Source organism: Panthera leo, chromosome A2, assembly GCF_018350215.1.
Source record: "Panthera leo isolate Ple1 chromosome A2, P.leo_Ple1_pat1.1, whole genome shotgun sequence".
NCBI lineage: Eukaryota > Metazoa > Chordata > Mammalia > Carnivora > Felidae > Panthera > Panthera leo.
In genome coordinates this window covers 165,061,823-165,123,127 of record NC_056680.1, presented here as the reverse complement: position 1 = coordinate 165,123,127, position 61,305 = coordinate 165,061,823, and the positions used below count along the sequence as shown (strand labels likewise).

Here is a 61,305-nt window from a genome sequence, read left to right as displayed (position 1 = left end):
GCAACAGACCCCACCACTGGCCTCCAGCCCCTCAGGAAACGCCACGCCCCCCCCCCATGGCTCCTGACCCCCGTCTGGGTGTGCGGCTCACTGCCATTTACCCTTTGTCTCTGATGTTTCAGTTCATTTCCAGTACGTGAGACCGTTTCTCATCCAGGCTGGTTCAGACCATTTGGCAAGAATAATTTCACAAGCCTGGTATTAGACGCTGCACAAAAGTCTAAATACATAATGCATCCTGTAATTCTGTCACACTCAAAACAAGCTGTCAAAAGTGTCTGCATGACTTATCCTTAATAAATCCCTAGTCCCGTTAATTGCCCTGATTCCACTGAATCAGGGTTGTTGGAATCCGCAAATCGGGTGAAGAAGGGACGGGTGACGGGAAGCGTTTAGAGGCCTGCCGCCGCTTCTCCCCCAGGTCACAGGGGTGAGGACCCAGGTGGGCGCCGCGCAGCCCGCGTGCAGGGAGGCCGGGTTTCCTGCGCGGCAGCTTGGAGTCTGGCGGGTTTCGAACGTTCTTTCCAGGGAGCCGTCGGAGGGAAAGCGAGGCCCCGGTTGCCTTCGAGAGAGATCGCCAGGACGGGAGACGGAGTCTGTGACACTAGCTCTCCTGGAAACGGCGACTTGGGGGGCACGTGCCTGACGCTACAGGAGCCAGACGCGCTGCGCGGGGGTGCGCCCGGCGGTAGAGACACACGCGCACAGCTCTCGGGAGGACGGCAGAGAACCCGGAACATTCCGTGAGGGCTGGGAAGCCGCCACTCCCTCTGGCCCCCGACGCTCGGAGAAGGACTTTAGCATCAGATAGACCTGCTCGTCTTCTGGCTTCAGCGAATAGACTAGTTTGTGATCTCGGGCCAGAGCCCTCCCTCACGCGCTGCGTTGGCTCCGCTCAGTGGCACGGGGCCGCCGCCCCGGGGGGACAGGAGCGGGGACCGAGCGTGCTCTGGGGGGGGGGGGGGGGGGGGGGGGGGGGGGTTGCTCTGGCATTGTCATCATGCCCTGGATAAAAATGGCTTTCCTCTCCATTCGGGGCGATGCAGCTTGCTCACTGTGTGTGTGTGTATGTGAGCACACGTGTGCGCACATGAGTGCATGCATGTGTGCGTGTGAGTACACACGTGTGTGTGCGCGTGTGAGCACACAGTGTATGCATGTGTGCACACGCGAGTACATGCGTGTGAGTACACACGTGTGCGTGTGTATGTGAGTGCACACGTGTGTGCGTGAGCGCGTGCGTGTGAGTACACAGTGTGTGCATGTGTGCACACGTGTGCACACGCGAGTACGTCCGTGTGTGAGTACACACGTGTGCGCGCGTGTGCATGTTATGTGATTGCACGTGTGCAGCACGACCACGCGTGTGTGAGCACACACGTGTGCATGTACATGAGCACACGCGTGTGCGTGTGAGTATACATGTGTATGCACATGTGCACACGCGAGTAATGCATCTGTGTGAATACACACGTGTTCATGCGTGTGTGCGTGTGTGCGCACACATGTGCAGCACAAGTACGTGCATGTGTGTGAGTACACGTGTGCGTACGTGTGTGAGCACACGTGTGCACGTGTATGTGCATGTGTGTGAGTACACGTGTGCGTGCGTGTGTGTGAGCACCCGTGTGCACCCGGGAGTATGCGTGTGTGTGGGTGCACACACGTGTGTCTGAAGCCTGTTTAGAAGAACTGTTGCTGCATCAGGCAGGAGAGGAAGGCTGTTGACAGAGAAGGGAGGAGGGACACAGGCAGGGCAGTGGGGACAGGACCATGCCCTGCAGGCAGGGGGCCAGGGAACAGCAGGAACAACGCCACCTGCGCAGAGGGGCGGGGCCGCAGAGCAGGGCTGGGCAAGTGGCTTCTGGAAAGAGCCAGACAGTGAGTACTTGAGGATCTGTGGGGCCCCGTGGCCACGACTCACCCCTGCCACTGCAGCCGGACGGCAGCCACGGGCGAGATGTGTACTGACGGGTGTGGCTGCGTCCCAGGAAGCTTTATTGTGGACGCTGGAATTTGAATTTCCTATCATTTTCACACGTCTCAAACGCTATTCTTTTGATATTGATTTGATTTGATTTTTTGCCACTTATAAATGCAAGAACCGGTCTTGGCTCCCAGGCTGTGCACAAACAGACGGTGGCCTGGGGTCCCCAGCTCCAAGGGAGGGCTCCTCCCAAGGCCGATACGGCCCCCGTGTGACCTCGGGCGGGGGCCCAGGCCGCCGGCACCGGACGACGAGGACCACCTTAATTTTGTTCGCCGCGGCCTCCTCGTGTCTGGCACAACCCGGCATGAAGTAGACGTTCAACAAACAGCGGCAGAGTGACTCACTTTCACCGTGGAAGTATGTGACTTGCCCTAGACTCTCTCTCGGGCAGGTGTTTCTTTGCCCAGCCTCTCCCGGGGCTCCTGCAGGCGAGGCACCTCGCCCGTTCGGAGACACGCTTACTCTCCTTGCCGTCAGCCCGCAGCACAGCGCTCAGTGCCCAGGGCTCAGCAAATGCCCGTGGCCTCTGCAATCGGAGGCCCAGCTGGCAAGCCCCCTGGAAAGCTGGTGCGCCCACAGCCAGGGCCCTGGGGCCCGGAAGAATGGCCAACCACGCTTTCTTCTCTCCAGGAGCTCCAGGGGGAGTATTTCATACCCTCAATTTCGAAACAGAACCTTTCGGGGCGCCTGGGTGGCTCAGGCGGTTGGGCGTCCGACTTCGGCTCGGGTCATGATCTCGCGGTCTGTGGGTTCGAGCCCTGCGTCGGGCTCTGTGCTGACAGCTCAGAGCCCGGGGCCTGCTTCGGATTCTGTGTCTCCCTCTCTCTCTGCCCCCCCACCTCCGCTTGCATTCTGTCTCTCTCTCAAGTATAAATAAACATTAAAGAAAAAAAATCTTTTTAATCTCATGCTTGTTTAGAAAAATAGCATAACCTTCTTCTCCGGTCCAAGTACTAACTAGCAGAAAGATAATATTTACCCCAATCCACGGAGACTCAGGAAGGCACAGATTTCACATTATCTCTTGGGATTAGTAATTTTTAAGTAGTGAAAAACCAATTCGGTTCCAACGGAGCAAAAGAATCTCCTGTCTATGGACGTCAGAAAGCAGAGGCCACCGTGGCCGCGAGAAGTCGTGCGGAAGCTGGCGGTCACTGCGGCTCGGAGGGCCGCCTCCAGCGTGGGTCCGTGCCTCCTGCCGCGGGGGGAGGGATCTGAGCTCTGGGTCCCCCACCATCTGCTCTCAAGCTGGACTGAAGAGGGGAGACCAGAGGGCCCTCAGGACGCGGGCAGCCTGTGGCGCCGTCTCTCCTCTGGGAAGCCATCAGAGGAATCCGGTGAGTTGGCTCAGAGTTTATTTCTAGAGACGTCTTTCTGTGATTAGCCCGGCTGGGTTCAGTGTGCTGACCACACGCGGCCGGGTTGAGACCGAAACACGTGGAAACGCGTATCAAGGATGACGTCGTTACCCGACGTTTGGGACCCCGTCCTGAGAAAAGGATCCAGAAGCACAGAGCGGAGGAGTTACTCGTCATGTTTCAAGTGCTGGTGGTTCCCTAAGCGTCCCAAGGTCAAGGGGCCGTGAGACTGGCCGGAAGGTCTCACGGGACGCTCTGCCATCCCCGAGCGGGGACACGAGAGCGGGGCTACGGCCGGGGCCGGTGTGCGCCGGAGGGGGACAGGGTTTGCGGCCGCGCGTGGGTCCCACGGCGCGAGTAAAAGCGCGTTGCTGAACGTTTACCTTGCGGGCACGCGGATTGACGAAGGCTCGGGGATCGCCGAAGGAGGGAAAGCAAGCCAAGCCAACAAAAGCGCTTTCTTTAACGAGAACCAAGTGGGTTCACTAATCGTCTCCGTTTCGCTGCCACAGGGCGGGCTGGGTTTGGTCTCACACGCTGGCCCCATTCTTTCCAGGCCAGAGACATGGCAGACGACTGGCGTCCGAGAGCCGCCAGAACGGCAAAGACACGCGGGAATCCCTCCTGGCCCTGAGGCCTGGTGGTGTCCTCAAACCCTTGGGGGTTTCCTCTTGACCCCCTGGCTTCGCGTCTAGGCTAGACCACGGGCGGCCACCTCCCCCTGCATGGCTGCTGGAGAGACCAGGTGTTTCAGAGACAGAACTTTCTGCGTCCGGTGGCGGGGGGTGGGGGGGAGGGGAACGCAGCACCCTCAGTGTTTCCAAGCCGCTTGCATCGGATGGCTCACACTTGGGGCGCCTTCTCTCCTGCCGCCGCCCTTCCTCCCGCTCCCCGGGCCCGCGGGAGGTCGTGCGTTCCGGCTCCCAGCCCCCGGGAGCAGAGCCCGTCTTGGCACACGGCTCACCCGCCTGGGGTGGGTCTGGAGAACAGAGGGAAGATTGGAAATGGGTGAGAGAAAGAGCATGCCACGTGAGCTCAGAGAACGAGCTCTGCGATGTTCCGGAGAACGTTCAGCCCCGTGACATAATGAAAGGTCCTGCCGGGACAACAGGCGCCAAGGATCGGCCGATACCCTTCATCGCCTTTTGCCGCTCTCGGTTTCTTGGTGAAAGAGCTCGGGTCTGGAAGCGTGTTTTCGAATCCGCAAGACGGTGCCTCATCACATTCAGCCCTCGCCGGGAGAATGGGTGCATTTGGCTCTCCCGGAGGTGCTGTCCGCATGAGGTTTGGGTCTGAGGACAGAGGCACCTTTTTCAGGCGGTCCCACACCGCGTTTCTGGAGACACGCCTTGTAGCCAGACCGCTGACCGCGTGGCCCTCCCTCCAGTCTCCAGGGGGAGCGCGGCAGCGGTGAATAAAAGCCCGGCTTCTCTGACGCCAGCTCGGGCAGCTCTCTACACGCTTGTCTCCACCGCAGGCACCGTGCTCAGGACTCTGAGCCGCGAGGCCTCAACTTCCCTGTGCTGCTGGTCCAGGACCACGCCTTGAGTGCCAAGGGTCTAGACGCCCTTCCCGGGCAGAGCGGGACCCAGCAGGTCCGGGTGGGACGGGGGCCCCCGGACACCAGTGCTGCTGGACCACCCCTTGAGCGCCAAGGGTCTAGGTGCCCATCCTGGCGGCCCTCACATTCTGAGCGGACAGGAGGGGAAGCGGCAAGGAGAGCTTCGCAGAGGTCCGCACCGCCGGGGAGGTCACCCACCCGTCCTCCGCACCTAAAGGACTCGGCCCCCTCCCTCCAGCCCAACAGTAAGGAGAGCACAGAAATCAGTCTCCGCTCCTGAAGTTGGCGTCCCGCTCAAGACGTCGACGGACTCAGACAGCACCTGTCGAAGGGAAAGTAATCACAGCTCTTTACGTTTATTTGTTGGGCTCTGGGAGGATGTCACTCCAGTCGCTTGACCTGATCAGAGACACCGCCGGGGTGTTATTTTCGTCCCAGCCTTACAGGCCAGGAGCCTGGAAGAATGGAGAAGCCAGCGGCTGGCCGGGCCACGCAGGGGAGATGTGCAGGGGCCCTGCCCACTCAGCGCGGCGACGTGACGGAGGGGGATGGGGTCGCTGGGCGCGCACCTCGTGCTGTTCAGAGCCAGGACCTCCTGGCGGTAGTCAGCCCGTCGAGCTCTCTGCAAATCTTCGGTTTGATGGGCTTGGGGTGTTGTAGCAGGACTTCACGGTGGGGACCTCATGGTCTGTGACTGTATTTGCGGGTCAGGCCGCCACCACAAGGTACCGAAGATGGGGGGGGGGTGGGGCAGGGTAGCGTCTCACAGTTCTGGAGGCTGGAAGTCCAAGACCGAGGTGTGGGCAGGGCCGGTTCCTCCCGAAGCCTCTCCCCCCATCGTGTGGAAGGCTGTCTTGTGTCCTCACGTGGCCGTCCCTCTGTGTGTCTGTGTCCTGACCTCTTCTTCTTATAGGGACACCGGTCACACTGGATCGGGGCCACCCTGGTGAACTCATTTTACCTTAACGACTTCTGTGAAGGTCCTGTCTCCAAATAAGGCCACGTTGTGAGGTCCTGAGGGTCGGGGCTTCAACGTAGGAGTTTAGGGGACACAACTCAGCCCCAAAGAGTGCCCCTACCTGGTCACCTGGGGAGGACATGGCGTGTGGCTTCGGCTGAAGGTGGTTAGGGAACAGGCTTCCCTGAGGACTGGCCGACCATGTCCCGTGGCTGGGTTCTGACCCCGGCTCTGTCCCCCCCACTCTGTGCCTGCCCCCTCCCCTGACGAGAAGAGGGTTGGCTGCGAGGTCTCCAAGCTCCAGTGCCCTCAAGTCCAGGAGCGGGGGGATGGGGTCACCAAGGCCCAGCGCTGTGCCCTAGTCTGGGTACCAAGGGGACAGGGGTGCTCACAAATGCTCGTGACACACACAGACACACACACGTGCAGGCACACATTCACATGGATGTGCAGGGGGAAGGTTCCTGGCCCCGGGGGAGAGCTGGGCCGTAGGGTCCCGGGTATCAGCCTCACTTTTTACTCTGCCCTTTTGTTCCTTTTGAATGTTTTTTTTTTTCCCCCAATCAAATGACTATGTTACTTTTCCTATTAAAAATGGTTTTAAAGGAAAACAGCGCTGTCTTTCTGGTCCGTGGAAACCACTGTGTGTGCGTGGCCGTGTCCACATCTGTGGACACAGAACAACTCAGGTTCTCGTGGTCCCATTTCTCCGTCCCTCCTCCCCTGAGCCTGCCACCGCTTTCTAAGGAACTGCTACCGTTTGCCCACAAAGCTGGGAAATGCCGCCCTACATCCCACAAACGTGGGGTCTCACCTTTTCCCTTGCGTGACGGTGCTCAGAAACACAACCACTCAATCCCTTCCTGTTTTCCGTGACAAGGTAGTGAGGGATGCAGACTTGGGGGGAGGGCGGAAAACTGTAAACCAGGAGCACCGATTCTGCATTTATGTGACCTTCAGCTCTGCCGACAGATGAGGAGTCACATCACAGTTCGCTAGCGTTCGCTGGGCCTCTCCCGGGCACACAGGCTCTCCCAAGTACCTTCGTTTTTATTCAGAACCACAGAGGAGGCCCCCTCCAAGCCTCGTGAATGACCTGGCACGGAGACGGACCGGGATTCGTGGCATGAATGGACAGATTCGCATCTTACTCTAGGAACGCCACGGTGCTCCCGTCTCCTTTCATGCACTTTTCCATTCACTTTTTTTTTGTTTTGTTTTTTAATCTGCAAAATCCTTCCGGGGCACGCCGGCGGAGGGCACGGCTCCACTGTGGGAAGGGCTGATTTGTTTAAAAGATTGAAAAGTTGTGACATTTTCATATGGATAAGTGCATTTTGTTTTCACTTTACCTAAAATATTTGAAAATTAAAGTTTTTGGTGGAAGACTTTTTTAGGGTAGGAAACCAAGTGGCAGGGCCAATTTTGCATTTGCCAACGAAAGCAGAGCTTTTTTAAACTTCAGGAAAAGGTCAAATTGTGTTTGATGACCCCATTTGGAGTTCATCAATGATGATGCATTATGCAATTTTTCTCTGATTCTGTTTTATCCCTGGTAAGTTGGAAAAAGGCTCCAGAATTAAAAAAAAAAAAAAATGTGATTGAAACTAGAGCAGTTTTGAATTGTAGGAATATTTACCCCCAAATCAAAATGTTCTTATTTCATTCTTTCTATTTTCCTCACAACCTGAACATATACTTGATATAACACAATATGTCCATAAGTAAGAATAGGAAAGACTCTTTTCCTTATTCAAGTTGCGGAAGGTAAAATTGTGATGTTATTTACGTAAATTTACTGTGTCTGTGATAAACGGTGCCGAAATCTTTGTAGTTTTGTCCCCAAGGTTTTATTGATTGTAGAAATTCACCTGTTTTAACAGTGAATTGATGGTAACTGGAAAAACTATATTAGTTCTGTTATCTGTGGGCTGGCTTCAGTTCTCTAAACAAAGGCTACTTGAAATCTCTGTTATTGATTAAATCCAGATGGAATTCACTTCTGATACACAGAACACTGGGAAATTTATCAGCTTCTATTATTCCTCATCGAAATGAGCTCCTTTAGCTTTCTAATTATATTGTCTAATAAAACTAAACAGCCCATGCTATCTGCATATTATATGAAGAATTGTCCTACAACAAACTCATAACAGTCAATTAACATAAAAGCTAATTATATATCTCATCATCTTACAAGTTTCCGAATGTATGCTTACCCTGTTGTCGCCTAGAGCAAAGGAGGCTTGAATTTTCACTTCTAAATATTGACTTTTAACTAATATCAGAAGCGATTTCAATATTTTTATGGATGGAAAGTTAGTGATTAAGCCAGATGCAATATTTGCCAGAGTGCAATTACAATTTCGACATTAACTAAACCTCCAGAAGGGGAATCTTTGCAACAATGTGAAATCAATTATCAGTCGCTAAGCAGGTTAAGTCCTGGGTTCATATCTGAGGAACACTCAAGATAACGATAAAGATAAGTGAGATTTATTTGAGATTGCCAGACTGTTATGAAAACCACAGACAGAGCACAAGGGCATTTCCACGTCCAATCGTGCGCCGTAACATAATTGTGTTCCTGCCTAATTGTGATAGCTATCAAGCAAGAAATTTGCTACAAGATTAACAGAGACACAGTAATGAACGCGCACGGAGGCGCCCTGGAACCGTTAGGAATGTGGCTCACGGGGTCTGGAATGAACCCCACACTCCAGCGTTCCAGACCCAAAACTTCCAGAGACTTTTTTTCCCCGCTTTCACGTTGGGATATGGGTACTTCCCTCCGCCCCCCCTCCCTTTCATTGCTCACAGAATAAGCACATGGTCAGAATAAGCCTTGAGGGGAAAAAAGAAAAGTAGACACTCTATCTACGTAGCAGGATCCAGAGGGGCAGGTAGGTTTCAGAAGAGCAAAAGTTAGGATTTACTTTGACCAGCGCGCTCTGAGATAGCGATGAAGTTATAACGGATCGCTTTTATATGTATAAAGGATCCCAAGTGAGTGCCTGCGTAAAAGTAACGGCTGATAAGAAAACCGGGTGCCCGTGCATCGGTTTTCTCCCGATACAATGCTGGCGGCCTTTTTCATTCATATTGTAATGAGGTTACTATCTCTGAGACAGTCCTTCCGGGGTGGAGGCCACCCTCCCCTAAGATTACAATAGGAATTGCTTTATTGACAAGTACTATTCAAAATCTTCATAGTATAGAAAGAAAGACTTTGTTTCATTCCACTCGTCTCAACACTTATTGCACTCTTATAATCAAAACACTCTGAGGGGAGAAAAAGGCCCGATTATTCTGTGAACAGTCTTTAAATTTACTGAAGGCAGTTCAGCTAAGTGGAATCATTTTAGACTCCAATCGTGTGCGTCGTCGTCAATGTGCAAAGAGCGGCGATGCTTAGACATCTTTACCATTTTCTCACAAAGCCGGATGCTTTGATTGAGATTTTAAAATCCTTTTTTTTCTCTTAGTCTTCTGAAAACAGATCTAGTAAGTTCACGTTGGGTGTTTTTCCTTTACCTGTTTTTAGCGGAGATTGTGAGGAAGCATTTTCTGAGCTATCGGCAGGCAAACACTTCCTCCTATTAAAGAATGTTTACTCAAAAGAGCCAGCAAATGATGGGAAAACACACACACACACACACACACAGACACACACAAACCCGTTTGCCTTCAGACTCATAAAATCAACAAAATTCACGTGTTGATCTCTTGATATAACATATGTGTGTTAAAACAGTACCATATCAGTATATTCAAATGTATAGCATGACACTTTGAAAACTGGAAAAAAAAAAAATCCCGTTTTGGGGAAAGTTGTAAAGTGGGGACTGTTCTAAAATGGTGCCAGCCCCGGTAAACAAATCAAAAACCCCTCCAAAGTAAGTTGAGGAGGCCTTTCGGTCGCTGGCGTCTGATCTGCTCAGGCGAGACGGTGGGCAGTTTCTGCACACGGCTGGGTGGGTGCGGTCAGATTTAAAAAACATTTTCGAGAGCGTCCCCAGTCAGCGGAAAGTACTGGGATCCGTCAAGGCGGCGCTGAGTGTTCCCCCAAAGTCTCCCAGACTCGAACCCCTGCCCTCCGGTGACGACCACCCCCACCCTGTTTACTTTTCCGCTGGGGAAGGTGGGGGCCGGAGGGGACAGAGAGTGCCTTTCCGGGTTTCACTTAGCTTTTTTAAGTGAAAGCGTGCACTCATCACTGTAAAGTGAAAACCTGCTTTGCTAACATCCAGAAAGTACCATGAAGGTATCTCAAACGTACCAGATAAGGAAATACACTTAAACCACACGCGTGGCAGGCAAAAAAAAAAAAAAAAAAACCACCCCATAATCATGCAGCTAATGATCTGCTTGATTAACTGTAATTAAGAATTTGCCTCTGTGTTTTATAACGTGCAGACCCAATACAGATTTAATCCTCAGCGCCTGTGGTTAATAAAACGGATTTTCAGTTTGTTCCTTAACCCACGCATTGCTGTGCTTTTTGTTTTGTTTTGTTTTTACAATTTACAGGACTTGATTGGCATACTTAAAAGTGTAAGTAAAATGCAGCTTGTATTTGGAATGCACTTCAAGCCACCACCTTTAGGGTCTTTTCACTGTAGACCCGAAAACAACAACAACAAACCACACTCGTGAGTTTTTAAAAACTGGCTATTTTAGTGAATGGATAACCGTTGTGGTTTAATCCAGTTGAGTAAGCGGTTTCGTTGCAAAAGGGAGCGCCCGGGCCTGGAAAGAATGCGCCTGGAACCGGGTTTTGGGGGAGAGGCGGGGACCCCGTTACCGCGCACACGGCGGGGGCAGCTGGGCGCCCATCGGCGGCGGCGGTTGTCTTCGGCTCTCTTGCTGCCCCGGCTCCCGCAGGCCTGTGTCCCACCGCGCGCACTGCTCGCGGACCCCGGGGGCGGCGGGGACGCCGGCCCGGGGGCGGGAGGCGCGGGGACCCTTTGTGCGCCCGGAGCGCGCGCCTCGCCGCCGCGCGGTCGCCGGCACCGGAAGGGTTCACACTGCGCCTGAAAGGGGACAATGGAGGCCGGCTAGATCAACATCGCCGAAATCGAGTTCATTTGCGATTCAGCCCCTTTCACCACGGTTGTCACGCAAACTTCCTACTTTGATCAGCGGAGGGTGGAGAGGGAGAAAGCCCGCGGAGGCCCGGGCGCGGCGCGTCCGCGGCGCCCTTGGCGGGTCCCCGCCCCCTTCCGGAAGGAGCCGCGGGGACGCGGCATCCTGCACCTTGACCCGTCTAGACGGGCCCCGAGGTTTTGTGTCGGTTACCAGGGGCGAGGGGTGCTCTTTGACCCCCGCGCGGGGCGGAGGTGGTGGCCGGAGTGGGGGGGGGGGAGCGTCCCCTGAATCCTCGCCGCATTCCGGAGGGGCAGGGGCGCGCGGAGACGGGCGCCAGCTGTTCCCCGAGCCCGCGCCCGTGGCCGTCCCGCGCGCCCCTGTCCCCCCCTCCCCCACCGGCGCCCGCGGGCGCCACTGTCGGCTCGGCCCGACCCGTCCAGAAGGACGCGGCGCGCTGGCCCGCGGTCCCTGCCTCCCTCCCGGTCCCCCTCTTGTGCTCCCCCTCCCCCTCCGCCCCTCCCCCTCCCCTCCCTCCCTCTCTCCGGCTAGTAAATAATCACAGCCATTTTCCGTCCTCGGTGCCGTATTCTGCGTGTGCAATGACTTTGAAAAAGGACTACCTGTGTAAGTGCACTTTCCAGTTCCAATCTAGGGGTTTTCTTCCCGTCCACTTTCGAACACCCGCCCCTTTCCAAAAGCACAGTGTAAGCGAACTTCTCACGTTCTGTAAGTAACCTAACCGCAAGCACATTGTGCGAGGAAGGTCATGCCTCCCGGCGCGTCTGGGGGTGGCGCGCGGCTCCGGACGCGTCCGGCGCACGATCTGCTAAGACCGCGTGGACGTTAAGGCAGGTCTCCTGCCCCGTTTGTCTCCACAGACCCCCCTAGCCCACTCGGAGGTTTTCCTAACAGACCTGTTGGACCAAGTGTGCGAGCGGATGAACCACTACCAGCTGGAAGAAGATTCCGTGACTCGGGAGAAGAAGTTTAAGAGATTTGCTCCAAGGAAAGGAGACAGAATGTACAAAGAATTTAAAAAATTCCATTTTTATTCTGATGCTTACAGACCTTTGAAATTCGCGGTAAGCTCCCGTTCTTCGCAGGTGAATCCCACGCGCCAGGAACACCATTTGGGGTATTCCTTTTGGCCGTTTGCTTGGGTTGTGGTTGAGTGTCCAGACCTTGAACGTTGAAAGGTTATCTGGCTGCTCTGTGGTCCCGCGGCGGCGTCAGTGTTGACCATGCATTTGGGAAGTTGCCTTTGAGACACCTCACGGGGCTGTGCAGACAGGCGGTGTTTTGCAGAAAGTGCTGTTGTAGCTCCCAGCGACTTGAAGCCGAGGGTCGCGCCTGCTCTGCCCCCGTGGGGCTCAGAGAGGGGTCTCAGTGGCCCCCCCTTGCCGAGGCAGGTCTCTTCCAGGTTCCCACGGAAGGAATCAGGGCTGGTGGCTCCTAGGTTAAAATCCAAATTAGAATGAATGTCGTTTTCAAATATTTATAGCCAAATGATAGAGGAAGAGTGACAAACATCTTTTTTTTTTTTTTCCTTCTCCCCCTTCAGGCTTCACAGAAGACAGAGAATTTCCTTCCCGAGTTAATTCAAGTATTTTAGCACAAACTAAGTTAAACAAAGGCTTAGGTATGATAGTTGGCTTAATGCCAAACTCCCGTCCGGTGTGGTGTTTATTTTAAGTGAATGCTGGCCTCTGGCTTGCTAGAATGTGCCTGGCAAAATAGATTCCAATATATTTCGCTTTACTTAACGCTGTTGAATCAGACCAAGTGATGGGAAAGCCTGTTTAAAAAATGTATTAAGTTCACACACTGGCCGAAATGCCAGGCAGGCTGACGCCCCGAAACAGGGGCTTTAGCTGACTTCTGGAGATTTCATTTTAATTAAAAAGTAAAGGCAATAACTCCAAGGTAAAAGTACCCCTGGAACAGGAATTGCGATGAGTACGTGTGCTTGTATTTCACAGGTTTTAAATAAACACATTATGGTGGAATTTACATATTTGTAAATGCCATTGAAAAATTTTAAAGTCTTGCTGAATGAACTTGGACTGTGCTTTGCCAAGTCTCGAGCGAATGCCCTCCTGTAGCTTCACGGTTCCAGGAGCTGTAACCCTGTGGGTCTTTAGCACAGACGCGTCCTTCAGTTAGAATTTAAGATTTTTTTAATGCCCCGGGCGCCTTTGGGCTCCCTCTTCTCTGAAAAGTGAGATTTGGGGCTAGAAGCAAAGTGAAATTATCAACGGAGCGCTAGATGGTTTGAAAAGAAACTTGGCCAAGTCACTGCCAAGCATGTTACCCACAGTGAAACCGACGAGGTTTGTTTTGATTGCTGAGAAAGCTTAATTGTTTTCACACTTCAGACTCTGTTTTAAAACCACAAAATGGATTGTTATGTTAAATCTGAGGGAAACTGGTTTAAGCGTCTCCAGGAGCCGGGTTCTTTGAAGGAGTCTGGAAAACCCAAACAAAACCAGAAAGCTAAGACTCCCCAGCTCTACCTAGGAGACCCCTTTCTTCCTTTTCTTCGCATTCCAATGTAACGAAGAGGCACAGATACAAAGAACCGCTTTCCTCCTCACCCTCGTCTTTCAACACGACTAATCGGTTAGTTAAGTCCCAGGAAAATGACGCAATTAACGTTTGGGGACGAGGCTCCATCCGAGGCAGTGAGGTCCCGAAAGCAAAGGGGCTGATGAAAACGGGCCACGGTGGTAACACGGTTTTCTGTTTTTAGCTAATAAAATGTTGGTGCGTCCTTCTCACGAGAGCCCCGTGCGCGCGGATCTAGCCACATATGTTGTTATTACGTTTCCGCAGTGCGAAGCTATTATAGAGGAGCATGAAGACGAGATATTCTCACTTATCGCCCAGGAGGCACACGACCTCGCTGACAAGCTGTGCAGTGAGAAAGCAGGTACTGTGTCTGATGTAACATGTGTCTTCCGCTCGCCCACCCCCCTCACCCGGCGCGGCAGCATCTTTTTTTCAAACCGCCCTCGCTGCCTCCCCGCCACCACCACCACCACCACCACCACCACCACCACCACCACCGGCTCCGCACTGAGTCAGAAAGACCCCATGTGAGAGAAGACAAATAAACAAAACCACGGGGCTAGGTGGCTCTTCCGTGGGCGCTGGCTTTCTTCTGCGTTTGCAAGGAAGTCTCAAGATGGTAAAGGGGGCACAGGCCCATCAGAACCGGCGGGGTCCAAAGCACTTTCTCTTTCCAGTTTGCAGACTCGGAGAGGTTGGGTTCTCTCTCCCTCCTGGACCAGGAAGGAGAATCTCTTTATGACTCGCCTGGAACCTAAACTGATAGCAGGCGGGATCTTTATTTAGTACGAGATTTTAAAAGCTTTTTTTGTTTGCCGATTTGCGAGGGGTGCTGGGTATTTTTTTTTTTCAAGTTTCTTTCCCGGGATATCTTAAAAAAATTTTTTTGTTTCTAATAAAGCCTAACGTACCTTCCTCCACAGTATCAAATTTAGCGCCCCAGTCCTTGAAATAAGAGTTACTGCCCATCTGTGGAGAAACGTTTTCTGTCATCAAAGGTTATTAAACGAGAAAGTGACAAAGCCACATCAACAGGAAGAAGTTTTCTTCCTCTGAGTAGATAATGGGGTTGTTTTCTTTTTAAAATCCAGCTTGAAAAAAAAAAATAATAAAGATGATCCAGTTTGGTTGGGGGTTTGAAGAGTACCGTAGAAGGAGACACTCGGGACTGCTCAGGGCCCGGAGAGCCGTCTCACTGAGCTCAGACACGAAAGGTTGCTTTTGTGAGCCTCCCGTCAGTAAGTGCGTAGCCACGATTTTCCAAAGAAAGTAGTTTCGATGTTTTCGAAGTTTTGCGAACGATTCAGAGATGGGCACGTGCTTGAAGATACGAGCAAAAATGGGATGCGTGCTATTGGAAATACCTGTTTTCCTATTTTTCTGTCACAGAGGGTCTGGACTTGTCACAATCACCTATGGCAAGGGCCAGTAGTTTGCTCTCTAAACACCTGTTTGGACCTCACAGAAGGGCCTGAGAAAGTTTCACCAACTCTTCCTGGCAGCGGTGGCCCCAAATAATGACAAGATTCTGGGGAGAGACCCTCTTCCTCAATGCAGCAGTTTGACTTAATTTTAATAATAGTGACTGCCTTTTCATTGCTTCTGCATATTGGTCCCTGGAACTGAGAATTAACGTTAGCCCCGAGAAAGCGTGAGTGTAAGGCAAAACCCTAAGATTTACGCAGGAAAGAAAACCTTAGCTTACGGAGTCTTAATAGCATTTGGTTGTTTAGAAACTGGTGAAGTATTTCCACTGTAAAGCGCCAGCCCCTCCGAGCTGCTGAGAGTACAAGGTGGGCCACCGCCTCGTGGCCGCAAGGTAGCGAGCCTTTTCAGGGTCGTGTTTCCCCGTGAAGCATCCTCGTGGCTGTTGTAAACCATCCGTAAATTAAAAAGTGAGAACACGGTCACCTTACAAAGAGGCTAGACTCCCTCCCAGCCCAAAGTCCCTGCCGTCGAAGTAAGTTAGCGCCACGTAACGAGGTCGCCTTTTTCACACTTAAAAATTATCGCCAGAAAACCGAAAGCCACGCGTCAGTGAGGACGCTCGCCCTCGGTGACCACGGCGACAAAGAAGCATGTGTTTTCACAGGTTGGGAGGCTTTCGGATTCCCGTGGAAAAGGTGACACTCTCATGTTGTAGAAATACTCCCGCGCTGTTGTCCGAAACTTTGCTACGATTGAGCTCTGTGATTTAAAACGTTTTAAAGACAGGGCCGTGTGTGTGTGTGTGTGTGTGTGTGTGTGTGTCTTGTGTGCTGGAGGCCGCGAGGCCGCATTCACCGGTGACCGTCCCCCAAGGCAGAGTGTGCTGTGTCCAAGGCGCTGCACTGACGGCTGCTAGAGTGTGTACGTTCTGCTTTTAGGGAGATCGGTTTTTTTTTAATAGATGGTTCTAGAACTAGATGTTTAATCGGAAGGGCGGCCCCTTTTTACACTTTGTATACACTTCACCTATACGTGCGTGTGCCTGTGTGCACACGTGTGTGTTATACGTGTATATATATGAATTTTGCTTTTCTCTCTCTTGAGGGTAGATCGTTTCACCTTCTTCTTGGTAATTACGTAGGAGCACAAGAAAGCACGTTCACGGATTTTAAAGCCTCAGCTTTATTGGGCTTTGATGGACGTATAAAACCGTAAGGCGTTTCACATGTGCACCGTGGCGATCTGATACGTGTGTACGTTGTGAAACCTTCTTCCCATCAAGTTCATTGACGCTGGACCCTAACAGGACTGTCCAGTTTACTCCCCGTGCGCAGACCAGTACGTGGGGGGCCATGGAGAAAACGCATGTTACATTCGCGATGACCGTTTGGATTTAAAAAGGCCCCATCAGTGAGGTTTTCGTGAACGTGTGCACCCTGCCTTGAACGAATAAAGAAAACCTCGGTGAAAGACGACAGCATCGCAGACGGGTCTGTGGATGCCTCTTCACCGCTCTGCGCCGCATAAAAGGAAAGGCGTCAAATACATCCTGCTCTTGGGGTGTGAGACAGAGTAATGGGACTACCTGATAGACAATCTGTCGTCGCTGTCGTTTTTCCCCAGGCAAAAAAAGAGGAGTGAGTGTATTCGATCTTCCTGGTGGAATATTTTGTGGCACTTACCCCGGCCACATTGTCAGTTTAACGTCTCGAAGTCCAAATGATGCTTTAAAATCGGAATAAGATAGAAGGTCATGATTAAAAGGGCAGCTGTGTCCCACGGATGGTGGAGGGTGTACCACTCTGGGTTGGGAATGGATGGACCCTCTTAGTTTTGTGGAGGCGTTCATTAGCTGGAGCGTGAGGGCCTACATGTGAATACACGAATATATTCTGGGTACGTGTCACTTCCGCTCCGCTCCTAAATCTTAACCCTGAAAACGTGAGACTGAGGAATCTGACGCGTGATCCTTGTGAATGCGACCTATGGAGTAAAGAACCAGGTACCTTGAGATGTTCGGCTTCCGTCTAAAGAAAAAGCGTTTTTACCTCTTCGTGCAGACTGCCCTACGCGAACGGCGGTGTCGAATTATATTACACAAAATAATTACTTTCAAAACCTCGTCTTTTTCCTGTTTTTGATAAATTATGGAGTAAAAAGAATCGTAGCCTTTCTGGAGGGGGCGGACGTTAATTGCTTCCAGTTGGCGAAGTGGAGCGTCTCAGAGCCCCCTCCTTGCCTCTCTGCTCCGTGGGTTAAATGCCAAGCGTGCTGCGCCTCTATTTAAGGCATTTCTTAAACACCCCCAAGGCCATGGGCAAAGTGACACGCTCCCTGGGCTTTGGTTTTAAAATACTCCGGGAAAAAATGCTGGAGGACGGCAGCAAAGATAACAGAGCCTTGGCAGGTGTGGAGGCCACGTTTGGGGTACCGGGGAGGAGGTGTGTGTGTTTGAAAATTTCCATGATAAAAAAGTTTTTAAAACGTGCTTCCGGGGCGCCTGGGTGGCGCAGTCGGTTAAGCGTCCGACTTCAGCCAGGTCACGATCTCGCGGTCCGTGGGTTCGAGCCCCGCGTCAGGCTCTGGGCTGATGGCTCGGAGCCTGGAGCCTGTTTCCGATTCTGTGTCTCCCTCTCTCTCTGCCCCTCCCCCGTTCATGCTCTGTCTCTCTCTGTCCCAAAAATAAATAAAAAAAAAAAAAACTTTGAAAAAAAAAAAAAAAAAAACGTGCTTCCCTCAAAACTGTGTTTCTTGCAGAAAGTCCGTGACTCACGCGCTGGTGTGAGATGGGTTAGTGATGCTATGTGACTTTTCTTGGTTTGTTTTTTTTTTTTTCCAGATCTCTGTGGAACCTCTGCTAACCTCGCAGAGCTCCTGGATGGCACCTCTACCGGTTACTGAGGAGGAAAGTCACAGCCCACAGGTCAACGTCCGTGTTCCTATCTTCACGTTTCCTCACGAAAACAAAGTTCACGTGTCTCGTTTATACGGTGTTGTCGCACGTGTGACTTTGTGTTGAAAATCTGTTGTTTGGTGTCGCGACAGACCCGATTCTTTGGATAGGGGAAGTTGAGGACTGCATAAAACAAATTACCCTTGTGGATTCGGATACAGACAGGGTCAGGAGTGAAGCGTTTAAGTGCCCAGGAAGAAAAAACGGAAGGCATTTCATAAATGAAATAAGGATTTGATAACATACACAATATCTTATGCGTGTCTACAAGTATAATGTTCTAGTTGATGAGAAAGAGCATGATTTGAGTTCTTAAATGCTTGATTGGTCATGAAGGTAAGAAAGTATATTGCCACAAATTCCAGATTATGTCTTCTGGGTTCTATACGGTGATCGATTAAAGACACAAACTTTCTTTCCATCAGGAAGGAGATACAAAGTTCCAGAAACCTTCAGTTTAAAAACGTATTAATCTCTAAAATGTAACGGAATGTGTGAAAAAATAATGAACGCTTTTCTCGCAAGCAATACAGTGGCCTTTCTTCCGCATACCTTGTTAATCCAGATGAGTCAGAAAGTCACTGTACTGTTATCTTGTGTGTTCCTCAAAGATGGCACCAGTGACCGTGTTTTGTTTTGCCGCAAACTCTGTTGTGCGTGTGCGTCTCTGAAAAGACTTTCAGCTAACGCTTAGTGTATTTTACCACTAACTAATCTATTGTCCTCCCATTTGGGTGTGTTTGTAGGTGTGGAGACAGAGGGGAGGTGGGACCGGATGAAAAATTACTTTTGACCCCACTGAATACCAGAACGTAGTCATCCTAGTGCTAGGCTTGGATATTTCATTGTCTTCGCTAAACCTACAGTCAGTGACATCTGACTGTAATCGTTGCCGATCCCGGGGCATATGCTGTACCTTACTCTGAAGAAGAGATGCTCATTGTTGGTGGTGAGAATTTACTAGGCAGGGTGACAGAAAGTCTGCCCCCAGAGAGCAAAAACCGTCCGCCGTGTGTTACGTCATTGCCTGGAAATCACGCTATTTAAACCACTCAGCTGATGCTTTGGGAAGAGACAATTCTGGAACTTAGGAAAATTTACCAAAATTAAGGAGAAGCAGTTTCCACTTTTTTCCTTCTTCCTCCCCACTTCTTGTCGTAAGTTCACACCACTTATTTACTGGGGGAAGCAGAAAGGCACGTGGTGGTTGGACGTGTCGGCAGCTGGCTGTGAGTCTAGACCCTGCCCAGTGTAGCCCAGCGAGCCTGCACCACAGCTGACACAACACGGAAAGAGGATTTCAGAATAAGTAGCACCGTATTGCAGTCAGGTAGCGAAAGTGTTGTTTAAAGCGCAGCCCGTACATCCGTGTGTAAGCCTACCTACTTAAGATTCGTTCAGCATCTCACATAGTCATAAACGTTTCCCTAACGTGGGCCTTGTTGGTAAGTGTGCTGCCCGGGGACTCGATTCCTTGCTGAGCACATGGCAGAGGCCCTGGCAGGAAGTGCCCAGTGACACGGGAACTCTGTGATCGTGTGGCATTGTCTCCACCTCCCTGGCGGTCGCTACAAATTCTCAGAGACAGACGCGGCCAGTGCTGATGGCGCCGCTCAGGAGAATTGGGGCTCCCGTTTCCAACCCGCACGAACACAAGAGGTGTGCCTTCTGTCCCCGATGGGTGTCCCTCGTGGGTGTGGATGCTTTTGCTTTGACTGGCGCGAACCACTCATCTTGCCTCTGATGGCGCACATCTAAGGTTCCGCCGAATACGGTTTTTCAGTTTTTTTCTTATTTCCCGGTAAAAAATAGGCTCGTCTCTTACAAGACTTTTGATGCCCCACGACTTCTATGTACTTTTTCCTTCCAGAAAGTTTTTTTCCGGATCCAACTTGCTAAACCCGTGTAAATATTTTGGCTTTGCGAAGTTACCCATTAAACGTCCGCTTGAGGGGTAGACGCGAACCCCCTGCATCTTTGGGCTGGGGATATTCTGGGGTTCCCTGTGGGGCACGGTCAAGTTGTGCTGCGTTTGCTAATGAGCAATAATGAGACAGAGCAGTGGGTTGCTTTAGCGACCCTCTGAACCACACTCCTGCCTTTTTAATGACGTTGATTGACCAAAACCAAAGACAGCAAAAAGCCTGGGGGGAAAAGAAAGAGTCAGTACCCAGAGCGTGGCACAAAAGTTTCTTAGAGTCCGTGAAAAGCAACCTAATTCTAGGTCAGGGAAATTCCTGGAGGGGAAAAAAAGGTGGGGGGTGGGGCGTGTGATGCTTATGAAAATACTGCGGAGAGTAGACGTGTTGGAGGCAGGGGTTTCGAGTTGTGTTTTTGTGAGACCGGCTCTTTGGGTCTCTGCAGAAGATCCTGCGCACCTGTTCTCCTGGAGAGGAACCAGGCTGGCCAAGATGAGCGGTTTATATTCTGTTATGTGGATTACCATTTGCTAAGAAGAAGCCCAGGCCACTGAATCCATTTCACTGAGGACTGAAAAGTGGAATTGAGCCAGAGTCCCAAATGGGAGGGATCAATACTTTATTTACTAAGACAAGCCCTGAAAAATAGAGTCAGTAGCTGTTTATATTTGTTATTTCTTCTACCTGTTTCTCTGCTCAGGTTGATATTTATCCACGTAGGTGGTAGCTTTAGCTACATGAAAAAGTTGAAGCTTTCAACCTTAAAATTCAGGTTACAATGGCATATGGGAAAAAGCCATTCTTTGATGTGATTTTGTGGCCTGTGTTAAAATCTGATACAAAACTATGAGCTCATCTCAAATCTGGAAACCCACTCAATGGCGTTTTGCGCCGTTCTATCCCACAATGCACTGGTAGCAAATTGTCACGATACCTGTTACATACGAGTGTGTGTTTTGTTATGATTTTCTGCCCAGGTCTTAATGCCCCCTGCTACATTCCTTACAGTCCGCGGAATCACTGTTCCAGGGCAAGGAACTACACAGACAAAAGATCGAATGAGGTACATAAAATTGAAATATGGAATCATAGACCTACATCGCCCATAAGTCACCTCAGAAGAGGTGCAACGGACAGATGATGATGTCGTCTCCGGACTTGTCCTTCCCGCCCCTTGGCCCCCGAACGTGGGTTTGCTGAGGAGGAGTGACCCACTCGTTCTGTCCGTTTTCAGGATCTGCCCTTCTCCACAGAGATGGTGCTTACAGTGACCGTAATAGCAACTCATCTGTCTGTAGGGACGTCACCTGAAAATCTGGCTTCGCTTCCTGGGGACAGTTTGTAGACGAGTCTGTGGCATCAGCCACAGGTGCGTGCCCTTCTGGGTTCTCTGAGGGTTCAGAGCGGAAACTTAGGTGCAGGCATACCGTCCCACGCACAAAGGTGGGCCTGTCGTCTGGGCAGGGGGAAGTCAGCTGACAAAAATATCCTGTCTCACAACAGCGAGATATTTACAAAACACATGCCATCTGTTAAGAAGCTTGGGAAACAAGCTATGAGGTTACACCGGAAATATGTCGAAACTGCAATATGGCTCATTAGTACGGAACACGGATTTTATTGGACCACCCGCGGGCCAACATCGTATCCCCCAAAACGTAACGGCACAGAGTGGAGGCCGGGACAGCGAGGCTAGCGATTAAATAGGAGAGAGAGCGCCGCGTGCCCCCAAACCACAGTGGAAGCTGCACTGCGCACTTGGCTGAGCTAAGATACCACCCGAGGCGCACACGCCTTCCTCGGAGCGGACAGAGAGGAGCTGCCTCCTCCTCCGGGAGCATAAACGAACCAATATCTAAGGAATGCAAGTTCCATAATGGGACACCGGATGCCCAATGTCGGCTAATTAAGCCTGGCTCCGACTCGGAAAGATCCCGTAAGTGAGAAGTTAAAATATTAATCCCGATTTCGAACTGCACGACGAGCGAGGCTGGTACCTGAAGGGAGAGAATGTACTCCTGACATTTTAGATTAAGGGTTCGCCTCAAAGCCGCTTTCCGAACAAGTGGGACTTTCTCTACAGAGTATTCTCTGATACCGGCCGAGAAAGGGCGATGACAATCCTTGAAGTGACACCACTGTCAACAGAGGGAGAGAAGATTTCAATCAGGTGGTTTTCATTGTCTGATAGAAACGATCTTTATGGCTTTGTTGTTCTTCATCAAAGCGCACTGATTAAGCACCTTCATGCCCTGTGGTTTGTAGAAGAAAGCACAGAACCAAAAAATAGACTATTCGGTCCCCATTAAAAATGGACCCTATTTAAAGCAACATGGTATTAAAACAGAGTGAGGTCTAATACAAATGCAGGTTCAATAAGTGTTATTAAATTATTAGACCTTAAGGTGAAAATATGCCCTTGAACTGCCCTTATATGCAATCAGAGCTGTGATTAAATATTAATGCCCTAAGATTAAAGGGTCACTTGAGTGGATTTTTTTTTTTAGCAATACCCCAAATGGTGGGAATTAGCTACATTTTGCATACTTTGTGGACACGGAAACCTGGACAACTTCCAGACTGCAAAGCGCCTGGCTGGGGGCTCTGCTCTCGCCTGGCTGAGCCCCCGCCCCTGCGCGGTCTACAGTCATGTTGAGATTCTTTGTCACGGCGCTGCAGGGAGCTCCGTGGCCCTGTGTCCGTGGACCAGGGCTGTCGCGGGTCCCTTCTGCAGGAAGATGGAGTCCGTTTGGAGCAGTGCTGGTCAGGGCTGACTGTCCACCTGTTGGGTGTGGTGCTTTGAATACCACAGAAGGAAAGGAATACGTTCATACATACATATATATATATTAAGAAATGCTTTTCCTTCTACTCGATGACTGAGTGTCTAAGTCTAGCAAAGCCTTTGTTCTTCTAGTTCGTACGGCCCATCACCAAAGAGGGAAGTGTTCTCTCACTCATGGGCCCAGTGTTAAGTAACCACACGGTGACCCGATGACTCAGGGCCAGAGCCCCCCCCCAGCCCCTGGGGGTGCAGCTGTGTGACCCACACCCACGGCTCTGGCTGCCCCGGGCCGAGCCCCTCGGGGCAGGTGCGGGACGCCGGCCCAGGTGGGGAGCCCTTTGTCCAGGGCCGTCCTGCGGCCTTGCTCTGACAGCCAGTGCCCTTGAGCCCGGCCGCCCCCGTCCTGGATCCCAGAGGCCCAAACACCACGGTCAGCCCGTCAGGCTCAGACAAAGCACTGGCTGCCTCCCGTTTGTGGTCTCGCTGAGGGGAACCCGGGCAGCACCGGCCCAGCGCACGGCTCCTCCCTCAGGGGGCCCCCGAGTCCGGCCGTGTGTCGTAGCTCAGAGCCAGCCATGGGCCCAAACCGGAGAAACTTCTCAGCCAGAGCCCCTTCCTGGCAGGCCCCCCGGGAAAGCGCTGGACGACGTCACGCAGCTTCGGCACTGCCCGCGTGGGGCCGAGGGTGCCCCCGAAAGCCCGCGCCCCCACAGTAACTGTCCCCCCTTGACGACTACTCTTGCTGGCCCACGTTTCAGCAGACGCCTGTGCGTTGTAAGGCCCCACGGTGAGAGGCGGAGGGGCGGTGGCCGGGGCCCCCTCTATATTCAATTTGGGACTTTTCCACGGGAAGGGGGGCCGTGGGGAGGCCTCGCCGGAGGCCTCGACGTGAACGCTGGTGCCCTCTGCGTGCTGGACAGGGACCGGGGTCCTCGTCTTCGTCTCAAAAGGGCCACCTCCTCCGGGGGCCACCACTGCTTTCCAGGTCAGTGGTGGGACAAGCAGACCCAGAAAAGACCCCCGCAGGGGCAGGTGGTGGGAAGAAATGCTAACGTGGACGCTATGGAGGAGAGGACAGGGACCGGGGGATGTGTTCCCTGCTGGGGGGAGGAAGGAGTCAGCGGGGAGAGGAGTTCAGAGGCTCCCAGGGTCTCCTGCGCTGAAAGGGGAGAGGCACAGAGACCGTGGGGGTCAGAGCGGCTGGGTGGTCCCTCGGTGCCCCTAGAGGGCACCTCGGTGGGGTAGGGGGGTGTCTCCCAGGTCGCTGTGATCCCGGCCGAGACAGAGGATGACCGCCCTGGGTCAGCTCGCGGTTCTGCAGGCTCACTGGCAAGAACGGTGGGCCATGTGTGCCCCCCACCCCGCCCCCTGTCTCCACTGTGCTTGGCTGGCCACACCCGGAGCCCCCCTCCTGCAGGACCTGTGTCACCCGATCACCTGCCAGGGCCGGCTCGGAGCGTGGACGTTACCTGAACTTCAAGCTAAACACAAACTTGTGTTGTAAACGTAGTTCATCTACTTTTGCTAATTTTCAGTAGAGTGGAAAGCATTTAATTTTTATTGGCTCTCACAGTAGGGGGCGGGTGGTCAGGGCGGTGGAGAGCAGAAGGAATCCCTTGGATCTCTCTAGAGTTTTCATTTATTTAAGTGCCTGTGATCGGTTTGCCTCCTGGTCACCTTCCCTCTGAAAGCCTGGCGCAGGGAGTCTCCAACGCAAGGTAGGAATTGAGGGACCCTGCTCGGCCGGGGACCGTTTGTCGAGGTGACCGTGCGACTTCGGTGGGTTTACCCGCCGGCCGCCCCGCTCGGGCTCCAGTCCACTGAGTGGACCTCACTGGTCTTTCTCCCCCATTGTCCTCCGAAGACCCCGTTCCAGGTCGCCAAGTGCCCCGGGCCCAGTTCCTCCTGGAGGCAGGGCAAGTCGGGGGCTCAGGCACCACACTGGGGGATCCCTTGGCCCTCCAAACACTCAGCAGGTGCCGCTCAGGGCAGAGCAAGCTGGGCCCTGGACGGGCGGGTGGCCAGGGTCCCTTCAGTCTGCCGGACTGCACACGAGGCACCCCAGTCTCTGCAGCTTGGATTCCCTTCTTTAACACCAGACAAAGCAAAATGAAAAACACACACGCAAAAACCCTACATTTTTTTCCTCATGGGTAAGAAGAAATACATGTACTTCTTCAAAAAGAAGAAAATGACAATGTTCTCGGGGCACCTGGGTGGCTCAGGTAGTTGTGCGTCTGACTCTTGATTTTGGTTAAAGTCACAAATCCCAGAGTTATGGGATCGAGCCCCAGGCTCTGCACTGAGTGTGGAGCCTACTTGAGATTCTCTCTCTCTCTCTCTCTCTCCCTCCCTACCTGTCCCTCCACCCTTCCCCCTCCTCCAAAAATGAATTAGGGGCGCCTGGGTGGCTCAGTCGGTTAAACGTCCGACTGGCTCCGGTCATGATCTCGCGGTCTGTGAGTTCGAGCCCCGCGTCAGGCTCTGTGCGGACAGCTCAGAGCCTGGAGCCTGCTTCCGATTCTGTGTCTCCCTCCCTCCCTGCCCCACCCCTGCCTGTGCTCTCTCTCTCAAAAACAAACATTAAAAAAAAAATCAGTTTTTAAAAGTCCTCAAGTCCCATCACCAAGATAACTGTTTGCATCATATATGGGTGTGCACACACGTGTGGGGGGGGGGGGGGGCGGGGGGAGTTGAGTGCATCACCTGTGTTCTCTGACCCGGCCTTTCCCCTCAAAGCGCTAGGAGTTTCTTCTCCTGTTGTTCAATGTCCTCCTGCCACGTAAGTTGTCGCGGCTGCAGAACGTCTACTTGTATGTAACGGGCCTCCTACGTTAGGACCATTTAGACCATTTTCAGTGTTTGACTAGTGGGAACGAGGCGGAGGTGAATCTCGGTAGCTGGATCTTCGGCGGATTCTCCCTGGCTGCCGCCGGCCTCGGCTGGGTTCCTCGCTGCCGCAGGGAGGTCTCCGGGGGCCCGTGGCCCCACGTCCCCAGCGGTGCCATCAGAGTCGAGAACAGCGCCTGCCCTCCCGACTGGGCACCCCCCGTGGGTGAGGGGTCCAAACGGTCCTCTCCTGTTTGGGAAACTCCCCGTCTTCGGTGCAAGGACAGGAGACCCTGGGGCAGCGCGGAGCCCGCCCAGCAGACGTCCCCGGCGTGGTGCCCAAGCCACAGGGTGAGCCCGCCCGGTCGTCGGGGCCCTCGGGAGCCCTCCACGGCTCCAGTAACAGCTGTGCTGGCGACGCACGTGAGCGTGGCTTTAGTCCCTTCCACGGGTACCGTTTCACATCACCCTCCCACCGCCGCGCGTGGAAATACAATCTCGTCTCCACCGTGCAGATGAGGAAGCCGGGGTCTGGAGAAACACGGGTGACCAGGTTCGAAGGCCCCGGTGTCCTGACTGCAGCACCGGCCCGCCTCCAGCGGGGGGCCCCCTCCGACACGGTGAAGGAGGCCCCCGAGATGGACTGGTTGGACAGGACAGTCCCCGCGGTCCCGCGGGTGCCGACGTGAGAGCATGACGGCGGGAGGACGGGGCTTCTGGCCTCGGTGCCTCGAGGGCCCCCAGAAGCCCTGTGCACGGAGCGTCAGGACGGAAATTTGCTGCACGGGGAACAGGGCCCCAGCGTCAGCCCAGCTGCTGCTCGGACGCGCGCTTGTCCACAGTGACATCTCCCCTAGAGATCGGGACGGGGAAATATGTGTCCAGGAGGGGCAGAGCACGTGGCCCCAACATGCGGGGCTGAGCTCGGGGCCGGGGGCGTTGACATCCACTTGCAGGGTCACGGAGGCCAGGCTCGGCCAGGTGGTGTGGCCCCAAAACCATCCTGAGGGACTGTCTGCCCTGAATACTAATAATTGAGGTGATGCCCCAAGGTCAGCCTCCTCTCCTTGGAGCCACTTCATTGATTGTTCCCCATGGTAATGACACTGTTCTGCCGGCCCTTTGGTAAACGTTCGTTTCGCCTCAACGTCTCTCTAAAGCAGGGCTTCCTAACCTCTTCGGATGGCATGGAGCCTTCTGGCAGCCTTGGGAAGCCTTTGGCAACGCCCTTCTTAGACGGATACGTGTGTGTGTGTGCGTGTGTGTATAGATAGATAGATCCATGCACAAAATAAAATGTGCAAGGTGACAAGAAACACAATCGGATTAAAATACTTACAAAATATATTTTAACTGTGATCTGTTTCTGTACTAATGTGTTAGACGTAGTCTAGTCACAGGTTGAATCAATGATTTTAAAGTAGTGATGGGCGAGGGCACGCGGGTGGCTCAGTCAGCTAAGTGTCCGTCTCTCAAGGGCACCTGGGTGGCTCAGTGGGTTAGGCCTCCAACTCTTGATTTTGGCTCGGGCCATGGGCTCATGGTTTGTGAGTTTGAGCCCCGCATCGGGCTCTGTGCTGATGGCGAGGAGCCTGCTTGGGATTCTGTCTCTCTCTCTCTCTCTCTCTGCCCCTCCCTTGCTCATGCTCTCTCTCTCTCTCTCAAAATAAATAAGCAAACGTTAAAAAAAAATTAAGTAGCGACGGGCCGAAATGATGATCTGCCGTATCTGTGACGACTATAGCGTGATATGAAAATATCTGTGGTTTCGGTTGGCAAAAAGGCAGCTAGAGAGGATACGGCTGAGCGAAAGGAGTCGAGAAGGACCAATGCCACAGGATTTCCCTCATATTTGGAATTGAAGGAACAAAGCAAATGAGCAGGGAGACAAAAGAGAGGCAGACAAACCAGGAAACAGACTCTTCACTACAGAGCACACACTGACGGTCACCAGAGGGGAGGTGGGCGGGGGGAGGGGGAGAAAGGCGACGGGGACTAAGGATGCACTGGCCAGGAGCACCGGGTGGACACCAAGTGCTGGGTCACTACGTCACACACCTGAGACGAATATAACACCGTGGCCGCTGACGGGAACGAAAGTGAAACCTTTAAAAAGTTGCCAACAGGGGCTCGAGCAGGGTTGACTCCTGCCGCGACATCATTATGTCTGTCTCGTAAGGAAAAGAACGGGGAGGGGGCTGGTAGACACCGACTCGCGACAACAACGAGCACGCATGTTCCCGGCCCAAGTTCACGGAAGCCAGAGTAAGAGCTCCTGCCTTAAAGTAAACAGGAATGGGTCAACCTGTTCAGAGAAGAGACCGAGGCAGAGAGGCTCACTGTTTGGTCCAAGGCACCACAGCAGGTCAGAGCCCCACACGGGACCTTCTGCTGAAGGCACTGACCTTCAGTGCTGGCTCAGACGTCCTCCTCGGGAGTGTTCTAGAGATTTCATCCTGACGAGCTTCCACGAAGATCACTTGACCACATTTGCTATTCACTGAAGAAGACTATGGACAAAATTTTAAGACGTTGAAAAGAGTCTCTCAGGAAAGAGTTACTGATCATCTAAAACCCACACCTGAACCACACACACAGACTTGCTCGGTTCGAGGGGGAATGAGAAGATTCATTTCGCTAGAGAAAAATCTCGAACTTCCAGTTCATGGCCCTCGTTCTGGGGAGCGCTATAAAATTAGTAATAAGACTGCTTGAAGAAATCCTTCAGACCAAGTTCAGATTTAAAAGAAATAAATACCTATATAGATAAGTTAACCGTAAGCTTCACTTACTACGTTGCGGTTGCAATGGAGGACGTGGCCAATGGGTCTTGAGGTCCCGTGTTGCCAAAATTCTGTACAAAATGAAGCGCTCTGGAGGCAAGTAGCCCCCGAAAGTACAGACCAATGTCAGACGTTTCCAGAAATATATGGAAAATAACACCCCAAAGAATGGAACAGTACGTGGTTATTTATTGATTGAAGAAATAGTCTGAATGAAAAGGTGGGCACGTGGACTCTTGCCCCATTTCCATAAACCAAAGGTCTGACTCTTCCTAAATCTCTCCCTTCCTCGCGTTTGTTTGTACATCCCGTGGCGGTCAGGATCACCGCGCCACAGGCACAGGGTCGCCGTCCTCTCCCAAAGACGCTCTCAGGCTGCCGCGGGGAGACTTCACCCGGGGCAGCGAGCCCACACTCCCTCTGTGTGGTCCTCACGTTTCCCTGGGGACGGCGTCTCTGCTGTACTGCTTCCCACCTTACGGCCCCCACCCCAAATCAGCCTCCCCTCGCGCCAGCTCCCGCCCTGGGCTCACCCGGGTGCCGTGGGCCAAGATGCTCCTCCGGCAACCCCCCACCCTCCAGCTGCTCTCCCTCCTCCTCCAGCTGCTCCTCCTCCTCCTCCAGCTGCTCCCCCTCCTCCAGCTGCTCCCCCTCCCCCAGCTGCTCCCCCTCCCCCAGCTGCTCCCCCTCCCCCAGTTGCTCCCCCTCCTCCTCCAGATGCTCCTCCTCCTCCTCCAGCTGCTCCCCTCCTCCAGCTGCTCCCCCTCCTCCAGCTGCTCCTCCACCTCCTCCAGCTGCTCCTCTTCTAGCTGCTCCTCCTCTTCTAGCTATTCCTCTTTCTCCTCCAGCTGCTCCCCCTCCTCCAGCTGCTCTCCCTCCTCCAGCTGCTCCTCCTCCTCCTTCAGCTGCTCCTCCTCTTCTAGCTGCTCCTCCCCCTCCTCCAGCTGCTCCCCCTCCTCCAGCTGCTCCCCCTCCTCCAGCTGCTCCTCCTCCTCCAGCTGCTCCTCCCCCTCCAGCTGCTCCTCCCCCTCCTCCAGCTTCTCCTCCCCCTCCTCCAGCTTCTCCTCCCCCTCCTCCAGCTGCTCCTCCTCTTCTAGCTGCTCCTCCCCCTCCTCTAGGTGCTCCCCCTCCTCCTCCAGCTGCTCCCCCTCCTCCAGCTGCTCCCCCTCCCCCAGATGCTCCCCCTCCTCCAGATGCTCCTCCCCTCCTCCAGATGCTCCCCCTCCTCCTCCAGATGCTCCCCCTCCTCCTCCAGCTGCTCCCCTCCTCCAGCTGCTCCCCCTCCTCCAGCTGCTCCCCCTCTTCCAGCTGCTCCTCCTCCTCCTCCAGCTGCTCCTCCCCCTCCTCCAGCTGCTCCCCCTCCTCCTCCAGCTGCTCCCCCTCCTCCTCCAGCTGCTCCTCCTCCTCCAGCTGCTCCTCCTCTTCTAGCCATTCCTCTTTCTCCTCCAGCTGCTCCCCCTCCTCCAGCTGCTCCCCCTCCTCCTCCAGCTGCTCCCCCTCCCCCAGCTGCTCCCCCTCCCCCAGCTGCTCCCCCTCCTCCAGATGCTCCCCCTCCTCCTCCAGATGCTCCTCCTCCTCCTCCAGCTGCTCCCCTCCTCCAGCTGCTCCTCCACCTCCTCCAGCTGCTCCTCTTCTAGCTGCTCCTCCTCTTCTAGCTATTCCTCTTTCTCCTCCAGCTGCTCCCCCTCCCCCAGCTGCTCCCCCTCCTCCAGCTGCTCCTCCCCTCCTCCAGATGCTCCCCCTCCTCCTCCAGATGCTCCCCCTCCTCCTCCAGCTGCTCCCCTCCTCCAGCTGCTCCCCCTCCTCCAGCTGCTCCCCCTCCTCCAGCTGCTCCTCCTCCTCCAGCTGCTCCTCCTCCTCCTCCAGCTGCTCCTCCCCCTCCTCCAGCTGCTCCCCCTCCTCCTCCAGCTGCTCCCCCTCCTCCTCCAGCTGCTCCTCCTCCTCCAGCTGCTCCTCCTCTTCTAGCCATTCCTCTTTCTCCTCCAGCTGCTCCCCCTCCTCCAGCTGCTCCCCCTCCTCCAGGTGCTCCTCCTCCTCCTCCAGCTGCTCCCCCTCCTCCTCCAGCTGCTCCCCCTCCTCCTCCAGCTGCTCCTCCTCCTCCAGCTGCTCCTCCTCTTCTAGCCATTCCTCTTTCTCCTCCAGCTGCTCCCCCTCCTCCAGGTGCTCCTCCTCCTCCTCCAGCTGCTCCCCCTCCTCCAGCTGCTCCTCCTCTTCCAGCTGCTCCTTCTCCTCCTCCAGCTGCCCTCCCCAGGTGCCCCCACCCCATGCCTCCTTGTGCTGCCCCGCTCAGTCCTCACAGCCTGAGATCTGCCCTTCCAGCTTCCCGTCTGTTTGCTTCTTCCCGCCCTGGCAACACTGTTCTCGCTCCTTCCAGGCCTCTGCGTCCAGAGCTCAAGTGTGACGAACGTTTAAGCAGCAGGCTGAATATGTCCCGAAAGCATCACCACAACAAGTGTCGTTACCGGCTGCGTGTGTGTGGTGAGAAATCGTGAGATTCGCTCTCTTAGCAACAGTCCAAACTCGGACTGCGGCGCTGCTAACCGCCGTCACCCTGTCGCACACGAGACCTACAGGTACGGAGTCATCGCGCCGCAGCACCTCCATAAGAGGAACGAGAGAGACTGGGGGGGGGGGGGGGGGGGGAGTAAACAAACAAGGAAAAGCAGGCTGCGTGGCGCCAGGGAAAGAGCTTGCACCAGAGAGCCCCCTCCCGGACCCCGTGGTGTGACCTTGGGCCACCCCTCACCCTTGGCTTCCAGCTTCTGTCGTCCCCTGGGAAGAAAGGGGCCCCGCTGGGCGGCCGCCAAGCCCCTCCGGCCCCTCCCGGATTGTGCGGCTCCTCAGTGACACGCCGTAGCGACACAGAGCGCCCCACACCTACCCTGCCGCGGCCTTCGGGTCGACTTCCTCAACTGGCCCCTGCACGTGCCCCAGCGCGGCTTCCGCCCCCGCCCCTTCCGGTCCGGTGCACCTGCGCCCGCCCCGCCCCCTCCCGCCCCTCCCCCCGTCGGCCTCATCTTGCGGCCCAGCCGGCTTTGCTGCGGCCTTTGTCGCTTTGTCTTCCCTCCTTTTCCTTTTGTGTCTGTGGGGCTCACTCAACTGTTTGCACACTTTTAGAAAAATTTCCGTCTTCCCCGTGAGCCCATTCTCTCCGCACCGAGGCCCGGCTGGCGTTTCCTGGAGGCCCCCCGGATGCCTGGAGCCACCATGGCAACCGCCGGCCCGCGCCCGGCCTCACCTTCCCCGGGCGGAAAGCGCCAGAAGGGGCGGCCCGGGCCTCGCAGGGGATAAAGGGAGAAGGTTCTGGACCCCGAGCCCGAAGTCCAGGTGTCCAGGCCGCTCGGGCCTAGGGCGTTTGGAGGCTGAGCGGCCCGGCGGGGACACGGCGCCCTGCTCACGGGTGACACGCGTTGCTAACAACTACCAGGGAATTCTGAGTGTGTAAAAATCGCACATTAACGCCCCGATGGAGAAGAACGCCATCCCGCAGCCGTCCTGGTCCTGACGACGAATTTGCGCCTGGCCGAGGGGCCCCGGGGCCGCTGCCCGCCGAGACCTTCTCTCTCTGACCTTTTCCCTTCCTGGAAAGCCCGCGCCCCGAAGTCAAGCCCTTCCCTGCCTGTCTGCCAGCGGCCCGGGCCAGTGCCTCCTGGCCTCATTGTCCCCGCCAAGCCCTGCCCGGCCCGGCCCAGGCCTGGCTCCTGATTAGAAATTTAAAAGAGTCTCTCTGGTGAGAGCAGATACCCCATCACTTCCTGGGATGTTCCTCCTTTTCTCTTCAGGCCTCAGCTCTTCCCACTTTTAAAGACGCGCAGCACACAGAAAGCGCAGCCAAGCGTGCAGCCCGGAACGGCCCCTTCCGGGGCCCTCGCAGAGTCTGGGAACCGCCGCCATTCACCCTTTGCCTTCTGGTGGCTTCTGAACCATGACGTCCTGGGCAGTGGCGCTCAGGACAATCCCCGGGAGCAGGGGGCAGGCCGGGGGGCCGGGGCCCTGGGAGGAGCTCCCCAGGAGAGCGTTTCCTGATCCGAGGATCCCTCGTTCTCGGCCGACCCGGGGTTGGGACAGGAGGCACCTGATGAGAACGCCCGATGACACTTAGTGGCAAAGCGTCGCCCTTCGCTCCTGCCGGGTTGCCACACGCCTCGGTCACCCCAGCCGGCACTGTGTGGAGGGATGGGGTGCCCGGATGGGGCCTCGCTTGCCCTGGACCAGGGAGAAGGCGGTCTCGGCCCAGCGGGGACCCTTAGCAGGAGCAAGCCTGCCCTGCCAGCCCCACGCACCACTTTGCCCGCCTGTCTCTGCCCCCCCCCCCACCAGCCTGCGCTTCTTGGGGTTCATCTGTCATTGCCTTCCTGTCCCATGCGGGCCCTCAGCCCTTCTCTCCTGGCCTCCCTCCAGCCACCCTTCAGGGGCCACCGGATAAGCCTCTGGTGGTTGGGCCCCAGCCACACTGCCCCGCACGGCCTTCCGTCATCCGCAGAGGCCGGGCTCCCTCGCTGGCTCTCAGCCTTTATTTTCCTCCGTGTCCTTTCTGTGCCCAGGCCTGCAGCCGGGGAATGATCCCGTCGTCCCTCGGGCGTGCCTTCCCCCGTCCCAAGCCTCGCTTGGCATTTGTGCCATTTGGTTCTGGGACCCAATGGCCGCCAAGACCCTTCCCTGCTGTTGGGCACTGGCCCAGGGGCAGGACGGGACGCAGCTCAAGGGAAGCATCGACTGGTCCCCCCCCCCCACCCCCGGGGCTCAGATCCAGGCGTCCCACCCAGGTTCGCCTGCGCGTGCAATCCGGTTGCCTGACCGCCGGACGCGTCTGTCCACCCCTCGGTGCTCAGCGCATCGGCGAGGAAATCGTTCAGCCTGGAATCCCAGCTCTGCCCTCTGAGCCTCAGTTTGCCCGCCTGTAAAATGGGCGGGGAACCGTATCTGCCACACAGCCCTGTTGTGAGGAGTCGAGGAGAAGACTTTCAAGCGCGTGTGTCAACAGTCACACTACTTATAAGGCAACCGCAGAGTCTGTCCTCTGACCTGAGACCCTGGAGCAGGGAGGGCTCGGAGCGGCCGGCTGGGGCCAGGGCGTGAGCAGAGCACACGGGGGTGTGGGCCTCCAGCTCCCACTATTACAGAAAACGGTTAGTAAATACCTATGGGCTGGTCAAGTTTTAAGTGATCAGATTTCCCATTAGACAAAGTGGGAGAGAAAGGGGGATGGTCTGATAGACCCAGCATCGCTCTGGGGACACGAGGGATGGACGTGGGGCTGTGTCGGAGGGAAGGGGGCTTAGGGGAGGGCGCCGGGCTGAGCTGGCTCATCAGGGAGTGGGGATTCCCCCCCCCCTTCCCTCTGAGGGTTGCTGGGGAGACGGAATGAGCCAGGAGCCATCCAGGTCCTCTGACAATGACATGGGAGGCTCTCGGGCGGCCCTGAGTCCGGGGCTGGGGCGAGGTGTCTCAAGGGCCCCCCCACGGCAGCCGGGCCCCAAGAGGCGGGGAGCCCTGTCCAAGGGGATCAGAGAAAGATCAGTGTCCGGAAGGCAGGGCACCCGGCTTGTGAGGGGTTCCAGCGTCAGACGAGGAAGGACTGAGTGGGAGCGGAGTGGGGGGGGGGGCCCACCCCTGGTCACAGACCCCTGAGTGTGCAGTGACTGCCAGGGGCCCCTAGGCTCACCGGTGAGTTCTACGGACAGAAGAAACAGCGCGTGTCGGGTTGAGGTGGCCTGGCTCAGACTGACAGCTGTCCCCCATGCCCCTTTCACGGTAACTCGGGGCGCCCCAGCTGCTGCTGCCCTCGGCCAGTCCCTTCCCCGGCCCCTTGCCGTGAGGAGTGGCCCTGGACTGATTCTCTCGAGCGTGAGTCGACATAGTCCTCCTGCTGGGACTGCCTCCTCCAATCAGGTCTCCCAGTGGGGACCGGGCCAGGCTGGGGGAGCTACACGGTCCATCACAGTGGCCGCCAGCCCCCTGGGCAGCTTTTTTTTTTTTTTTTTTTTTGGCTTAATCAAACAATTTTAATCAAGTTAATACCAAGCAGTAAAAGTGCAGTTACCTGGAGAGCCCGTATTTTACGTGCTTAAATTATTTTCCACTGTCTTCGCTTGTGAGGCATTGCAGGTGGGACCCACCTTTGAATCTTCTAATGGCAGAATTGGAGGCACATACCGTCTGGAGCGCCACTCACACTGAACGCGCGGTTTGTCCAGATGAGTTTGCGGTTTGGTGGTTGGGGCGCCATCGGTCACGGAGCGCGGAGCCCCCGATGCCATCTGGGGGGGGGGGGGGCACCACGTTTGCATCCACATCCCCAGATGTGCTCTCGGCGTTCCTCTCAGGGGCATCCATACCCATCGGTGACGGCCGGAAAGCTGCGTGTTGTCCTCGGAGTATTTGTTTCCATGTTTGTCTCCCCACGCACGTACCAGCCCTCACATCGTGTGCCTTGCGACAACCCCACCTTGTCCCGCAGGCCCCGCCTCGCGGCTGCCGTGACACCTCATCTCAGCGAGCCGAGATTCAGGGAAACTGTGGTTCCACTTCCCGGCTGCACCGGCCGCGTCGCGAGAGCGCGACGGCCACGTGGGCTAGTGGCTGCCGTACTGGAAGGTGCACGTGCAGAACGTTCTCGCCACCGTGGAGAGTTCTGACGGACGGCAGCCAGGAGGATCGTGGGTTTCCGATGATCCCTTGGCACAGAGCCGCCCCACCGGCCGGGCCTGTTCACTGCAGAAGCGCGCCAGTCAGAGAAACGTAAACTTCTGTCTTCTCAGCAGAATACACTGTATTTGGGGCCTCTTTGTTACAGCAACCTACCTTTACGTGTATATTTGTGGGAGTATATGCTTATGTAAATATGGGTGGGTGTATGTGTTTATGTAAATATTTGTGGGTGTATCTGTTGATGTAAATATGCGTGGCCGTGTGTGTTTGTGTAAATATTTGTGGGTGTGTATGTTTATGTAAATAGTTGTATGTGTATGCATTTGCATAAGTATGTATTTGTGGGTGTTTCTGTGTTTATAAATACATACTTGGGGGTATGTATATTTATATAAAGATACATTTGCAGGTATCTGTATTTTTGAATGCGTGTATTTGTGTGTATACATACATACACATATACATAGATTATGCCTCAGACGTGTGGGTGCTAATGTGACCGACAGATGCAAAGTTTTTGGGGTTTTGTATGTTTTCTCAGAAAGTGCTTAAGCTGTCATTGCCATCAGGTCATGGATCTCCAAGTCCATTTTTGATGTTTATTTTTGACAGAGAGAGAGAGAGAGAAAGAGAGAGCAGGGAAGGGGCAGAGAGAGGGAGATACAGAATCGAAAGCAGGCTCCAGGCTCTGAGCTGTCAGCACAGAGCCCACTACGGGGCTCGAGCTCACGAGCCGTGAGATCATGACCTGAGCCAAAGTCGGACGCTCAACCAAATGAGCCACCCAGGTGCCCCTCCAAGTCCATTTTTAGATGTTAAAAAGAAAGCCTTTACCTGAAAAGGTGGAGAGTCACTGCCACAGCCAGAAGACCAGCCTGGCCAGAGCGGAGGACCAGACGGACAGCTGCCCAGCCTGAGGTCTGCACGCTGCTGTGAGGACGTTGTGGGGGGCACAGGGGGCTTCGACCGCTGACCCTCGGTCGCAGGCGAGAGGTCCCAGACCGGGCTCTCAGCGTGGGTGACTCGAACAGGCAAGGCAAGCAGGAGTGTCCAGGTGTGTGGCCTGGGGGTGGAGATGATCTTCTGACAGCCTAATGCGGGGAGCACCAGAGACAGGGAAACTGAGGCACAGATAGGCTGAGAGACTTTCTCATGTTCACACGGCTGGGCAGTGGTCAGCTGGGGATCCAAGTGCAGAGTCCTGCTCCCGGCCACCCTGCCGTGCAGCCTCCCCAGAGGCAGCCAATGGAGGGAGAGTTTGGAGATGCGACAGGACAGGACACCCTTGCCCCTCCCCTCCCTCGCCACCAGGAGGCCACCCCCCCCACCCCCACCCCTCCGGCTGTCTCACTATCTTCCCACTGGCCCGTGTTGAGGCTGTCACATTACAAGCAACTGTGTGACTATGTCCCCTGGGAATTCATACGACAGCCAAGCAATTACTTTTGTACTGGTCACCCAACACTTTTTGCTGAACGATGACAAATTCTCCGTCCTCCCTGTGCCTCAGTGACAAGGACACGTCTGCTTGGCATGATGTCACATATGCATGCCTCCCCCTCCCGCGGCCTTGAGGTTAGCCTGTTTGGTCAGGGGGCCTGGGGGGCGACCCGCAGTGCTGGAGGAACTCTCCCAGGAAGACCCCTCCTTGAGCCCCTGTTCACCTTTCCATCCAAGCTGACGTGTGGCCGAAGCAGACAGCGGCCTGGGACGCCCCCCACCGGCGGGAGGGGCCGTGGTGGGAGAAGGAGCTGAAGAATGTGCTGTGGGCCAGTCGGCAGGGACAGTGTCAGACCCAGGATGGAGAGGGGTCGGCGAGAAGCCTGGGTGTCCTGCTCACGTGGGCCAGCTGGCCACGGGGATGGTTAAGTTCTGGTGGCTTCCTAAAGCCAAGGAAGGCCCAGTCCGTCTCAGAGGATGAGGCCCTGACCGGATACATCTCACGGGTCAGCACGTTTTCATTCCATCTGTGCCCAAAGGCTGGTGTTGGGCAGGTAGCGGCCTGGAGCCCAGGCGGTAAAGGGGCTTTTCTCTTCCTGGGACGAAAATGGGGCCTTAGGGACATGAGTCCTTGGGTCACCGCTCAAGGAGGGGCGGGTGGCTGGACAAAAAGACAGCGGAGCCCCTGAAAGTCACCTCTTGTAGACGGTGCTCGGGCCTGGCCCTGGCCCTGCGTGTGGGCTCGCCTTGGAGGAGGAGGGAAGGGACGGACCAGAGGGGAAAGGGTGACAGCGGAAGCCCCAGAGGAGTTATTTGGCGACTAACATGTCCCCAGTGGAGAATAACCAACAGGTCTCAGCCGAGGGTCGGGGCAGGGGCGCAGCGAGAACCAAGGGGTCTGGAAAGTGGCGGGACCCCACCCCTGGGGCAGGTGCTGTGTCTCCCTGGGGCGGGGCGAGGCCCGTTTGCAGAGCGAGAGGGGTGCGGAGGGAGCGCGCCCACCTGCCGTGGGACCCATCCACCGCCACCCCCGCCTTCCTGCCTCCACCCCGACCGGGTCCCCCACCCCGGGAAGTATTGGCTCCGCCCCCAGCTCTAGGAAGGGCCCTGATTGGGCGGGCCAGTCAGCAGAGCACCTGCTCATTGGCTCAGGAAAATCACATGACCCGATTTAACTCAGTGAGGCTTAAACAGAGACGCGTTTCCTGGGCCTCTCTGCTTTTCTCTCTCGGATGGGACCGCGGACTCGGGCTTAGTTTCCTTATGAACGTGCAGGAGGAAGGTCATGTCCCCCGTCTTTGCGGGAAGCCCACTTGCAGCCGTGCAGGGAGGAAGGCTTGGAAAGAAGCTGACACCTTCCACGGTAAAGGGAAGGACAAAGGAAACCAGCGCCGGTGACTTTGACCAGCCTTGGTCAAGCCTTACCTGATGCCACCGTCCTGGGAACCGTGGGGCCTGTCTAAGCCGGGTTGAGTTGGCTTTTACTGTTCCTTGTGACCGAAAGCGTCTTAACTGACACAACTATTAATTCATTTTATGTTGAGCAATTCCGACAGGCTGGAGAAATGAAGTGTTTCCTGTTTATACAAGTGGATATCTGTAGATGCGGTTGTGATCGCCGCATTTAAAGGCATTACTTAATTGTCATCGTGCCTTCCCATTGTTTAATTTCTCCGCGAGCGGATGGTACAGGACGGCAGGCCCCGCATGTTCTGGATGTTTAAAAAGGCCTCCTGCTGATGGGAATCAACCAGACCAAGAGAGACAATTCGAATTTGGGCTGGAGGAAAAAACAGAACTCTCTCTACTTTTCAGGATCGTTTCCGCGTTTGATTTTTGTCTGTCCTGCCCAAGGTTGGATGCCCGGTGGGCATAGCTGGGGGTGGGGCTGCCGATTCTCCTTCAGAGGTGGGTGTCCCCTTTCAGGCTGCCAGGCAGGGGCACCAGCCTGGCCAGCGTGCACTCAGCCGTCCCGCCTCGGATGCCCGGGTCCCGGTTAGCTATCCCAACGTCCCAGCCCTGCTGGCTGAGGGTCATAGGTCCCCCCCAGAAAGAAGGTGCCCCTGACACCCGGCTGAGAGCGGGGATCTAACCTCAGGTGCTCTGAGCAGCCGCCGGATGAGTCCCCAAAAATCTAGTGGGGAAAGAGGTTCTGTTCTCCTGTTTACTATATCGTGGTTTGATTTCAGGTCCCCAAAGCAATAGCATTTGGTCCCAAACCCAGCAACAGACAGAAACCGCTCCTCACGTACACCTTACGCACCTGACATGCCGGTGTGCACGCACACACGTAGACTTGTAGAGTACACGTGCAAACGCACATGCACACACGTGTGCACACTCACAGGCACACGCACACGTGGGTACGCATAGGATCACACACACATGTACACATGAGCACCCACGATGCACACACACACACATAGGTACACACGGGATCACACACGCACGCATGCGTGCACACCCACAATGCACACACATGTGGGCACACACGGGATCACACGCGTGTGCGTGCACACCCACGATGTGCACACACACATGCGGGTACACACAGGCACACTCGTGCACATGCACACACAGCCTGCACACTCACACATGGGCACGCACGGACATCACACAGACATGCACACTCACCCACACATATGCACACCTGCCCCCCAGGTCAGCGTGCACAGATGGCTCTCAGGGAACATGAGCTTTCCCTGGGGCACACGGCCAGTCTTCTCCTGCCCTGTGCTCACCGGAGGCCTAAGCCGCTGGGGAAACGGACCCAGTCTGCCCTTCGCAGGGTCTGGGGCTCCCCTCACTCTACTCTGGGGACCCTCAGCTCACCTGGCTCCTTGAGTCGGGATCTCTGCCCACCCCCCTCCACTGGCGGGCTGAGGCTGTCCTCCCTGGCCCGACTGCCCGGCCCTCGGCTGGGGTCTGGCCCCCAAGACTCTACAGAGGCCCTCGGCCCTCTCACCCCGGCCCGCCCCCGCCGTGGCCCCTTCTGCATCGCACCCTTGCACAAGGGCTCTGCAGTTCAGTGGGTAGGAGCGCTATCCCTTGGTGCCTGTTCTCGATTCGACCCGAAACCAGCCTCCGCGCGCCCGTTCCTGCGTGAACTGCGTCTGCTGGGCACGCCCGCACGCACCCACCTCCCACCTCCCGACCCGACCTTGCACACTCGGGCAACAGCCTCTTTCGTGGCCCCCGTGGACCTCCACCCACCGGGATGTGACCCAAAGGCCTGGGCCCTGTCTGCCTGCCCCTCCAGGAGGGAAGCTTCAGGCTGGCTTCTGGAGCTCAGGTCTGGGAGGGCGACCTCTGCCCCTGCACCCTCCCCGGCCCCTCCCACCCCTGAGATAGTCGGGGTGCCGGGGGCCCGTCCCGAGCTGCTGGCTCAGACACAGACCATGCTCTCCCCAGAGCCCACACGCACACCCTTCCGCCCCGAACAGGGTGTGAGGGACACAGCCAGAGGACAGGAGTAGACCGCCATGTGAACTGTCCCCTCAGATGATCGGGTCCAGGCATGGCAGGAAGGAGGCCCCAGCGTCCCCAGCACTGTCTGCCATTTCCTGGGTCAGAGAGCAGCCTCCGGGTAGCCTCTCCGGTAGGACCAGAACTTCTCTAAACAAGGACAGAGTTCACGTCACAGTCGGGCCTCCTACCTGCAGCGCCAGGCGGGTTCTCCGCATTCTGGTCCTTTCCCTCCGTCAGGAAGAGGCTCCTCTCCGGGGCGGGGCTTCGACCGCCAGAAGCAGCGGGATGAGCCCTGGAACCCTTCGCACCGAGCATGAGAGTTGCCTTTATGACCCCGTAGGAGGCCCTGCTGTCCTTGGCACTGCCGGGCACCCCGTGCCTCTCCGAGAGGGAGGAGTCCATGCATGGTCACATGAGGGTCCCCACGTCCCCAGGCCCGGCTCTACCTGGGGGCCCCGCCTCTCGCCTCTGCCTTGGTGCCCCAGATCCCACCACCAGCCCTTCTCCCTGTGGTGAAGGCCGGGGGCCCAGGAGCCCATGCTGGAGGGGAAAGGCCAGTTACAGCTTGGAGAGAGGGCCTGATGCCCAGGAATCGGGAGGGAGGGGAGAGCAAGAGAGAGACAGGGGCATGGCTGGGAGGGCCTGCTGGCAGGACTACGCACGCAGAGACGCGAGAGGGAGACGTGTTCCCACCTTTCCGGTCTGGGCGTCCAAGAAACGGAGCAAACAGAGATTCGGGATGGCCCTGTGTAGCCCAAGTCCGCCTGTTGCGTCCTGGGGCGTCCCCACTATCAGCCCGGCCAGCGCAGTGGCCAACGTTCGATGCAATGCAAGCCACCTCCTCCGGGGACGCGGGTCTCGCTGAGCGAGGAGCAAGCACAGGACCTGGTGCTTGCTGGACGCTCAGTCCAGACCTGCCCGTGACCCACCTGCCCCTTGAGAGCGCCTGGGGCCGCCCTGTCCAACGCCAGCCCGGGTCACACACGGGGCCTGTTTAAGTGGGATTGCACTGAAATGTGTTTTAAAACTCTCAAAAACAAAACAAAACAAAACAAAACAAAAAAAAAACAGCCCCAAATTCCAGATGTGGGCAAAGAAGGCATTTGCAAGGATAGCCTGGGGGCTCAGTCGGTTAAGCATCCGACTTCGGCTCAGGTCATGATCTCGCGGTCCGTGGGTTCGAGCCCCACGTCGGGCTCTGTGCAGACAGCTGAGACTGGAGCCCGCTTCCGATTCTGTCTCCCTCTCTCTCTGCCCCTCCCCTGCTCACTTTCTGTCTGTCTCTCTCCCTCTCAAAAAGAAACATTTAAAAAAAAGAAAGAAAAAGAAAGAATAGCGTTAGCGGTTCCCCACGTAGTGCGTGGAGCACTGCTGGGCGCTGCGGAGCCCCGGGGCGGCTTGCAGGGGTGAGATCCCTTCCGCTCACGGGTCTACAGGACAACCCTCGTTGGGCTGAGCAGGGATGGGCCCTGGCCCCGTGCTTCAGGAAGGGCGCAGGGGTGCATCTGGAGTCCGGGCTGCCCGCAGCCACGTCTCCTCACGGCCGATCAGCAGGGCACACGGGGAAGCCGAAGACGTCTGCGAACGCATTCCTGAGCAGAGTTGCACGTGGGAGGTGGTGGGGACAGCACTCCATGCCAGGAGCGGAGGCAGGGAGAGGGGAGTGGAGCCTCGCTGAACGAGATCCCCACGGTCAAGGTACCCGGCAGGGCTTTGTGTTGCTGTGGCTTTTGTTTCTGAGTTCTGTCTTGTCCACATTGGGCGCTCACGTCTCGGTGACGTGTGGGTGGCCACTCCTTGGGTAGCCTCCCAAACCTTTCTGGCGGGGCTGCTTCCGCGGTCTGTGTGCAAGTGCGAGAAAGCCTCTGCTCTGGGAGCCGCCGTGGACAGTCGAGCCCGAACCCCGGTGAGTGGGCAGCACGTTCAGGCAACCTAACGAGAAACAGGGGCGCCTGGGGGGCTCAGTCCGCCAAGCGTCCGACTCCTGGTTTTGGCTGAGGTCGTGCTCTCACGGTTGTGGGGTTGAGCCCCACATCAGGCTCTGTACCAGTGGCAAGATCCTGCTTGGGTCTCTCTCTCTCTCTCTCTCTCTCTGCCTCTCTCTGTCTCAAAATAAATTAACATTTAAAAAATTAAAAAATGCACCCCTCCCTCGAGGTGGATACAGCCCTGCGCCAGGACATGGGGCCTGGCAAACGGCTCAACCATCTCACGGGTCTGCCCTTGCACAGTGAACAACCTGTTCAGCTGTGTGTGGCGGCCTGTCTGTGTACCACTTCTGTCTCTGGACTAGCAAATAACAGGAAACTCCAACGTAGGTCAGTGGATGCTCCCTGAAAAGCAAGAGAAGACAAACCCCTCACTGCGTTCGCTTCTCAGTAGAGAACAAGCACTGTGTTTTGGGGTGAAGGGGTCATACAAGACAACCAATAGCATATGGTTAAACACATGGTTTTGGTTTTCTTAATGTTTATTTATTTTGAGAGAGAGAACATGAGCAGGGGAGGGACAGAGAGAGAGGGAGAGAGGAAATCTCTTGTCAGCACAGAGCCTGATGTGGGGCTCGAACCCACAAACCTATGTGATCATGACCTGAGCTGAAATCAAGAGTCAGAGCTTGAACCAACTGAGCCACCCAGGCGCCCCGAACATATGGTTTTAAAGGTAGGATTTTCTCCTATGAAGCTAGAGGAGATGAAAATGTAAATTTAGGGGCACCTGGGTGGCTCACATGGTTAAGTGACCGACTTGGGCTCGGGTCATGATCTTGCGGTTCGTGGGTTCGAGCCCCGTGTCAGGCTCTGTGCTGACGGCTCGGAGCCTGGAGCCTGATTCCGATTCTGTGTCTCCCTCTCTCTCTGCCCCTCCCCCGCTTGTGCTCTGTCTCTCAAAAATAAGTAAATGTAAACATAAAAAAAAAGAAAGAAAATGTACATTTATTTGAGTTAGGCGAGTGTCGCCCAGAACCATCATAAAAGAGGGCTGGGCGTAGGAATAATACTGACGACGTTAGTCTTGAATTTTCATCATCCCGAGGAGACCCCAGGAATAGTGCGACTATCAACATATCCCATCGTGTTGTACGGGGTCCTGGACGGCGGGAGGCCTGTGGTGCCGCTCGGCGGCTTTGAACGCACCTGTTCACCCCGCTCCTTCCTTTCTCAGCAAATGTTCAGACGGGCCCTCTTGCCCTTTCATAAAGACACAGTAAGTGGTTACAGCAACAGGGGCGTGCCCTTTCTCGTCCCAGGGACCCCCTGGGCCCCATGTGTGAGCCTCAGTCTGCCTCCTTGCTCTGGGTCTAGGCCCCTGGAGGTTGAAGTGAGAAAGGACGAGAGTGGGGGTGGAAGGGCCAGGGCAGGGGACTGGCTCGCCTCCATCAGGACCGGCGGGCTTTGGAGTCACGTTGTGACGTACATGTCCAGGGTGAGCCAGCAGCTCTGTCCCACATGGCCATTTAGGGACCCAGGCGGATGCGGGCCTCACCGCGCCGTGACATCACGGTCTAACCTGGGTGCCCAGAGCCCTGAAGGCAGAACAGAAAGAATGTGGGGGGACCCAGGCCCGCTTTTAGTGGCCTCGTACCCAAGGGCCCAAGTGGGCCACTTTGCCCCAAGATCATTGGTCAGTGACAATCTGGTGTCCCCAGCCTACCCGCCGGGGAGGCTGGGGAGCACGTGGGTGCACGTGGAATGTTCGGGAGCACCACGTGTCTGCCACAGTGGTGACATCCCCTTCCCGCTGCGGGCGATGGCAGGCCCTGAGCGGACGGAAGCCGGACGACCCGGGACAGTGCCTTCAACGTGCGTTTGCGGCTGGCGTGCCTCCAGGCCCCTGAGAAGGTGCGACAGCAGGTCTCCACCTGACGCTTCTCCCCAAGGGCTCCGACCGGACAACGGCCGCCCATCCCTCCCTGCCTGAAATAGAATCTCCAACCACAGTCGTCCGGTCGGGGGCCTTGCACCCGGGCGCTCGGCCGTCTGCCATTCTGAGCATGCCAGCCCCACACTTCTCTGTCCGCTCTGCGGGAACGGGACTCGCTCACACAGGACGGGCAAACGAGGGTCCGGGGTTTGCTCTGGAGCACCCGGCGGGGCCCCCGGGAGGCCAGGCGGTGGCTGTTGTGGAGTCCTCGTCAGCCCCGGGCCCATACGTGCCGAAAGCCACCCAGAGACGACTTGCCTGGATCTGCCGGAGTTCCCAGACGGGCCTGGCTGGTCCCGAAGCCCGGGTCCCTTCCACTTGCTGCTCACAGAGCCGGGGACCCTAGAGGACTGCTTGCGACTTACCTGAACCTGAACAACCCAGAGGGCGGCACACAGGACTTCGTAGTTGGACTCTTAGGATGAAAAAATCGAAGGTAACCTTGGCAAAGAGGAGTGGGAAGCCTGAGTCGTAATCTCCTCCGCTGACGCCTCCTGAGAGCTCCCCGCGGTGCCGGGCTGGCGGTCCAAAGGCCTCCCGCCTGCCCTGCCGGTCACCACCCCCCCCCCAGCCAGCCCCCGCGACGGCTTCTGTCGCCCCCTCTCTCCCGGTTTCACACGAGGAAGTCAAGGCACGGAGGGCGAGGGGGAGCATCACCATGTAGCTGCCTTGTGCCCTGCATCTGGCCAAGCAGATGACGAAGGCCGTTCTCATGAGTTGTGTCATGGGAGGGACAGTGTCTCGCTGGGTCACACGGATGCGGGCTGGCCAGGCCCCAACCCAAGTCGGGGCTCGTGTCACCGGTGCCACAGACCAGCAGAGGAAGCCGGAGGGCTGCGTCACGCCGAGAACAAAAGCACGCTCACCCTCCGGGAGGGTCTCACCTCTGGGGTCCTCACCGCTAAGTGCTGGTAAGAGCAGGGTCCAGGGCACAAGGCGTGATGTCACAAGAGTTTAGGACCATCTACGTCGAATGCCACGTCCTGGCTGTACCGGCTGCGTCCACGTCCGTGCACAAACCTGTGACTGTGGCCTTATTTGGAAACAGACCCTCTCCAGATGCAGTCGAGGGAAGGGTGAGCCCTAAGTTCTCTGTGACCCGTGTCTCAGAAGGGGGAGAGATTTGGACACAGAGGCACGCAGCAGCGGGCCGCGAAGACAGAGGTGAGACGGGAGGCCGGAGGAGGTCTGGGACCGCTCTGCCCTCGGAGCCCCGGGAGGAGCCCACCTGACCTGCTGGTGCCTTGGTGTCTGACTTCCGGGCTCCAGAGCTGAGACGACAACTTCCTGCTGTTTTAAGCCCCCAGCGCGTGGCTCTCTGCTATGGTGGCCTTGGGAAACTGAGCCACGGGTGCATACTAGGAGGCCCGTCAGGGTTGGCTGGTGTTCCTATTTAAGGCCGAAGGGATATAACAGACTGAACGTCTGGGAAGCAGGGCCGCTGGGGCAAGAAACACAAAGGAAGTTCTAGACTGTCTTCTAAGGCGGCCACTAGCTAAGGGACACAACAGAGAGGGAAGGAGAGACCTGGCCGGAGAAAGAAGAGAGCATCCCGGGACATTCCTGTTCTGGAGTCTCTGGCCTCGGAACAGTGAGCTTCTGCAGGCCCCCCTTCCCCTGGTGGTGAGAGGTGGGACCCACGGGCTGTTTACAGTAATTACAGTGCACACGAGGGAAACTGGGGGGGGGGGGGGGGGTGGATTATGTCCGCGGACATGCCCAAGTCCTGGAAACCGGGGCGTTCCGGGGGCGGGGGCTATGGGTCAGCGGGATCCGGACAGCCAAGGCGGTCTTTGGAATGCAGGGACGCGTTGACGGCTTTAGCGGGAGTCAGGTTTTATGCCTGAGGCAGAGGGAATTCTAACACAGGCTAGAACAGCAAGACAGAAATTGCCTTTTAGATGGCTGCCATCAGCAATATTTAGCAGGTAGGTTCTGCAGGGTAGTTTAACCTTCTGTAACCTTACAGTTGAGTGCTCGCTCCCGCTCCCTCTCTCTCTCTCTCTCTCTCTCTCACTCCCACACGCCTCCACGATATTTTACCTTGATGGTTTGCTTTGAGGGGGAGCTCTGCAGACTTAGTCTCTCTCCTTCGGTGCATAACTGCCTGCCTGCCTGCGTATGCATGAAGCCCCCCTTACACGTTCACATCTAGTAGGGACTGAAACTCCGAGGCACAAGCACCCGCAAGCTTCTTGTTAATCAGGGCAACACCGGATGTACAGTTGGAGCTCGGCAAATAATTAATAGTAATGAAAATTGACATCATAAAAATTAAAGTGAGGGGGCTGATAGGGAGGGATTGGGTTGGTTGTCATACCTCGGGCCTAAAGGGAAACGGATTGCTTTGGAGAATCTTTTAATTAATTTCAGAGTTTCCCTGTTTCTTCTCCACCAAATGAGCTGCGTTCCTTTCTCGGCCGGCAGGATCCTGTGCAGAGAGAGGGAGGCCTGGGGATCAGCCCATCCCGGGAGCGTCCTGAATCCCGCCCCCCCCCCCAACCCAGTGGAGAAAGGTCTAGGTGAGGGGGATGCCCTCCGCAGCCCAAAGAGGGGTTCGTTTTGCAAATTTACTTTCACCACCTATGAATAAGCCAGGCGGTCTGCCCCTCATTCACAGCTAAAATAAAAATGGATCTCTACAGTCTGACCAAGTTCAGCCACTGAGCTGCAGCGTTAACTTGTATTCTAACAAGATTAAAATATATTTGTCCTGGGGATTAGCATACTAAGTCCCCTTTTGCCTTTTTAGCAGTGGCAGGGCACTTTGATCTGCCTTGCGTGGAGAGAGCGCGGCTTGGGCCCAGCCATCCGACTGCCAAGTGTGAAATCGGCCTGGTGTCATCATCATTCTTCCTCTTTTACATCTTCCACCAGTTTAATTATATTTCCGCCACAAAGGTCTGGCGCCTCATTGCATATTCAAGTTAGACCAGGAAGCATTAAAAAAAAAAAAAAAAAAAAAAAAAAGGTAGGGATGAAATAGCCCCGTAGGGGGGAGGGAGGGGCTGCCCGGCCCCTCGCGCCCCTGGGTTGTGCCCCCTAGACGGGCCTACCTGCGTGCAAACGTGTGCCCCACGCGGGCCGGCTCTGCGCCGCTCCCGGCACAAAGGCCATGGTCACGCCCGCGCTGGGTTCGGGGGCCGTTCGGCTTGTGACTCCAGTGGTTTGTATCGTATTTATCCTCCCGACGCGCCGGTTCTGTCTCCTGAGGGCCGCGAACCCACCAGCGCGCTCCCGCCACGGCTGAAAAGCTGCCCCTCCCCCTTCCAGGTGATGAGTCACCAGTGACTCGCCCATCAGTCGGCTGCGAATGAATTCTAGGGCACACCCGGTGCCCAGAGGGAACGTGTCTCGCTGACCTTTGATGGGCCCAGAAGTTTCAGGCCCTTTCACTCCCCACCCAGACCCGAGATTCGGGCCCTCCGGCCCTCCGCAGTTTCCCCGAACTGCCCCGGGAGAGGCCAGCCTGCTGGCAGAACAGGCCTGGAGAGGAGATCCCAGCGGGGGACCTCTTAAACGACCTCGCCTCCCAAGCCACCGCCACCGGAGCCGCCTTCGGGTGGCTTAGGGGTGGGGGAGAGGAGGGAGGGGGAGGAAGGGGAGACGGTGACAGCCAGCCCTGGTCCCGCCGGCCCCACACGGGCCACCCCTCCCAGAGCACTAGTGTTTGGGAGAGGAAGTGAGCCAACTGCAGGGGTGGCTGGGGTCTGACCTTCACCTCAGCCCCCAGCCCCGGGCTCTGGGCTCCATTCACTCCCAGCCGGTCATTCTCGGTTTGGGGGGGGGGGGTTCTACGTGAGGGACGTTGGGTGTTATTTCCACAAACAAGCTGGACAGAATAGAAATGCAGACGGACTTCCTTAGCATTTGAGAGCAGGTCAGCGCTGGGAAACGCTCGGCTCCGACTGGCCCTTTGTCTGAGCTTTGCCAGGGCTTTCCACTTTCTTGGGGGGACGTGGCGCAGGTGGTGGGACTGGAGGTGGGTTGAGCTGACAGTCACTTTTGCCATGTGGGGAAAACGGGGAGCCCTGAGAGGTCTTTTACAAGGTCCAGATTTATGACCATTTTCGTTTCGAATCAACACTCTTGTCAAAACGAGAGGTTAACAACACATTGCTTCTCAAATTGAATGATATAATTATAAAATTATCCCCACATAATTAACTCAGGATTATGTTTCATTCTGGTTAGCATGTAATCAAAGCCTGTTATGCTTTTAGCTATAGGAACAGCAATTAATTTAAAGGGGTTACTTTAGACCAAATAGCTCATCAGGCCATCAGGACGCCCACTCATTCTTGGAGGAAGAGCCACGGGGAGGGGGGGCACGGGGGGCGCGGGCGGGGGGGCACAGGGAGGCTCCTGACCACAGGCTGGGCCCCACGTGCGTGCGTGCGAGGTGCAGCCTGACTTCTGGCCTCCCTCACTGTCCAGCGGGGTGCCTGCGTCCTGTGCACGGAGTCAAGTCTGAGTCAGGGTGATGGGACTATGCTGCTGAACGCAGTGACTACGGGATCGGAACGGAGAGCCGCGTGGCGTGTGAAGTCACCGGGCTTCTATGGAAACCGGAGCATCTTCCCTACTTTGCGGTCAAGAAACATGTGGGGGTAAATCCTGATGGGAAGGGGTGTGCCTGCGTCCCAGCCGGGCGGGAACAAAGCACACACAGCAGTGCTCCAGAGAAGGGGGTAGTGTTTCTGGGGAGTGCAGACCAGCATCCTGAATTTCCTCTGTCGTTCTCAGCTCCTCTCGTGGTTCCTCTTTGTATAGCCGTGTGAACACTGTCTGTCCTAGTCGTGACCTCCTCCTTTTTTCCTTTTCCCGAACAACTAAAGCGAGGCCGCGTTGGGTGGTAGCAGCCAGGAAGGCGAGGCGCTCTACCAACAACGGGCACTGAGCCGTGGAGGGCACAGCCCGAGCCCAGCGCCAGAGTCACTGCCCCGTGATGAGTCACCCTCTCGCTCACCCTGCCCCATTCCGTGCCAAGGGCTTTTATGCTCATTTTCCCTCATGGGAAACCCTATGGGGAAGCCCATTAGATAGATTTTCTTTCTATTGAAGAGATGAATGGATGAGCTGGGGTTGGGGGGGGGGGGGAAGCAGTTGGGAAAATTCCCTTCACTGTAGGGCACTTCTTTCAGTGCTGAGTGATATTATGCCTTCGCAAGAAAAAAATATAAACAAACCCGTGCACCCTGGACTGCCTGAGCCGAGGTGTGCAAGCACAGACCTGGGGCACCTGACGGCCAGCCGGGCCTGCTGCCCTGTACACGTTCTCCTCTCCCCCAACCAGCAGGTGTTTGGAAGCCAGCATAGTCATCACTCATTCGAGGGGCTGAGGTCTCCTATCTTTGATCCAGATGTTGGAGCATCAGAAGATACAATCTGAGACTCGTGGGTCATGACAGAAGCATTTCAGCGGGGGCACCTTACCGGCAGCGGTAGAGAAAGGGTGCTGGCCCTAGCAGGAGTCGGATGCTGCCAAGGGCACCGGGATTCTGCCGTGTCACCTACTGCCTGAACCCAAAGAAATGCCAGCTTCCGGGGGGGGGGGGGCACATCAGTTGATGGAGAGTAAAGCTGCCAAAAACCTGAGGACCTAAAGTTTTGGCCTAAAGGGGAAAAGTCGGAGGCAGCGGCCCCCCGGGCCACCAAATGACGCCAGAGGGCAGGGGCCTGGGGTCCCCGCGAGGTTGGAGGGAAGCGGCCGGTCTGCGCTGGGAGGGGCCGCAGACACAGAAACAGGGCAGCGACTGCTCGCCGCGCTTGGCAGCTGGAGCCTGTGATTAACCATCCAAGGAGGAGAGAAAAGCGGAGGGAAGAAAGGGCAGTTAGCGGAGGGGGTAGAGGTTGGGGGAAGGAGGAGGCGGCGGAGCTGACAGTCCCCTTCCAGACAAAGGACTTGGCGGGAGGAGAGAACCCCGAAGGCGCGGCTGAAAGGCGCTGGGCGGCCCCTTCCGCAGGCAGCGCGCGCTCGGACCGCGCGGCCAAGACAGATGGGGATGAGCGGCGGCCCGCCCCGACTCTTCCAGACGGTCCGTGCACGCGGTGATCCCCACCGCTCCTCGCCGCACGGAGCACCCCCGGCCGCGCCAGGGTCCCTCCGCGCAGGAGAAGGCGCCCCGCAGGCCCGGGCAGCGGCGCAACGCACTAGGCCCTAGGCCCTCCTGCCCTGCCCTGCCGGGTCTCCGGGGGCCCGGGACGGGGTGGGGGGGGGGGGGGAGAGCCTCTCTGGGACGCCTTCCAGGCAGAGGGGGCGAAAAGGCGGCCCGGGAGGCAGATCTGGCTACTCTTTGTTTCTGCTCCGAGCAAAGCGCGGGGCTCAGCCCCGAAAAGGGAGCAGCCAACGGGGGGGGAGGGGAGGGAGGTGTCCCGGGCCCCGGACCTAACGTTCCCCTTCCCAGAAAACTTGCCCTGGCGTCCCTCGGGGACACGGGGGGCCTAGGAGCCAGGGGACCCCCTACCTCCTCCCCGAGCTGTTGCGCAGGCCTTGCACGGGCCTGGGGGGCCGGTCGGCAAGGCAGCGAGCTTGGGCCACACCCGTTCCGGAGTCGTTCCGCCCCGCTTCCTCCATTGTGGGGCTCCCCCCAACCCCCAAACTGAAGAAGCAGGCGGCACTCTGGGGGCTGAGGCCCGGGCTGCTAACAACAGCAATATTAGTAACTCTGTCGCCGTCATCAGCCTCACCAGCCGAAGCCCGCGCGGCGGACCACGCTTGATTAAATCTCATAATTAGGAACCACTTTGATGAATATTATTACATTTCGGGCGATTTCAAGAATGGCCTTTATTTTCCGTGGGCGTCTGACATTAACAACGCCGTGAGCAGCGGACGCGGGGCTCACGCGGCCAGGTTCACCGACCCGCGTGCGCCCAGGGGCTCCCGCCGCCCGCACCCGCGCGCGCGCGCCAGGCTGGGCCCGCGAGGGGTCGCCCCCACCCGCGTCCTGCCAGCCCGCGGGGTCCGGGGGACGCGACGCTCCGTCCCGCCGCACGCCGCCCGGCCCAGGCCTGCAGAAAGCCTCGCGCTCCGCCCGCCTGGGCCCGAGACGCGCGGAAAGGGGGGGGGGTGTCCCGGCCCGGGGGGAGGGGGTGGTGGTGCCGTGCGAGCGCGGAGCGGGTGTCGGGGTGCGGGCGTGGCGCCGCGACACAGCTCCAGGTCGCCAGTCTCCATTAGCCTCCCAGGGCGCCGCGCCTCCTCCCGGCAGGCTGCGGGTTTCGGCCGAGCCGGGATGGGGGCGGGGGACACCTGGGTAGCTGCCGGGGCGGGCCGTGACCGCGGAGGTCGGACGTTACTCTGCGGACGCAGGACGGCTCGTAGCGGAGCAAGAGCCCGCAAACCCGCGGCCGGCGAGCGCCTGTGCGCGTCCAGGGTCGGCCGTCGGTGGTGAGCGCCCTGCGCCCCGCACACCTGCGCGGCGCGGTCCAGACGCCCCCGCCCGCCCCACCTTTGCCCTCAAGGAAAAAGACAAAAACCACAGTCGGAGTCCTCCTGGAGATAAGACGGGCGACAGCCGCGTGGCTCCGTCCCGGTCTGCGCCAAAGAAAGCACGTGGCGGGTCCACCCTGCGTGACGCTCAGGCCCGTGCAGACCCTCGGATTCTGACTCGGGCCCCAGGGTCCGACCCTATTCATCTGACTTTGGCAGCGGGAGGAGGAAGGCCCTCTGGGCCCCAGGGAGCCCTCTAGGCCCCTCGGTCGGGCACCCCTCGCGGGAGCCTCTGCTCGGGCAGGGCTGGGGGGGGGGGCGGCAGGCAGCGATCCCCACCCCCAGCGAGGCCCCCCCCCCCCCCCGGGCCCCTGCCTGGACTCTGCCGGGCGACGGAGGGCTGTGGGCACAGCCAGGCCTGGGGGGTGGCTGCCGATTGGCTGGAAGGAGCAAGGACTTCCCTTATAAACGGGCGTTCCTCCGGAGAACGTTTAAGGAACCGGCCTCCCGGAGGGGCGACGGTCTGGCAGCGGTCCAGCTCCATCAACTCCTGGGGCTTCGGTCCCGGTCCAGATGCAAGGCACGCTGGGCCCGGAGTCCCGCAGGCTCTGGGTCCATAGAGGAGCACCGCCTCGCCTGCAGGCCTGGCTCTGGTCTCCACTTGCCACTGAGAGAGGGCTGGCTGGTGCAACAGTGGCTCTCCGCGAGTCTCGAACTTGGATTGCATGTTGAATTTTTTTAAAAAAAGTAATAAATATAGGAGCAAAACCAGAATCTCAGCATTTCGAGGGTCTGGGGTTCATCCGGTCCAATCCCCTATCAGAGACAAAAAAGAAAAACCCCTCATGCCACTGCTGGCTTGATGTTTGCTTGCACTCCCCTGAGGACGGGGAACTCATTACCTTACAAAACTATACATTGCCCCTCGACGTTATGATTTGTGAATAAATTAAAAAACAAAAATGATTGCTTAAAGTTGTTGTACCGTCTTTTTATTAAAAAAAGAGAGAAGCCAATCGGGTAACAAAAGTTGTGCCCATGCTTTTTGTTTAGTTTTTAGTCTAAAGAATCGTCAGAACTGTGCAGTGGAGGGGGGAGACACTTGGAATGGCCTGAGTGATGGCGCCCCATTGGCGATGACCCTGGGGCACTCCTGGGACGAGGCAGCTAGGGCTCCAGAGCTTTGTGGTGAGACCCCAGCTCTCTCTCACTCAGCGTGTCTGTGCAAATCCCGGGAGTGGCCGCTCTCCTGCCTGGAGGCCCAGCTTCTGCTTGGGAAGCCAACGTGAACGTAAAACGCCTAACCAGTGTCCTTTGGCAACAGACGGTTCTCGCTAGTCTCTGAGCTGCTTTTCCTGGGAGAATCATCTTTTTCAAGCCAGGATAGTCTGGACATAGATCAACCGGGCTCACAGGGAGCGCTCCCCTGCCCGGCTGCCCTGGACATCAACCCCCGCAAAACACTACCCCAGACAGATACCTCTCTGGTCAGCTTGGGCAAAGCCTGTCCTTCCCCACCCCCGCCCATCTGTCCTGAGATGTTGTCCATGACCCTTGCTTTGGAGGGGGCAGGAGTAAAAACAACAAAACACAAAAGAGGAGAGCCCTCCCCACGGGCCCAGCGTCTCTGTCCCTTTCGTGGGATTTGCGTTCTGTGGGATTTTTCAACAATTATTCAACATACTCAGAGGACATCGGTGGTTCTGTGCTCACACAGGAGATATTGCAAGTGTCTTCGTTGTTTAAAAAAAGAAATCGTACCTCTGGCTACACAGACAGCATGTGTACCCCCTGCTCTACGGAGGCCAAGGCCAGGAGTACCTGAGTGATGGGGAGGTTGCCCAGGGCAGTGGGGCTGGACTTAGAAACAGGCTTAGAAAAACTAGTCATTCCACCTTGGACATCCAATGTTTTACAATAAAGCAGTTTTTTTTTTTATTTAATGTAACTTTCAAGAATTAGAACACACAAAAAATGCAAGGGGAATGTTCACAATGCTGATAACCACAGTTGTAAATAGAAACATTCATTTCTCATAAGATTATAAATATTTGATATTGGAACTGTAAAATGCACGTTTTAGAAACGAAAAAAAAAAAAAGAAATAAAAAAATAAAAACCCCAAAACTTTGCTTCCTGCTAAAAAGGCATATCATTTCATTGAAGTTTCCTAAGCAGCAGTTGGTTATTTCACAGAATTTTAAATTACAGCTTTTCTTTTTATAGTTTCCTTTTTAAAAAGGTTTGCACTAGTATGTACAAAATAAAAGTGGTATCGCAGGGAAATAGAGGTTTAAGGCAAAGAGAGAAGTTCACCCTCAGTCCTCAGGGGTCCAGCCGTGGGTCTGCCTCAGCCACGGGCACACCCCCGGGGCCGTCCCGGCTGCACATGGACATTTGGACACGATTCTTTTTCCATACACTAAACAGAAGACAGTGCAGAGTTATATATATAGATACTGTGTTTGTTTATATATATGTACTTGGTGGGGATATATTGAATATATTTAATTTACACTGTACCACACACCGTCAAAAAATAAAATGTATATTTAAAAAAAAAACAAGAAAAGACAAAAAGCGATAAGAAATGATTATTTACACATTTTTCTTCCTTCCTCTAGATCCTGGAGGATTCTGAGTTCCTCTGAAAGCCAAGGTAGCCACATGTTTGGAAACTGGACTCTCACAGGCCCGCTTGTGCACGTGTACACGCAATGCATAGATATGTACACGCGCATATGCACCTTGAAAGAATGCTCTCCGTAGCAGAAGCAGCCACTTAAAAAAAAAAAAAAAAAAGGAAAGGAAGAAAAAAAAAACCAGAAAGGAAGAAAATACCAACTCCCCTCTCGGGAGCCCTGTGCCCGCCCAGAGGCAGCAGACCTCTGCCATTTCTGGGGCCCACGTGAGCGAGCGCCTGGCGTGGCTGATGGACCACAGGAGACTCCCTGGGCCTGGAGGGACGAGGGGCCTCTGGCCAGAGGCTGGGCCAGGGGTCCCCGAAGTGGTGCCTGGAGGCGAGAGAGCTGGCTCTGGCAGTGGGCGGCTGGATAGGGGACAGCGACAGGACAGAGACTGAAGCATACACGGAGGTGCTGGCCAGGCCTTGGCGAGGAGGAGGAGGGGGAGGGGGAGGGGGAGGAGGGGGAGGGGGAGGAAGGGGAGGAGGAGGAAGGGGGGAAGATGAGGAGGGGGAGGAGGGGGAGGAGGGGGAGGAGGGGGAGGAGGGGTGGAGAGGGAGGAGAAAGGGGGGAGGAGGAAGAGGAGGAGGGGGAAAGGGAGGGAAGGCAGGAGGAGGGGAGCCTGGTGAGGCTGGGGCCTGGGCTGCCCATCACCAAGGGCCCGCTTCCCAGGGCGCTCCTGCGGGGGCCCCTGTGCTCCCCCCCAGCCCGGGGCAGGGCAGGGGGGGCTACATACCCTCCTGCTGTCCTCACCAAGCCCACACAAACAAAGTGGCAGAACTCATAGACCAAGTAGGAGCTATTTATTCGGTTCACAGTCGTGTGAAATGCAGCAATAAAAATCTTTGGACTTTAGCAAGTTGTTTTAATTTTTTTTTCTTCTTCTGAAATTAAAAAATAAAAGTGTCCGATGTCCCACCATGGAGCTTAGGGGATTAAAAAAGATGAAACCCTAAGCAGCCCCCCTTCGCAAAAAAAAAAAAAAATAATCATAAAATTAGCATAATCTCATAAACACAGAAAAACTCAAAAAAATATTTTATAGTCAGATATTTTGGATTTTACACCACCTGTAAATTATATATACATAGAATATTGCAGAACCGTAGCGAATACACGATATTTTCACTATTAATGCTGGTATAATCTTTATACACTGGCCCTTTATGATTTTAAATTATTGCATTGTTTAGCGTGGACTGAGACTGGACTCTCGCCCGCCCGCCCTACTCGCTGTCCGACTTGCCCTCCTTGGCCGTGGTCGAGTGGTTGTACAGGCCCTGTGCCATGAGGTGCACGGCCAGCGTGTTCTTGTTGCCCGTGGCCTTCTTGATCTTGGCGCGCTTGTTCTGGAACCAAATCTTGATCTGCGACTCGTTGAGGCTGAGCTCCTGCGCCAGGCTCTGGCGTCGCTGCTCCGTCAGGTACCTGTTGGTCTGGAACTCGGCCTTGAGCCTCTGCAGCTGCTCGGCCGTGAAGGCCGTGCGCGGCCTCTTGTCCTCTTTGTTGGGGTTCTTCTTCTTTGGTTTGCGAGACCTGGGACCTGGGCAGGCACGGTGGACAGAGAACAGGGTTAGGACGTCTCGGGGCCTGTCTGCCCCCTCAGTGAGCCAGAGGGACAAAGAGATGAGGGAGGAAAGTACCCAGTCCCAGAGGGACTTGGGGACGGGGCTCGGACCCACACAGCCTCCAAGACCCGTCCCCCCCCCACCCCCAAAGCGGGAAGATAGGCTGAAAAAAGTGTAAGTGTGAGGGAGTGAGTGGGGGTAAAGGACAGGCTTAGTGGAAGGGTCGCCAGGGGCGCTCGGCTGGCTCAGCCGTGGGTGCACGTGACTCTTGATCCCTGGGTCCTGAGTTCAAGCCCCATACGTGGCATAGAGTGTACTTAAAAACAAACAAACAAACAGAAAGGTCTCCAAGGAAAACTCCGGCAGGAAAGCAAAAACCCAAAACTTCCTAGCACAACCTTTTCTAACCCTTTCTGAGGTTCTATCCAGGAGTGAGGACAGAGTGGAGGCAGGTGCCAAGAGAGGGGCCACGAAGAAAGGCTGGGGGAGGGGAGGGGCAGTCAGAGCAGCAGGAAGAGGAGCCCAGGGGACAGTGACAGGATTCCCACGAGATGCCCACAGGGGGTACCCCTCAGGTGCTAGGGGCCTGAGAAGCCAGGGGGCCGCAGAGTCTGGAGCTGCCTCCAGGAGCCCCCGGGCTGCCTCCACCTTAGCCCCCTTTGGGTCGCCCCTAACTGGGCCTGTGGGCCCAAGTTCATTGTTTCTTTTCTGGAAGAGAGGGGGCACACGCACTGAGCCACTCGACCCCCCCCCCCCCCCGCTCAAGTCTCCCACTGCAGGAGAGGGGACCCGGCTCCCCCAGACTGGGGCTGCCTCACTGGAGGCTGCAGGGGAGCCCAGCCGACCTCGTGCAGAGGGTTCGGGCTTCTGATCCCCACGCGGGTCTCCTGCCGCTGGGAAACCCTCCCCGCACCACTTGAGGTTGGTTTGGGGCAGTGCAAGGTTTCTCGGACCAGGGGAGCGCTCACAAGGAGGACCCGGCGCTTTCTTTTTGTTTCTGTCAAGAAGTTCGGCCCCACGAGGGTGTGTTTGAAGGCCGAGGCCGCAAAGGCTGTTGGGGGAGAGGGTCCGGGCCGCACGTATGGGCTTCTTGGTGCGTAAGGGAACCACCTTTGGGGAGCACCGGCCGCGGCCCCTTCCCAGACGCCCGCGGCGGGAGGCTGGACCCCCTGCCGGCTCCCTCGAGCCGCCGGAACCCCCGGGTCGCCGCCTGCGCCCACATGCCCGTCCCGCGGGGCCAGGGGACAGCCCTGCCACCCTGAGCCGCGGCGGCGGCGGAGGGATCCCGCCGGGAGGTTTCCGATCGCACAGTCCCGACCCGGGAGGGTGGAGAGCGCGCCCGGGCCCCAGAGAGCCAGCGGCGCCGAGGCCCGAGGACGCGGCCGTGCGCTCCGGGAGAGGCGAACTCGGACAGAGGCCGCCGCGGCGCGGGAGAGGGGGCGCCAAGGGCCGTTCGGCTCAAAGCCCCGGCCTTCTAGAATCTAGAGCAAACCCACACTCACCCCCGCGCCCCCGCCCGCGTCCCGCGCGCGCACACCCACCGTGGCCGCCGCGCGCTCGCCCAGGACGCCGGTTCCGCGCGGGCCGCCGGGCTTTGATCGGGAGGCTGCGGGGGCGCCCGCGAGGGGCTCGGCGAAGGCTCGGAGAGGCCTCGCGAGGCGCCGCACCTGCTCGGGCCGACCGCGGCCTCCTGCGCCAGGAGCCGGCGGTTGTCCGTCTCCACCGTCCCAGGGAAGCACGCCCCCCACCCTCCAAACTCCTCCGGTGCTGGGGCTCTCGCACACGCGAACCAGCCGGTAAAAACATACACACCATTGTGCGGGCAGGAAATCTCCCTAAAATCAGAATGTTTCGTTCTTTGATTTTCTTTCAAAACGTAAACACTTAAAGAGTCGCAGAGACAGAACCAAAGCTCGGCAAGAAAACTCTCTGCGTTGCTTCTTTGTAAAAGGCCAAGAAACACCAATGTTACCTTATGGGTTTTGTTGTTGTTTCGTTTTGTTTTGTTTTGTTTTGAGTGCAAGAAGGGCAGCGACTGGGGCCCGGCAGGGCTGCGGGCCTCCCGCGGGGCAGCGGGGCCTGGGGCGGCCGCGACTCGGTCGCTGCACAAAGCGGGGCCGAGACACCTCGCCGGCCGCTTTGTGAGCCTATATGTTAATTAAATATTAACAAAGGAGGGAGGCGAGAACAATGGAGCAAATTTCAGGTCTAGCCGGAGAAATTTGGATTTCATCCGAAATATACGCACACATTTCTGCGGGAAGGCGGCCAAGGGGTGACACGGTTGTGCGGTGATCTGGGTAAACCACCCCCCGCAAAAACAGTTGAGGGTTAGGGGGGCAGAGGGGTCCTGTCTGGGCTACCAGCTCAGGGACAAATGGAGTTCGTCCTAATGGCGGTTTGCAAGCCGAGGACCGCATTTCATGCAACTGATGATTTCCACAAGGACGCGGATGTAGCTTTTCAAAATCCAGATCTATGAAAAATACACTCAGCACCTCTGCACACACCGCGGGCCCCTCCACCGCTCCCCCCCCACACCCCCGCCGAAATCTGCTGCTTTCCTGCCTGGGAGCTGCCCCAGGAAACCTCTGGGAGCAGGTCCTTTATTTGGGGGACTGCAGGCCTCCCTCCTTCTCCAAGCAGTGATCAAGATGGGTGCCGAGCTCCCTCACCGTGTGCTCGGGCAACTAAAACCGGGTGAAGAGCGCCTCTGTGTCCGTCCTGGTCTCTGTCCCCCGCTCCTCCCTCCTCAGCCCAGGCCTAAGGGTGGAAGGAAGAGCTGGGAGCCTTGCTCTTTCTTCCCTGGCTTCGTCTGGGATAACTGGGTCGTATAGCGAGTCTAGGTCTGAGGTGGGCTGCACATGGGTCCTGGGTCTGGACTGAGTTGGAAGGACAGAGAAGGGGCTAAGAGTGAAAGCTTCTAGGCCAGCGTTGAGGCCACCCCCAGTCTTCCCGAATAAACTCCAGCCGGGGAGGGGTGGGTAGGGACTCCGAGGAGTGGCCCCAAGGAGAGAGAGAGAGAGAGAGAGAGAGAGAGAGAGAGAGAGAGAGAAAGGTCCTGTCTCCTCCGCTTGTCTAAGAAATCGATCGTGCCCCTTCTCCCGGCCGCTGCCCGGTCCGGCGTCAGCCGCGCACAATGTCCCCGCTTGTGCGTCTTTGTGTGTGTCGGGGACGAGGAGTGGGGGGTGGTGTCCCGGTGTCTTCTCCCCCTGGGGAAGTTCCCGCGCCAGCGCCGCCCCGCAACCCCGCGGGCCTCCCCGCGGCGGCCTCACCTGAAGACGGCCGGTCGGAGTAGCGCGTGCAGTAGACCCAGGCCGGCCAAAGCATGGGCTGCGCGCCCAGGTTGGAGCTGGCCTGCGAGCTGTCCGAGTCCGAGCTCACCGACAGGTCGCCGCCGCCCAAGCCGCGGGCCTTGAGCGCCCCGTCCAGGGGGCCCCCGGCGTCGCCGCCTTTCTTGGCGCCGCCGTGCAGCGAGAGCGCCTTGGAGCCGCCTTCCCCGTCGCCCGCAGAGTCGCCGCCGCCGCCGCCGCCGCCGCCGGGAAGCGGCCCGCCCGCCCCGGGCGCCCCGGGCGCGTTCTGCCGGGCCTCCCGGCCCGACCCCAGGAGCTGCTCGGCGCCGCCCGCGCCACCGCCTCCTCCTTCCGCGCCGCCCGCGCCGCCTTCGCCGCCGGCTCCACCGCCTCTTCCTCCTCCCGCGCCGGCACAGCACGTCCCCGCGTCCTTTCTGCGGCCGAACTCGGGCCGCAGGATGTTGTCGATGAAGAAGTTGGTGATGCGGTGCGGGTGCTGGTGGTTGCCCGGCGCCTGCAGGACCGCGGGCAACATCAGAGCCCGCCGGCGGCCAGTGTCCGCGTCGCCCGGGCTGCCGCCGCCGCCGCCGCCACCGGAGCCGCCGCCGGGGCTGGATTCCGGCTGCCGCTGCCCCTCCGCCGCCGCCGCCGCCGCTTCGATGGGCTTGGGGTCATTCTCCTCCATGCTGTTCACGACAAATCCCAAATTGGTTCTCCGGGGACCCCCCCGCCCACTCCAATCAGCCCTCGGCCCGCCCGTGATGCGCACGGAGACACTCGCGGCCGGCTCGCGCCCCTACCCCGCCGAGTCTTCCGAGGGCGTGCGCGGCGGCCGCGGCCAGGGCCGGGGTCGTAGGAGTCACCGGCCGCGTTCGGAGCGGAGCCACGTTCCAATCCACGAGTTGAGTTTAGAAAAATAGCAAGAGTCGCCCCGCGCCCAGACGCCGGGAGATTCAAAAGAGTCGGGTCCTCGTCTCTGCAGCGCACCCGGGCGCTAGACAGTCACAGAGGTCCGGCGGGGACCCGGGGCTCCTCCCGGGCTCCGCGCTCCTCTCCGCGGCCGGCTGCCTCCGGCTCCCGCGCTGCCGCCGCGGCCGCCCGGGGCTGGGGCCGGAGCTGCGCGCATGCAGGCAGCGCGCTCCCCCGCGCTCACGCCCGCCCGGGCCCGCTCGGGCCGCCGCCGCCGCCGCCGCCGCCGCCGCCCGGCCGCCCCCGCCCGCGCGCCCCGGCCGGCCCTCGAGGGTGCGGGGCGCGAGCGGTCAGCGCGCCCGCCGCCGCCGCCAGCACGCACATGGAGGCCCGCGGGCCCGCGCTGCGCTCGGCCGCCGCCCCGCCGCGGGCCCGGGCGCCCCACCGGCGTGCGGCCGCGCCCCCGCCGAGCCCCGCCGAGCCCCGCGGCCCGAGGCGCATGGGTGAGCGGCGGGAGGCGCGGGCCGGGCCGGGCCGGGCTGGGCCGCCCGCGCTCCCTCGCCGTCTGCGCGCCCTCGCCGCCTCGGCCTCGGCGCGGGCTCGGGCGGTTTCCAGGCCACTTAGCGCAACCTGAGACACTTTCACTCTGGATTTTTGTTCTTATTTTTAACAGAGCCCCCTCGAGTGACGTCGCGGGCCGGTCTCCTGGACACGTGCCTCGGGCCAATGGCCGCGGCGCCGCGCGCCCACGTGACGAGCCGGCGGCCGCTGGGTGACGGGGGCCGCCCGCCGCCCCTCCCCCGCCGCCGCCGCCCCTCCCCCCCTTAAAGCGGCCGCGTCCCCGGGCTCCGCGTGCCGGAGCCCCGGCCCCAGCGAGCCCGCGACCGCGCTCCCCGCGCTCGCTCGCGCTTTCCCCGGCCGCCTCTCGGTCCGGGGACCCGAGGAGCCCCCGCCACGGCCCCGCCGGGTCCCCCCCCCCGCCGGTGTGCCTCCGCGGACGCGCGCTGCGAGACGGCTATTTTTAACATTTCCATATTGTTTACCGTGGGGAAAAAAATCCCACAATTCCTTGCACAAAAATGCATAAATAATATTAAACGAGCCGCCGAGATACAAAGGGACTTTTGTGGTCTCCTTTCCTTGCCGGCGGAGAGGGAAATTGTCACTTACACTTGACTTGGGTAGCCTGGCAGATTCCTGTCTTTAACGCAGAGCTGGCGCGCAGGACCCTCCTCCCGTAGACGCTCATTGTAAGTGTGCATGTGTGTGCGTGTGCGTGAGCAGGGAGGCGCGTGCATACGGTAGGATTCCACCCGGGGACACCGGTCCTCATGAAACATGCATGTAGACCCCGAAGAGCGCGAGAATAGGATTTGGGGCTCCGTGCGGGGAAAGAGGAATAAAGGAGCGTGGCGGGTTATAACCGAAGCCTGTTTCGGAAAGGAGAGCCCGGCCGACGGCTCAGCCAAACCTTAAAACCCGGCCGGAGAGAAAATACCCAGATCAGCCGCCTCCCCCCCCAGTTCTCAGACAATCCTTCCTCCTCCCCCACATCTCCGCCCCCACTGAGGGGCTACCAGGCCATTCACCTCATTTTCTTTGTCTTAAAACCTTTTAAACGAGCTCCTTGGGAGAGCAGAGACCATCTAGAAGGAGCGGCAGGGTGGGGGGTCTGTTTGGGTCTCCCCACTTCCTCCGCTGTTTTCTCTATCCCTT

General features: G+C 57.0%; 2 protein-coding genes and 1 long non-coding RNA gene across 4 annotated transcripts; 1 reads left to right on the top strand and 2 right to left on the bottom strand.

Annotated features, from left to right (window-relative positions):
* The first annotated feature begins 10,929 nt into the window (after positions 1-10,929).
* On the top strand, positions 10,930-19,612 carry CNPY1 (canopy FGF signaling regulator 1). 2 transcript variants are annotated; one of them, XM_042927201.1, is made up of 5 exons: positions 10,930-10,979; positions 11,570-11,579; positions 11,834-12,037; positions 13,788-13,884; positions 17,791-19,612. In XM_042927201.1, exons 3-5 carry the CDS (start codon positions 11,894-11,896, stop codon positions 17,850-17,852), a joined length of 303 nt encoding a protein of 100 aa, XP_042783135.1. In that variant the 5' UTR covers positions 10,930-10,979; positions 11,570-11,579; positions 11,834-11,893; the 3' UTR covers positions 17,853-19,612. The 2 variants fall into 2 exon arrangements, with proteins under 2 accessions (XP_042783135.1, XP_042783136.1); XM_042927202.1 differs by lacking the exon at positions 10,930-10,979 and having other exon boundaries at positions 11,535-11,579; positions 17,791-17,874; positions 17,997-19,612.
* On the bottom strand, positions 11,987-28,724 carry LOC122213047. Its single transcript, XR_006199416.1, has 4 exons — positions 28,230-28,724; positions 27,843-27,947; positions 21,821-21,961; positions 11,987-12,407 (listed from the first exon to the last, which is right to left on the bottom strand). It is a non-coding gene; the product is annotated as an uncharacterized LOC122213047 (long non-coding RNA).
* Positions 28,725-54,607: 25,883 nt separating this feature from the next.
* Positions 54,608-59,444, bottom strand: EN2 (engrailed homeobox 2). Its single transcript, XM_042927677.1, has 2 exons — positions 58,663-59,444; positions 54,608-55,362 (listed from the first exon to the last, which is right to left on the bottom strand). The coding sequence occupies exons 1-2, from the start codon at positions 59,363-59,365 to the stop codon at positions 55,046-55,048; spliced, it is 1,020 nt and encodes a 339-aa protein (XP_042783611.1). The 5' UTR covers positions 59,366-59,444; the 3' UTR covers positions 54,608-55,045.
* Between the last annotated feature and the right edge of the window lie 1,861 nt (positions 59,445-61,305).

Bases quoted from the DNA above. Each gene is read 5' to 3' on its own strand.
- CNPY1 (XM_042927201.1), top strand. From the start codon at position 11,894: ATGAACCACTACCAGCTGGAAGAAGATTCCGTGACTCGGGAGAAGAAG. The intron at 12,038-13,787 runs GTAAGCTCCCGT...ACGTTTCCGCAG, and splicing joins ACAGACCTTTGAAATTCGCG to TGCGAAGCTATTATAGAGGA. The intron at 13,885-17,790 runs GTACTGTGTCTG...TTTTTTTTCCAG, and splicing joins GCTGTGCAGTGAGAAAGCAG to ATCTCTGTGGAACCTCTGCT.
- EN2 (XM_042927677.1), bottom strand. From the start codon at position 59,365: ATGGAGGAGAATGACCCCAAGCCCATCGAAGCGGCGGCGGCGGCGGCG. The intron at 55,363-58,662 runs GTGAGGCCGCCG...GTGCCTGCCCAG, and splicing joins CTCCGACCGGCCGTCTTCAG to GTCCCAGGTCTCGCAAACCA.